This window comes from Citrus sinensis, chromosome 7 (assembly GCF_022201045.2).
Source record: "Citrus sinensis cultivar Valencia sweet orange chromosome 7, DVS_A1.0, whole genome shotgun sequence".
Classification (NCBI taxonomy): domain Eukaryota; kingdom Viridiplantae; phylum Streptophyta; class Magnoliopsida; order Sapindales; family Rutaceae; genus Citrus; species Citrus sinensis.
This window is the reverse complement of record NC_068562.1, coordinates 21,506,356-21,570,399: the sequence shown is the minus strand read 5'-3', so window position 1 is coordinate 21,570,399 and position 64,044 is coordinate 21,506,356. Positions and strand designations below refer to the sequence as shown.

At 31.3% G+C, this 64,044-nt stretch overlaps 1 protein-coding gene and 1 long non-coding RNA gene across 7 annotated transcripts; both read right to left on the bottom strand.

Moving 5' to 3' along the window:
- Positions 1–30,724: 30,724 nt before the first annotated feature.
- Positions 30,725–46,182, bottom strand: LOC107176345 (uncharacterized). 6 transcript variants are annotated; one of them, XR_008050690.1, is made up of 4 exons: positions 45,829–46,182; positions 44,480–44,623; positions 31,237–34,574; positions 30,725–31,118 (listed from the first exon to the last, which is right to left on the bottom strand). It is a non-coding gene; the product is annotated as an uncharacterized LOC107176345 (long non-coding RNA). The 6 variants fall into 6 exon arrangements; XR_008050694.1 differs by having other exon boundaries at positions 30,725–31,434; positions 31,688–34,574; XR_008050693.1 differs by having other exon boundaries at positions 30,725–31,783; positions 34,486–34,574.
- A 607-nt stretch (positions 46,183–46,789) lies between these two features.
- Positions 46,790–50,634, bottom strand: LOC102624352 (root phototropism protein 2). The gene is made up of 6 exons (XM_006464897.2): positions 50,322–50,634; positions 50,170–50,239; positions 49,639–50,016; positions 48,453–49,196; positions 47,567–48,073; positions 46,790–47,291 (listed from the first exon to the last, which is right to left on the bottom strand). The coding sequence occupies exons 1-5, from the start codon at positions 50,375–50,377 to the stop codon at positions 47,567–47,569; spliced, it is 1,755 nt and encodes a 584-aa protein (XP_006464960.1). The 5' UTR covers positions 50,378–50,634; the 3' UTR covers positions 46,790–47,291.
- Between the last annotated feature and the right edge of the window lie 13,410 nt (positions 50,635–64,044).

Sequence of the window (64,044 nt, the reverse complement as noted above, 5' to 3'; positions counted from 1 at the left end):
TAAAATGGCCCCAAACTCTAGATGTTTGTCTCAATGAGCTTCTAGGTTGTCCTTCCGAGTCTCGTTTTGTACCTCCATTAATTGAATGAGTTTGTGGATTTTCAGCATTAACATTACTTGAGGCTTGAGGGTTTAATTGAACAACAGGATCAAAATCAAAATCAGACATAATTAACATGAAAAATAGACATTACAGAGCAGTCATTAACAAGCTACTTCTTTTTTATTTCTTTTGTTTCTTTTTTTAGTAGACTGTGCTAAGAAAATAATTTGACAATTAAAAGTAAACTTTCAGAACTAGCTAGCTCGTTTGTTTGGAAGTAGTAGTAGTGCTTAATATGAACCATATAGAGATCAATTAGATGATAATCTGTTTGCATAAATTTACAGAACTATCCAGTACAAATAAATGAGAAATATAGCAGACATATTGTTAGAAAAAGATTGATGATGTTGTAAAACACTTGAAAGCTTTTTTGAATGGGAAATAATGCAGTACCGACAAAGAAAATTAAGAAGCCAAATCACTATTACAATCAAATAATTCATAATATGTCAGTATTGACACTACTGTTTGTAGAAATGTTAATTTTTTTATGTTGGCTTTATTCTCCGATCTTATTATAATTCAGAAACTACTTAGAACTAGTCTCAATATTATTATATATTAAGAGCATCCAAGCCCAGTACTCTACCTTACGGTTTGATATAGGGAAAGATGAGAGATGAAACGGGAGATTGGAAAGTGAAACAGAGATCCCAGAAGAAAGATGAAAGATAAAGAGTACACTTTTTGTCACCTGTGGGCAATGGCGAAGTCCCAAATGGGTGTTGTTTCTTTATCTGACTGCAAGCTATTTGCATATGCTCTGCACTCAAAAGAGATTCCCCAAAAATCCTATTATTTTTTTCTCCCTTTCTCCCCGTTCTCTATCGTAAGCATTTTTCTCTGGTTTCATGTTTTAAAAGAAAATTTCCGCGTTTGTGCAAGCAAATTCTGAGAGATGCAACTAATGTTATTAGCCAGAATAGGTATGGGTATGCATCTTCAATTAATGAATCCATCAACGATCCATTTCCGGTAACTACGTTACAGATTTATAACTTGAATGCTACTTGTCTACTCCCACAAACAAAAAGAGAACATGAAAGGCAAGCGAAGAATAAATTTGGTAATAAGATCAATGAAAGCCAAATATATATTAAATGGCTTATGAGCTTCAGCAATCAAAACTTACCTTGTGCGGGAGACAACGAATGGATGGACGGACGACGGCGGCGACAATGACGGCAGAGACGACAGCAGCTGGAATGAGGCAGAAAAGCGCTCAAGAACGGCTAGAAGCTGCAGTTACGGCTAATCAACCATTGGTACAGCGCCAGCGCACCTAAACAGAACCCCCGGACAGCGGCGTCAGAGTCGGGGAAGAGCGCCGGCAAGCGACGAGCGGTTGGTGATAATCTTAGGGTGCTAAATCGATATCTAGACATTTGTTTTTATTTTTTTCATTTTAGTTTTACGATTTTAATTTTTTTAAATTTCAAATAGGATATTAATTGGATTTTGGATATCCATCAAATATCCATACCCATCTATTTTTAATTGGATATTTTTTTAAAATATCCATATCCATATCCAAAAAGGCTTTGGATGGATATTATCCAATCCAATTGGATTGGATGTATGGATATCCAATTTGGATAGACCAATTTGCCATCCTTAGTAATAAGTTGCGGATCCCTAATAATGCTATTATTATTATTATTATTATTAAACTAGAAAAGAAAACAAATATTTAAACTAGAAACAAATCGTTTTAGTTCCAAGAGTTTCTCTACGTTCATAATGAAAAGTTGGAATGAGAATATTACTCCTAAGGGATTTGGGATACGTTATAACACAAACAACATTTTTTTTCCCATTTAGCGTAACAACAATAGAATCTCTAAGTTACAACATAATTGTTGATATTTAGATAATTTACTTAAAAATAGTGATAAATACATTTTCCTAGGGATGACTATGGGGAGTGGAAGAGAGGGGCTCGTCCCCATCATAATTAATAAAAGGAGACAATGGGATAAATAATAATTTTATCTTTTTAAACTTAAATTATATTGTAGTAAAAAGTATAAAATCATATTAAAAAAACAAAAATAACAAAATAAATTGAAGTTATTTAAAAACATTCGAAACTTTTTTTCTAATTACATTCATACAATATTACAATTTTAAATGTTTCGACAAATTTTTTTTTAAATATGTGATAAAAATTAAAATAATGGAAGTGAGACAGGGATAAGGGACGGCAAAATTACCTGCAAACCTTGTCCACTGTGAGTAGTTTTGCAAGTTGCGAGCGGGCTATGAGTGGGTTTGGTATTTCAAACTTAACCCGCTGCAGGTTGCAAATGACTTTGGCATTTGAAAAAAATTTGCCAGGTACTAGCTCGGGTACCTACATTCTTTATTTTAATTATTTTTTTTATTTTGATCATAAAAATTACACTAAAAAACTTAATCATAAATATATGTAAGTTAAAGTTCGTAATTCCTAAACCTAACTGATAAAGATGATACAATAAGTTTTTAATAAGTAGAAATTTTATAACTTTCAAGTTTAATATTATTAATATTTTACTTTAATTTGATTAATTTTCTTTTTTTTTGTTTTAATTACTTGAACCTAATCATAGCTTAATAAAGTTGGATTTTTATTTGTTTAATTAATTGTTAATAGTAGTTTTATAAAATTAACTTGTTAATTTTAATTTTTGATAATACTTGTATATTGATTAAAAGATGGTGTAAAGAATTGATATTAGTGATGATAATTTGCCTACAATAGAAAATATTTTGTGTTACATTAGTATAGATTGTGTATTTGTTTTAATGTTGAAATTTAGATTTCTTATTTATATTGATAGAATCCAGAATTGCATATTGTATGTAAATTTTTTAAGCTATTGTTATAAATTAATAATTTGAATTATATAATTTAAGTTTTTATTTATAATAAAACTATTTTTTAATATTTAAATAAGAAACCCACAAAAAATTCACTACGGGTTGTAGGTGTGTTTGGTAATTATTAAAACCCGCAGCGGCCAACATTTTTAAAAAGATAAAAACCCATAGTGGATTGTAGGTAGATTTGGTAATTTAAAATTTTTGCGGGTGCAAATTTGTTAATGGCAAGCCCTCAGTAGGTGGTTCCCATTGCCATGGCTAGCAGGGATAATAATTTCTCCTAATCCATTTCCCTTCAAAAATAAGAAATTGGATTTTAAATTGTGGTTCTCGTAGTCCATAATGTTAATTATTTTTCTTTAATTTTTCATTCCCCATCAAACGTTGAATTGGGAAGGCCCCAAGCCTTATAGGGATTTTTGTCATCATTACTATTGATGCATATTTCAAGTCAAGTAAACAAATAAAAGTAAGGCGATATAATAAACAGGACACAAAGAATTTCTGTGATTCAGCACTTAGCTTATGTCTATATATAAAGAAAAAATAATTTCACTATTGTATAATGATTATAATAGAGTTTTTGTTTAGCTAGTTGCTTGTGTCCCTCCTATGTATCAAGAACTCTCTATTTATATTACAATTTAGATAACCTAAATCCCTTAAATTCTCAATAACTCCTTTTGATGACCTCTATCGCTTAATTAGAGTTTTATTTGGAGTCAACATTTATCTTCGACACTTATCTCATTTTAAAACTCAAATTGAGCTTTTGGAACTTCTAGATTCTTCTTATTTTAATAACTGTGAGGCTTCCAATAATTGGATACTAACTACTGGATTCAGCAACTGGGTTTTTTTTGACAAAAATTCTATTTTTACCTTTTGACTTTTCACATTTCTTGTTACAACAACTACCTTTTAACTCTTTAAAGTTGATATACAGAATTTGAAAGGAGGTAAAATTATTTATTTAAACCTTCTATGAGAAGTTTGGTGGCTTCAACAAAGATGGCTCCAACCCGATCTTCTGCAGTCTAGGACAAAAGCCCCACACTATATATTGCCATCATTTAGACAACTTGTCTTCCTTTTTCTTTAGTGAGTGTTTATTACATATTTTTCCTTGGAATATTTAACTTATTTGCAAGCAATGTCTTCAGACTCTAAGGACTATTCTCGTTCAACCTTTTGTGAATACTTTGTTGAAGATAATGGTTACCAGTCTATCATAAGTAATCACCTACCTATTGTTGTAGATTTTACTCTCACTACTTTTCATCTCACACACTTTTATTTCAACTCTAACTAGTGCATCCATAAAATGGATATTCACATGGGGCGAGATGTCGCTTGAATCTCTCCAAGTCTCTACGGTGTACCTAACATAATTTCTCTTAAAAAAAGAAAAAGACAATGAACATCCTAACCATCCTCCTCCAATAGTTGTTACTATTTACCTAGATTTCTTTATACATGGTGTCCGACTTCGTTTTCATCCTTTTCTTAGATACATACTTAGTCATTTTTTATGTGTTCTCACCTAGCTGCAATCGTGCTTATTTGACTTATTCAAATTTCTAATTGCCAAGATATCTGGCAATTGGATTTATTTGACAAAAATCCTATTTTTATTTTCTGACTTTCTACATTTCTTGTTATAACAATTGCCTCTAGCTCTTTAAAGTTGATTTATCAAAGCTGAAAAGTGATAAATTTATTATTTATTTTTCGATACATATTGGCCATCATTTGGATTTTAGACTTCTCTTATGTACAAAACTCATTTTTTTTAACTTTTTGAAGTTAGATAACTTGTCTTAATTTCTTTGTCATGAGTATTTATTACATCTTTTTCCATGAAACTTTTAGTTGATTTGCAAGTAATGTCTTGAGACTCTAATGACTATTCTGGCACAACTAATTGTCAATATCCTGTTGAAGATGACGATTGCCAGCTTATCATAAGTAATCAGCCACCTCCTGTTGTAAATTTTACTCATGCTAGCTTCTATCCCACACATTTTTATTCTAACTATGATTGGAGCATCAATGGATAATCATGTGGGTCAGATGTTGCTTGAATTTCTTCAACTCTCCTATGGTGCACCCAACTCAATTTCTCTTGAAAAGGCAAAAAAATGATGGACGACTAAGCCATCCTCCTCTGGGAGCTATCACTGTGCACCTAGATTTCCTTACACATGGTGTTAGACTTCCCTTTCATCATTTTCTTATATACATGGTTAGTCATTTTCCATCTGTTCTCGTCTAACTCAGCCTTCCTCTTTAGTATGCTACGATTGGTATGTACCTATTTGAGAACAAAGAAACCTTTCTGGTCCTATATTTTAACAATTTCAATGGTTTTATTGACATATGAGCATTCCTAACCTTAACAAGAGCCCTCCTATTATGGTTTGATACTATATATTCACCTGGTCTAAACTTTTCCCATTTTAGTTTTTAAGGTGCTTATTTTCCTATATATGTATCAAAATGTTTTACTACAAGTTTAATTTTAGGAAATTTTCTTTTAACTTATCCTACTGCTGTCCTTTTTAGGATTATCAAGAATTTATCTTTAACTTTTATGCTCTTCTTTTTATAAGACCAAGATTTCTGCTTTTAGCTTTTCATACATTTTTAGGAGAGCAAAAATTTATATTTTATTTTTATGCTCTCTTTTTTATGAGACCAATAATTTTGGTTTTAACTTTCCCTACTCTCCTTTTAAGAAGACTAGGAATTTTACTATTAACTTTTCCTACTCTCCTTTTTAGGAAACTAGAAATTTCCCCTTTTATTTTTCTTGTTCTCATTTTTCTAGTTCTCGTTTTTAGGAGATCAGAAATTTTACTTTTAAATTTTCTTATTTTCCTTTTTATGAGATCAAAATTTAACTTTTAACTTTTCTTTTTCTTCTTTTTAGAAGATTAAGAACTTATCTTGAACTTTCACGCTCTTCTTTATATGAGACCAAGAATTATACTTTAATCTTTTCTCAAACTATGAATTTATCTGTGAGGTACAATTTTCTCACTTAAATATAGTAGAATTTATTTTAAGCCAACAAGCTCCCTTAAGTATAATAACAAGAATAATAATATAAAAATATTGAATTAATGATAACATAAGAAATGATGACATAAGTGTGATGTAAAAGAAGTTTGTAGAGATCATTAAGAATTGTAGAATTTAGTAAGATATTTATGAAGGATAATCTCATCTTTACTTAGATATTTAATTCTAAGTGAAGATGACATAAGCAATGATATAAGAAATGATGACATAAGCAATGACATAAGTGATGATCTAAGAGAAAGTTGTAGAGAAAAGATAAGAATTCTAGAATTTAGTAAGGTATTTATGAAGGTTAATCTCAACCATTGATCAAGAGTTATGGTGGCAAAATCCTAGCCATCTATTATCCTTAAGAAATCCTATAAATACCCCCATACCACCTTTCATTTTTAATACTACCTAGAAATTTCATTCTCTTATATTCTAAGTTATAATAACAAGAGTAGAGAAATTTTTAATTTAGAAAGGTCTAGAGAAGTAAAGGTCAAGAGGTGAGTAACATTTCAACTGCAATGTAAGGACAAAATTATTTTCATAGTTAACTTCAGTTTTAACCATTTTTTTATGTTGTGATGGTTATTATGATGTGATTATTTATAATCCAAATTCTTATATGGTCGGCTATGCCGCCTAATAAATGATACTTAGTTATGTTATGGTCGGCTTTGCCGCCTAAGCTATGATACATAATTATGTTATGGTCGGCTCTGCCGCCTAATATAAAATACTTCGTTATGTTATGGTCGGCTCTGCTGCCTAATCTATGATACTTATACTATACTTAGTTATACTATGGTCGGCTATGTCGCCTATATTAAAGAATCTTGTTCTTAAATAGTGTTGTGTGTGTTGGGGAAAAATTAGTTTTTTAAATGAGAAACTTTTTAGGATTGATCTCATACAATATATAAGAATTCGTAATCTAGAAATCGTAACTTGAAAATCTTAGAAGATGAACAATCTTTACTTTTTCTGCTGAAGTGATTTAGGCTCCTGTTAGATCACGAACCGTCACCACCACTCATGTTAGATCACGATCTGTCACCACCACGCCTATTAGATCACGATCTGTCACCACTGATCTTCTAGATTATAACTCAGGTTTGATCTGTACTTGACGTGTGGGCGCCTTTATCACCACTAAAAGCAACTAGCAGGAGAAAAATTTCTCTCAAAATTAGAGAGAAAAATCTTTTTCTCAGAATTGTATAATGTGGCCTCTCACTTTTTTTTGGGAGAAAATAAGTCATTTTTATATCTCTATTCAGTAGAAACCCTAGGCTCCATATTTATTTATTTATTAATTCTATTAAATCCCATTTGATTTAAATTAAAAAATAATTAAAAAAAAGTCACGTTACTTGTTCTTGTGTTATAGGGGCCCACCTTGTAAAATAACACAAGACCCCTTACACTCAAGCATAATAGTGGAGCCTCCCACTAAATAATATATTAGGCTTTTAACCTAAATAGTTAATTATCTTGCTTATTAATCCAGTAGCGGCGCAGTCAATTAAATGAGCTAACTCAGGGATCATATGGGTACATACAATAGTGGCTACAATAATTAGGCCGATAATTAAACTTGTCTAATTATTTAATTCTAAATCTACTCCACTAAAAGATTGAAATTGACCTCCATAATTGTATGCTATCTAGGATAGTGTACTCAAATAATAATTCGACCCATACCACACTGATTTCTTTACTGCATAATCCTTTGTACCACATCGTTAATTAAATCGATATCTCAACTGTCTAATCAATTTAATTGCATCTTGTTCCTTGATTCTTACTGGTTTTCTCTAATGATCATTTTCAACATACTAAATATGTTGACACACTCTGGCCAGAGATTTCTTTGATCAAGTGCCGAAAACCCATCAAGAGATGTGTTGTACAAATTCTATATTATTAATATATAACTCCAATACTCATAATTGCTCCCACCAAGATACCGGGTAATCTTGATTACAAGTATGTGTCGTGCCCATTGGTAACTTAAATGGAATAACAATTACAATTATGAAATCATAATTAACTCAAGATTAAGATTACGGTAAAATCAATGCCTATGAGATTTAATAAGTCTGATAATTATTATAAAGTTAATTAAATCTTATATGTGATCTTGTTCAATGTAGTCGTACTACATCAATAAATTCATATATGATTAAGACAAATCATTCAATGAATTCATTACAGTTTATACCTAAATAAAGTACCAAACTTTATTTATCAACTGCGAACTAAATTTATTTAATCATAAGATAACTTGTATTTATGTTTTTTGTGAATCCACATGGTGATCACATAAATACATATAATATGATTAAATGAAATTTAATCAAAATATTAATGCAATTAAGATATTTGAATAAAATACCTCATTTATTTTATTAATCAGAAAAATTATTTATTACAATTAAATAAACATATATGCTTTTAAAGAGCATATTTTCCCAACAGTGTGTTGATTCTGTTATGCATCTAGGAGCTTCAAATGTTATGACATAAGTTGCATTGGATACATGCATATCATAGATTACATTATGAAGAAGATGTTTCAAAAAATGAATTTATGAAAAATAGGTGGTTGTACTACCAGGTGGCAAAGCTTCTAAGGAGGGCAAACCCTTAAAGCTAAGTAAAAAGAAATCTTTTGGGGACGACGATATGTAATGCCCAAAAGATCAACTAATGAGGCCCAAGGGCATATTGTTTAAAAGAGCAAAAGTGCCAACCTTGTAGTGCAACATACCTAGGGCCCTAATGAAGTTGTTTTGTATTTTCTAAGTTTCTTTCAAAAGCATAATATGATCATCCATATGCATAATAAGTTATACATGCATCCAAGTGTTATCTTACTGGGCATTAGCTCATAAAGTCCTTACTTTGCAGGTAACGATGAGTAGGGCAAGCTAGCTTCAAGTCCTAATCAAGACGAAGTGCATATGGGCATAACAGACTTTGGGATTTCATGATGGGCTTAAATTTGTTTCAATTAAAAGTAAATAAATTAGCTTTATGTAATAATAAAAGTTTTGAAATAAACTACGAAATCTCTGTATAACTCTTAGTTTTTGTAAGAAAATTTTGTTAACTTTAGAATTCATATTTATATTAAAAGTACAATGTTTTAAACATCTTTAAAATGAATATTAAGTGGAGTGTTACTTTATCTTTAACTTTCATGCTCTCTCTTTTATGAGATCAAGAATTTTACTTTTAATTTTTCTGTTCTCCTTTTTTAAAGACCATGAATTTTGCTTTTAACTTTTCCAATCTTCTTTTTTTTGGGAGACCACGAATTTCGGTAAATATGTGGGAAAAGAAATATACAAACAACTAAAACGAGGGAAATTTAAACCAAGTGCATACATAGAACCAACCCATAATGAGAGGACCTTTGTTGAAGTTAGGAATGCTTATAAGTTAGTAAAACCATTGTAATTGCTGGAATGTGGGATTGGAAAGGTTTATTTGTTTTTAAAGAATGTACATGCTAATTATAACACACCAAATAAGTGGGTTAAGTTGGGCACGAACACATTGAAAATGACTAAGCATGTATCTAAGAAAAGGATAAAACATAAGTCTAATACCATTTGTAAAGAAATATGGGTGGACAATGATAGCTCTTAGAGGAGGGCTATTAGGTAATTCATTATCCACTTCTTCAATGCTCCAATCAAAGTTGGAATAAAAGTGGTGGGATGAAAGGTAGCGGCAGTAAAATTTACAACAAGTGGTAGTTAATTACTTATAATAGATTGGTAATCATCATCTTCAACAATGTATTCAGTTAGACGAGTATAATCCTCAAAGTCTGAAGACATTGCTTGTGAATCAATTAAATATTTCAAGAAAAAAGAGTAATAAACACTCACCATAGAGAAATGAAGACAAGTTGTCTAAATTAGGTAAAAGAATGAGTTATGTACATAAGAGAAGTACAAATGATGGGCGGTATATATACAAAAAAAATAATTTTAACTCTTTTCAGCTTCTATAAATCAAATTAAAGCAACAGAGGCAGTTGTTCTAACAAGAAATGTGGAAGATCAAAAAGTGAAAATAGGATTTTAAATAGATATGTCCGGTTGTTGGAGAGTTCAATTGCTGGAAGCTTGAATAAATTAAATAAGCACGACTGAAAGAGAACACAGGTGCAGCCGAGCACGACAACAAGAAAACACATCTTTAAGAGATAAGTTTAATTAAAAAAGCCCAGCTATTGAATCTGGGGTCCAGTTATTGGAAGCCTTATTTAGGCTCAATAAAGTTTTACTCATGGTTATTAAAAAAAGAAGAATCTAGAAGCTTCGGAAGGTCATTTGACTCTAAGAAGGAGATAAGTGTTAGAGATAAATGTTGACTCTAAATAAATCTCTAATTAAATAATAAAGATTGTCAGAAGGATAAGTTATTGGGGATTTATGTCATTTAAATTGTATTATGAATAGAGAATTCACTACTACAAAAATGACATTTACTGACACTTAATTTTCTGACACTTTGTAAAAAGTGTCAATAATTGTGTAAAATTTTATTGTTTTTTACTTTTAACAAATAAGTATCATAAATTATTGATACTAGTGTGTCAGTAAATTAAACATCAGAAATCATTGATACTGAAGTATCAGAGGTTAAAAAAAATTTATTAAAATTTGTAAATCCACCAACTCATGCCTAAGACTTCTAACTCAAAATTTTTATGTTTGAAACGCAAGCCACTAAACCATATAAACTTATGATACAAATTTTGTCATTAAAAATTTAAACAAAAATACAATAGCAAAAACAATATGCCTAAATCTCAATCGAACATCTTTCACTCATCTCATCAATCTTAACCTAAAAATATCTTTCCTCAGTTCTCTATACTGATCGACACACCCTTATTCCTGCCAGTTCACTACACTAGCCTAAATCTCAATCGAACCTCTTTCTCTCATCTCATCAATTGAAACCTAAAAACTTCTTTCCCCAGTTCACTATACTAGCCAAATTCACTAATGTTGTAAGGGTGTAAAACAAACCCTAAACATAATTATAGTCTATTTAAACTCTTATTTCAGAAATCGAGCCTCTGATTCACCCTTCAACAATATTTTTTGAAGCAAAGCAGAGCTTTATCACAATCATCGTTGTCGTTGGAAATTACGGTACTACTTCGTTTCTGACCATTTCGCTCATTTTCTTTATTAGAATTTTGGGTTTAGTTGAATTGAATATTACAGCTTGGACTAGCCACTATCTGTTAAATGAAATGAAACTTGAGTACTCTCTGTTAGCCTAAAGGGCTACAATAATGTAATTTTGATGATAACAAACATGTGTCTTTAGTAAAAATAATAAATATTGTATTTCACATTTTCACTAGTTTTTGAAGGATAATATTTATGCAAGTGAATCAAGTGAAATCAAGATTGAAGACACTCAACGGATAACGGTGACATCAAGAATAGAGTTTAGAGCTCAACGAACAAATTAGTGCGATAAATTCTTGTAAAGCCTGTATGATTTAATTGATGCATGATTTAGCATTTGAGAAGTTCAAGAGATTAATTTAATTAAATACTTTTCATAAACTAAAAAGTTTTATTTTTATAAAGTAAAGTATTTTGTGAATTTGAGTAATTTGGACTTAAATGCTAAGTTTTGAAATCTTTGATTTTAATAAGTATTATTTTTAAATTTCAGAGTTGGACGTTTTTACAAATATTTGAAATGCTTTGGGCCATACTATAATTTATGAATATTTTGGACTAAAGTGAAAGATTTTGAGAACTTTGAAAAATATGGGTATTATGTTGAAAAGGACATTTGTGCGAAATAATAAAATCTTTGAGGTCATATCATAATGTCAGAAAGTTTGGGAAAGACAACTATTCTTAAGAAATTCTAAAATTGGACATATCTGTAAACTGTTATGACGTTTTGGGCCGTAGTATAATTATAGAAAGTTTTGAGGCCAAAGTGTAATTTTAGTAAATAATATTACTGTAGCAAAATTCAAAAATAACGGTAATATCACTGTTCCTGAGTGGCTAGCCGGATAAATCAAGCGGCTAACCGCTTGGGCGCGGGAATTGGCCTATAACGGCTAGTTTTCGGGCTTTAACTATAAAAACTCAACTCAAACTTCATTCTAAGAACCAATGCAAGCAAATATCAGATCATACAACATATATTAAGCTTCCAAAATGCAAATCATCATAGATTGAATCATTATTGAGCTATTATTTACATATCCACTCTTAAAGAGAGTTTTTGTTGTAATTTTCATTTCTTATCAAATTATGAGTGTATAAGTGTGAGAAACACTTGGGGTAAAGAGATTGGGGAGATAATCTCTTGATTGTAAAGGTTCATTGACACCTTGTAAGTCATTTGTAAGAACTTGAAGCCTTGGGAGGCTTGGATAGTGAAATCCTCGAGCTTGGTTAGCTTGGAGGCGTGGACGTAGGCGGGGATTGCTGAACCACGTAAAAATCTATGTGTTTGTTTTTCTCTTCCCTTACTCTTTTATTTTTACGCTTGTTTGAATTTATTATTTTCTATTTCATTAAGGCGTTAGATTGATTTGTTGTGCAAATTGTATTGCATAATTTTTAAAAACCCAATTCACCCCCATCTTGGGTTGCGTTACTTGCATTTCATTTGGTATCAGAGCTTGGTTGTCTTGTTAGGACTTAACCGTCTAGAGTAAAAGATCCATGGCAACCCAAAATGATTCAACCTTTAGGGAAGGACAATCCGCAACTACGCCATCGTTCTTTAACGGAAATGACTACCCGTATTGGAAAACTAGGATGAGAATTTATTTACAAGCACTAGATTATGAAATTTGGGAAGTTGTATGTGATGGTCCATTTATGCCTTTGGCTAAAAATGAAGTCGGGGAAGACATTCCAAAACCTTCACGGGAATGGAATGAATTGGAAAAGAGAAAAGCTTCTCTAAATTCCAAAGCCATGAATGCCTTGTCTTGTGCACTCGATAAGAAAGAAAGCTATGGTTGCTACTTGGGATGATAGCGATGAAGATTCAAGTGATGAAGAAGAGTCGCAAGAAGTATCAAACCTAGCACTTATGGCAATAGGAGATGATGATGATCTCAATGAGGTAAGTGATCCAACCTATGATGAATTGTATGATGCTTTTAAAGAAATGCATGATGAGTTGCTGAAAATTGGTAAAAAGAATGCATGCCTTAAAAAGAAATTGCTAGAATTTACAAATGAAAAGGATGCCATTCAAAAATGTAATGAGTCATTGAATGAGAAGATTAAAGGATTAGAATTAGAGAATAAAACCTTGCATAATAGAGTTGCATTATCAAATGAAAAACCTAGCACTTCACATGAGCATTTAGAGCCACATGTAGATGATTTGAAAAATGAAAATGAAATGATTAAGAAAAAGAATATTGAACTTAGTAATATTGTTCTAAAATTTACAAATGGGCAAAAGATGTTGGATAACATGCTTAATTCTCAAAAATATGTTTTTGATAAAGGATGACTTGGGTATAAGCCTAGCTTGAAGCAAAAGTATTATAAGAATTATTTTGTTAAAGCTACCTCCACAAGTGATCATAAGATTATTTGTCATTATTGTAATCAAAATGGTCACATGAAAATAGATGTCCCGTGAAAAGGAATGCATATTATGGTGTCAAATGTATTTGGGTTCCAAAAGGAACCGTTGCTAACGCTCAAGGACCCAAAAAGGTTTGGGTACCTAAGACGTAAGATTTTCTTTGCAGGGTTTAAAGAAAAAGAAAAATAAATGGTACTTGGATAGCAGATGTTCTAGGCATATGACCGGAAACTATGCATGGTTCTCACGTTTCACCAAAATAAAAAATGGTGGAGATGTATCCTTTGGAGGTAACTCAAAAGGAAAAATTCTCGGAATTGGTAATGTTGGTAAAGTTTCTTCAACTCTAATTGAAAATGTGTGTTTGGTTGAAAATTTGAAACACAATTTGATTAGCATTAGTCAACTATGTGACAAAGGTTATAAAGTTGCTTTTGATAAATCAAGATGTATTATTGAGAATGCATGTGATGGAAAAATTTTGTTTATGGGAAATAGATGTGGCAATGTTTACACGATTGATATAGAGTGTGCATCTACTTATGATAAATATTTTTCGGCATTGTATGACGATGGATGGTTATGGCATAGAAGACTAGGACATGCAAGCATGGATTTAATTTTAAAAATTTCGAAAAATGATTTAGTTAAAGGTCTTCCAAAAATTGGTTTTCAAAAGGATATAATTTGTGAAGCTTGTCAATTTGAAAAACAAATCAAAACCTCTTTAAAAAACAAAAATCATATCTCTACTTCAAAACCTCTTCAATTACTTCACATAAATTTGTTTGGACCTTCTAGATATGCTAGTTTAAGTGGCAAATTTTATGCATTTGTAATTGTAGGTGATTATTCTAGATATACATGGGTATTATTCTTAGCTAATAAGGATGATGCCATTGATGCATTTAGAATTTTCTGTATAAAGGTTCAAAATGAAAAGGGTTATTCTATTACTTGTATTAGAAGTGATCATGGTGGAGAGTTTGAAAATCTTCCTTTCTTAAATGGTTTTATTATGGAGGAAGTTTATGCAAAACAACCTCCTAGTTTTGAAAATGAAAAATTTTCAAATCATGTTTATAAGTTATCAAAAGCATTATATGGATTAAAACAAGCACCTGGAGCATGATATGATAGACTTAAAAATTTCTTGTTGGATAACAGTTTTTCGATGGGAAAAGCGGATACTACCCTTTTTATTAAGAATAAAAATCAAGATATACTTCTTGTTCAAATTTATGTTGATGATATTATTTTTAGTTCTACTAATGAATCTTTGTGCAAAGAGTTTTCCTCTTGTATGAGTAAGGAATTTGAGATGAGCATGATGGGAGAATTGAAGTATTTCATTGGACTTCAAATCAAACAAAACAATGAGGGGATCTTCATAAACCAAGCTAAGTATGTCAAAGACTTGCTCAAGAGATTTGGCATTGATGAATCAAATACCAAGAATACTCTAATGAGCACAACAATCAAGCTTGATAAAGATGAAAAAGGTAAAGAGGTTGATATTAAAAAGTATCGAGGTATGATCGGCCCTTTACTTTACTTAACCGCAAGTAGACCCGATATCATGTTTAATGTATGTTTGTGTGCAAGATTTCAATCATGTCCCAAGGAATCTCATTTTCTTGCTGTTAAAAGAATCTTTTGTTATTTGAGTGGAACTATAGATATTGGCCTTTGGTATCCTAGAGGAACTCATATAGATTTAACTTGTTATTCGGATGCCGATTTTGCCGGTTACGAGGTCGATAGGAAAAGTATTAGTGGAACTTGCCATTTTCTTGGTCATTCACTTGTTTCATGGTTTAGTAAGAAACAAAATTCAGTGGCACTCTCAACTACTGAGGCGGAATATATTGCCGCAGGTAGTTGTTGTGCACAAGCACTTTGGATGAAACAAACACTTAGAGACTACGGTATTAATCTTGAACAAATTCCTATCAAGTGTGATAATACTAGCGCCATAAATCTTTCAAAGAATCCCATTCAGCACTCTAGAACCAAGCATATAAAGATTAGACATCATTTCTTGAGAGATCATGTACAAAAGGGTGATATTGCATTAGAATTTATCTCTACCGAAAAATAACTTGCCAATATTTTTACAAAACCCCTTTGCGAAGAACAATTTTCAAAAATTCGGCACGAACTTGGGATGATGAAATTTTCGCATTAACATCTCTATTTATATTATTGAATCTACTAAAATTGTTTGCTTGATGATTGTTAATGTTTATGAAGTATTTGTGCATGTTAGATATATGAGGTGTTTGATATATTAATTTTTGAATGCTTATGTGCTTCATGAATATATGTTTGTTGGATGGATTATTAGTTTGAATTAATCATCTTTTGGATGTTTAAAATCATGAATCATGCATTAAATTGGCTCTTGAGATGTTTCGGGATCACAAAATGGTCGTAGAATTGATCAAAACTAGTCGGAAAGCAATTATTGTGCAGATGGACAGTCTCCAGGCAGCTCGCCGCTTGGAGACTGTCCCAAACCCGAGAGTAAGCAGCTAGCCGCTTGGTTACGGGTTGGGGTTATTGTTTTTGCTTCTTCTTCTTCCTTCGTTATTTTTCTGCATTTGTTCTCTCTTTCATCCAAAACCGTGAACCACCCATCCATTTTCACTTCCAATTTCTTCCTTTTTCATCCATTATTATGCCCAAATCAACCATTCAAACTAATACCCATGCATTTCATCTTCATTAAACACTTCTCCATCATCATTTCTTCACTTATTCTTCATCATTTCATTACCATCTCATTCACGCATGAATAGTGCCCCTCCATTTTCTTTCTCAAATCTCTTCATCTCTCACTCATTTTCTTGTTAAAATCAATCACTCAAATCATTATTCATCCATTACTCCTTCAATTTTCACTCTCAAAACAACATTTCATCAATTCTCCACATAAAACCCAAAATAAAAAATCTCACTTTACCCGTTTCTCTCTCTTCATTTTCAAGCTTCCTTTAGCCCATTTTTAATTCAATCTACATCATAAATTAGCTTCATTCATCTCTAGGATTGATTTTCTTGTCTCAAACAAATCCATTTCACTCAAATTTTGTTAAACCCGAAATTGCATTTTTAAGCTTTTTTTTTTCTTCCAACAATGGTGGGTGGTGACAAATCCAAGGGAAAACACGTAGCCCAGAAGCGTAAGGATGATTATGGTGATACTTCAGAGTTTATGTTGATTCATTTTCCCCGACTCCTACTTCGAAAATGTTTTCTCGACAATTTCAAGGCAAGGTAGGTCATTACTCCTTATTTTGTCAATCTCAGTAATATGGAGAATTTAGAAATTTGTGATAAATCTCTTAAAGATTTTCTTATTGCTATAGGATGAAAGAATGTGTTGGTTGTTAATGAACATTACTATGAAAATTTAGTCAAGGTTTTTTATTCGAATATGGATACGGAAGTTTCGAATAGAATTGTTACTAATGTTGGGGGAGTTCATATAGAATTTGATGTTGCTTTGCTAAATTCTATCCTTGAAACTCCAAATGAGGGATTGTAACTATATAGTGCTAGAGCCAAAATCAAAGATCCTTGGTTTTCACTTGAAAATGTCGTTCGAAAAAATTGTCGAGGCGTGATTTGTCCTCTGCGTTCTGTCAATCACCTTTGAAATCTCAAGCCTTACCTCTTCAAACTCGAATCTTTCATTATGTTCTTCATCATGTTATTACTCCTAGGGTTGGTCATGCGGATGAAGTTAGCCGTTTAGATGTAGCCATTCTGGACTGCATTCTAAAGGAGAGGGTGCTAAATATTGAATATATTATCCTTCATCATATGCTTAGTACTCCTAGCTTAGCCAAAAGATCCCTTCCATATGCGAGTATTATTACCCGAATTCTAGAGTATTTCTGTGTCCCTATAACCGAGCCAATCTCCTTGAATTCGAGGGAATTAGGCGATGAATCAATCGCTAATTTGGGTTTTTATTGGAGGGATGATCGATGGCGTAAAGATCAAGAAACAAAAAGGTTACGGACCTTGCTCCTACAGATTATCGTTTCTTTAACAATGTTCGTCCCCCACATTTGCTTCATGATCTTAGTGCTCCACATCTCTCACGTCCTCCACCTTCCGAGGGCCCTTCCCACTATACTTCAGCTGACTATGAGGATCCATTGCAGCAGCTGTTAACTAAAGTGGATTCACTTTCTGAGCGGCAAGACAAACTTCAGTCTATGCTTGAAGCTTTTCAACTTCAGTCCATTTCTGAGCGAGAGCGTCTCTTTGCTCAACAGTAGCAGCTTCTTGATGGCCAGCAGTAACTTTTTGCAGCTCTTAGATTTCCACCACCATCCTTTTCATCACATCCACCATCTCCTTAGCACTCTATTTTTATTTTTTCATTTGTCACTCTGCACTACATCTCTCCATGCATTGTTGTTTTTCATTTACGGATGACATCTTATTGTTTGATATTTGGATATGTTGTTTTTAATTTGTGGATTAAGGATGCTTGTTATTTGATCTTCGGATATGTTATATTTGGATGATGTTTTTAGATTCTTGGAATATTATAACTCTTTGGTTAATTATATGCTTAATTCTTATGTATTGCTTGATGACTTGGTGGAGTTGTTGGTTTGTTATACTTGTTTAAGCTTATATGGAAGTGTTTTTAATCACGTTGTATATTTGAGGATTTGTTCATTTTTAAGGGGAGACTCTGCCGAAATTTTTGCTCGCATAAAATGGGTAATATCTTCATTAAATTATTTTTGATGATCTTGTTTCAAATTGCATATATCTATCTTTTATTTTTTAAAGGGGGAGATAAATATGATAAGTTTTTGGATAATATTATTTTGGTTAAAATTTTTAATTGGCCATATATTCATATTTCTCGATTATCCATTAACATATTATTGGTCTTAGCATGAATTTCTAGTAATTTTGATGATGAAGGGGGAGAGATCATGTATTTTGAATACGAAGACACATAATATGTATTTTGATCTTAAAGTATTTGTGCACGGTTATAAAATATTAAGGGGGAGTTTAATGTCAAAATACATGAGGTGTTTGTCATCATCAAAAAGGGGGAGATTGTTAGCCTAAAGGGCTACACATAATGTAATTTTGATGATAACAAACATATGTCTTTAGTAAAAATAATAAATATTGTATTTCACATTTTCACTAGTTTTTTAAAGATAATATTTATGCAAGTGAATCAAGATTGAAGACACTCAATGGACAACGACGACATCAAGAATATAGTTTAGAGCTCAACGAAAAAATTACTGTGATAAATTCTTGTAAAGCCGGTATGATTTAATTGATGCATGATTTAGCATTTGAGAAGCTCAAGAGATTAATTTAATTAAATACTTTTCATAAACTAAAAGGTTTTATTTTTATAAAGTAAAGTATTTTGTGAATTTGAGTAATTTGGACTTAAATGCTAAGTTTTGAAATCTTTGATTTTAATGAGTATTATTATTAAATTTCAGAGTTGGACATTTTTATAAATATTTAAAATGTTTTGGGCCATACTATAATTTATGAATATTTTGGACTAAAGTGAAAGATTTTGAGAACTTTGAAAAATATGGGTATTATGTTGAAAAGGACCTTTGTGCGAAATAATAAAATCTTTGAGGTCATATTATAATTTCAAAAAGTTTGGGAAAGACAACTATTCTTAAGAAATTATGAAATTGGACCTATCTGTAAAGTTTTATGACGTTTTGGGTCGCAGTATAATTATAGACAGTTTGGGGCCAAAGTGTAATTTTAGTGAACAGTATTTCTATAGCAAATTTCAAAAATAACGGTAATATCACTGTTCCTAAGCGGCTAGCAGGATAAATCAAGCGGCTAACAGCTTGGGCGCGGGAATTTGCCTATAACGGCTAGTTTTCGGGTTTTAACTATAAAAACTCAACTCAAACTTCATTTTAAGAACCAATGCAAGCAAATATAAGATCATACAACATATATTGAGCTTCCAAAACGTAAATCATCATAGATTGAATCATTGTTGAGCTATTATTTGCATGTCCACTCTTAAAGAGAGTTTTTGTTGTAATTTTCATTTCTTATCAAATTGTGAGTGTATAAGTGTGAGAAACACTTGGGGTAAAGAGATTGGGGAGATAATCTCTTGAATGTAAAGGTTCATTGACACCTTGTAAGTCATTTGTAAGAACTTGAAGCCTTGGGAGGTTTGGATAGTGAAATCCTTGAGCTTGGTTGGCTTTGAGGCGTGGACGTAGGCGGGGATTGCCGAACCACGTAAAAATCTGTGTGTTTGTTTTTCTCTTCCCTTACTCTTTTATTTTTACGCTTGTTTGAATTTATTGTTTTCTATTTCATTAAGGCGTTAGATTGATTTGTTGTGCGAATTGTATTGCATAATTTTTAAAAACCCAATTCACCCCCCTCTTGTGTTGGGTTACTTGCATTTCACTCTCAATATGTATACAATCTGCTTTGTTGGAGTTCAATAATTTACTACACAAACCTGTTAATCAAACTTTGACATGTAGTTCGTTGAAGGTTAGCTTTTGTTTGGTTGCACTAGTTTCAGTAATAGTGTAGAATTAGGTAGAATTAAAGGTCAGCTTTATTAGTAAAGTTTGTGTTTGCAGTCTCTAACTCCACTCAGGCAATATAGTTCTGCTTAAACATAGTAATGTGGGATGGTCACATATTGCGAGTAGGGTATCTTTCAAAGGTCATACCTTGGGCTATAGGTGTCCATTTGGGGCATATAATATACCGTTTCGAAACTTAAAACGAGACAAATCAAATCTAGAATTTGGCGATTCTAGTCCAAGCTCGAGCCTGAAATTCTATTTCTTTTTTGGTTGTTTTTTGGTTTTAAGATATTTTCTTATTTTTTTTTGTTTCTTTTAGGATTTTTATCTTTTCTTGTAGCTATCCGATTTGGACACCGTTTATTTTGGATTTCTTATTTGATTAGGAGAGTTTTATTATCAAATAATATCTCAAATTTACCTATTTTGGTAAATTCACAATACTAAGGGTTATTATATAAAAGGGCCTAAAATTCTAGTTTTATTAATTCATCATTATTTTATAAACTTCATTATCTTGAAATTTAGCTCGGCTTATTAAAAATCCATTAAGACCAATCTTACCAATTCATCTCCTTAAATTTATAGGTGGAGTATCAAGTAAAGGACGTTCTAGTGATTTAAACTTAACCAGGATTACCATTAAGTGGAATGTTTTCAAATTAATAAATAAGCCATGTAATTTTCACAAACACAAATATTTTATTATTAATTTTTTCAAATTAATATAATTGTACTAGAAAAATTATTATACTTTATGGTAATGCATTGATTTATAGTATAGGAGATGTAAGTGATTTTCCCTAATTACGAATTTATTATTGAAGCTATAATCATAATAACTTTAAATATTTGAAATTAATCATGCAATTTTATTAAACTTAAACTGACACTATCTAATATATGAACAAGTAAAAGTATTTGAAATGGACAGAACTTGGATAACTTGTAATAGGTTGTCCCTAGAGTATAGTACCAGAGTTACCGATTTATTAAATTTTGCCATTTTGAATGTTGAAAACCAAATGTCAATTAGATGTCCTTGTACCTTTTGTTGTAATATGGAGTTTTATACTCCTTAATAGGTGTAGGATCATTTATTTGAAAAAGGTTTATTTGAAAAAGGTTTTCTGGCAAAATATAGAGTTTGGACTTGGCATGGTGAGACTAACCCTGTTTCTACATCTACAAATTGTCAAGACCATCAACATAATCAAATATTCATATGTCATGATTACAATGGCATAATTGACATGGTCGAAGATGGTTATGAGCATTGTGATAAAGATCCTAGTTCTTTTAAGGATATGCTTTAAGATGCTGAAAAGCCTTTGTATCAAGGAGCAAAACATTCAAAGCTATTTGGATTAATGAGATTTGATAATGTGAAAGGAAGCAATGGGTGGTCCGACAAAGGATTTTTTGCTTTGTTAGAAGTCCTTGCTGATATTTTAACAAATAATAATAATTTACCTAAGTCAATGTATGAGGCTAAGAAAACAATGAAAGTGCTAGGCTTAGAGTTTGAAAAAATACATGCATGTCTAAATGATTGCATTCTGGATAGGAATGAATTTGCTAATCTTACTGAATGCTCAAATTGTAAAGCATCTAGGTGGTAAAGAAAAAGAAGATGGCTAAAAAAAATTTCGAAAAAGGGTTCCCGAAAAGGTGTTATGGTATTTTCCTCCTATTACTAGGTTTAAAAGATGGTTTCAATCACCACAAACAGCTTAAAACTTAACATGGCATACTAATAAGAGAATTAGAGATGGCAAGCTTCGCCACCCAGCAGACTCCCTAGCCTGGCAACTAATTAACAGTAAGTGGCCAAAATTTGCTCCAGAACCCAGAAATCTCTGTTTAGCTCTCTCAAACCGATGAGGTTAACCTACATAGTACACTTAGCACTACTTATAGTTGTTGGCCCGTTACATTGATAACATATAATCTTCCTCCTTGGTTGTGTATGAAAAGAAATTTATGAAGTTGTCTCTTTTGATATCTGGTCTTAAACAACTTGGAAACTATTTAGAAGTATACTTAGCACCTTTAATTGAAGACTTAAAAACTCTATGGGATATAGGTGTTGATGTTTATGATGTATATAGAAAAGAAACCTTCAATTTACGGGCTATGTTGATGTGGATAATCAGTGACTTCCCAGCATATAGAAACCTCTCCGGGTGTACTGTTAAGGGCTATTATGCTTGCCCAATTTGTGGGATAGACACTTGTGCATGTTGGTTGCCACATAGTTGAAAAATGTCATTTATGGGCTATCGTCGATTTCTACCATTTGGTCTCCCTTTTCTGAAACTTAAATATGTTTTCAATGTAAAGCAAGAGTGGGATTAGCCTCTTAAAACTTTGTCTGGTGAGGAAATCTTTAACATGGTGAAAGATATTGACAATAAGTTTGGGAAAAAGAAGAGCAAAAAGCGAAAACATGATGGAGGTGGTGATGGTGACGGTGATGAAAATATAACTAGAAAATGGTACAAAAAGAGATCAATCTTTTTTAACTTAGAATATTGGAAGCATTTATTAGTTCGCCATCAACTAGATGTGATGCACATTGAAAAAATGTGTGTAAAAATATTTATGGCACACTACTTCATCAACCGGGCAAGACAAAAGAAGAGATTAATGCTAGAAAAGATCTTGAGCATCTTGAGATAAGAGGAAAACTAGTTCCTGAAGAAACAAACAAAAATAACAAAGTCCTACCTCCAGCTCCATACACTTTGAGTAAAAAAGAAAAAAAAACAGTTTTGCGAAACCTTGCAAAGTGTGAAAGTTCCCGATAGCTATTCTTCCAATGTCCAAAAACTTGTTTCAATGGATGATTGTTCGCAGTGAAACTTGTAACAGAAAAAGGAGAATGGAGTTTCTAAGCGAGAAATTGGCCGCGGTGAAGCTTGGTTAATGGCGCGAGTAGACCGAGATGGGAAATATGCTTATGAAGTGATGCCAATGGTTGAGAAAATAGTAAGTCACATGTGTACTTAATTCTTATGTATTTCATTCTTTTATTGTATTATTAAGTTTGCTTATGTCATGAATTTTAAGGTTTTGATCAGCTGTTATTAATGATTCTTTAATTCCTTAATTCAACTTGCAGATATATATATATATATATATATTGTAGAATGAGATGAAAAGTCAAGTTGAATAAGGAAAATTCCAATCACATTGGTCAAATGACACTCTAGGCGAAGCCCTTCAAAAGCAGCCAAATGGAAGTAGGGTGCAAGGAGGAGGACATTCATCACCCCATCCATGTACTTTTATGTTCCTAATGCTACAGAGTTGGCAAGAGAAAGATGGATGTATCAAGAGAGTTTTCAATTTATGTCTGCTCAATTGGAACACATGAATGGATGGTTGAATGCCTACAACGATACTGAATTTGGTAGTTCTAACTATCCTAAGCCTAAACCTTCCACTGGTGTTCAATTTGAGATTGATCAACAATCCCCTGAAACTCTTGGAAAAAGAAAAGTTAGTAGAGGGAATGTTATATGTCATTATTTTATTTTTATTTATTTCTATTTGTCTACACATGTATTACTATTAATGGTGTGCATTTATATTTTAATTATTTCATAGGCCGATTTCCCATCGGGTACGTTAACTCAAAAATCTGTGAAGAGCCTATTGAATTCAAAAAACACTCATATCAAAATTTCCCAACCAACCCCTCAACAAACTCCAAAGAAACTGGACTTTAAAGTTACTTTAAAGTCTACGCTAAGAAAATCTCCCAGATTAACTCATAAAGTAGATGTGTAATTCCTCTATGATGAGAGTGTACCAAAAAAAGAGCCACTGGTCATCAAACCAACAGCAAAAAACCTCAAACAAGGTGCAAAGAGTACACGGGCAGCTGCACAGTTAAGAAAGAATGACACGAGTGAATATATGAATATGTTTACTATGTTTATTGAGAATTCATTGCCTTGATCGATGATGATTGGGTATGATATAACAACTTTTGGTGAAATTTGGAAAGTACACCTTGATAAAATGATTTGTGATGAAATAATCGAGTTCAAAGAGGTCTTAAACTGCACTATTAACTTATGGATCAAGTAAGATAAGTGTGGTTTATGTTTTATTAAACTTGAAGCTATTATTTTGTTTTTCTTTATTCAAATTTACTTTATATATATTTATTTTCCCTTAGATACTTGTTTGAGGAGATGAAGAATAATGGAAGTGCCAAGCCAGTTTAGTTTGGGCTTTTTGAGAAGTTACATCCAACAACAGTCAGCTTCAAAGAGAGGACTCAATACATTTCGAAACTTTTGGGCTTGACAGAGTTGGGATAGGTCATTCTATTCCCATATAACCCTGGGTATAATCTTTTTCATTTGCTAACCATATTATTTATTTAGTAAATTAATTGTGTAAAAAAATTTACTTGTAATCTATGTCTTCAAACAATTTTTGTTTTGTTTAGCGGCCATTGGGTGTTATTCGCAATTGATATGGTGAGATTTACAGTCTATTATCTTGATCCCTTGGAAAGTAATCCTAATGAAGAGATGATGTAGATTGTGAATCAGTTAAGTTTCCTATTTGTATCTTTGATCATATTCTTTTATTTTTCTTTTTTACTTTAATTATTTGCTAACATTCGTTATGTCTTCCTTGTAGTGGGATTAGAATCCATCAATCTTTAAAGTCTAGTACAAAGGCTAATGTTCAATGGGTCTCCGTCAAGGTAAAAACGAGAGAAACCTAAATAATCATTGCTTATTTCAGAAAAAATAAATTATGTAATTTTTATTTTGTAGTGTCCGAGGCAACCTAGCTGCTTTGAATGTGGTTACTACGTGATGAAATACATTTAAGATATCGTTACAAATGTGAACATTCTTAAAAATAATGTACGTATCGAAAACAATTTTTAGAATACTGTATCATATTGTTTTAATGCACTATAAAATATATCACCTCAAAAAGAACCTTGAACCTTAGACCTAATGTGTACTTCTTGATTGTTATGTTTTTACCATATATTGTATGTATTTTATATGTTGTAAGTAAAGGTACTTATAATAATGGGTATATGACATATTGTTGGAGAGATTAGGTGAATAGATATAGTTTACAATTTAATTTTCCGTGAATAACTTGTTGTTTTGAAATTAAAGTTCAAAGGAATTGATGAGTACACCATGAAAGAGCTCTTGCGACTTCATGATCAATGGGCTACATACGTTGCCAAGTTAATTATAACCTACAATTATGAGGAAATATATGAATAATTTATGAGTGTTTTTTGCTTCCAAATATCCAAGACTTATTTTTTGTAGTGTACTAATTGATTTAATATACTTGTAGGTGGGAAACAATTGAAGTCATGTATGGATATTCAATGACATTCTTGTGCTTATTCTTGTTGGTTAATGTTTGTTGAAACTTAATTTAGTACTTTGTTGTTGTTTAGAACTTGTGGAAAACTTAATTTCGTACTTATGTTTTTTTTTTCTCTCCAAACAATGGTGTAGTTGAATTATGCTAATTTAAATAATGTATTTAAGAATTTTATTATGTGAATTGTGTTGCGAGATTTGATATATTTAATATATTTTGAGTTTTTATTTAATTGTAAAACAAATAGAGAAAATATAATTAAAATAAAAATATACTATTAATCAAAAGCAACATAACATCACCAAATACTGACCCTAAATATATAAAATAATATAAAACACTGACATATAAATAGTATCATTAAATACTAACACTACTGTGTCATTATTTTGGTGATACTATAGTAACACAAATTTCTGACACAAAAATAATATAATCAAATACTAACACTATAGTGTTATTATTTTGGTGATACTATAGTAACACGAATTAATGATAAAAAAATCTCTGACCCTATTGTAATCATTATATAATAGCGAGATTGTTCTTTCTCTATCTATGGATGTAGGCTAAGTGTTGAACCACGTAAAATCTTTTGTTTTATTTATTATATTACCCCACTTAGTTATTTCTCTGTTTGACAAGAAATTTATGTCAAAACACTTGTTATTTTAGTATTTATTTGTAAAGAGAAGCAATCAGGTAAGTGTTGTTTCCTCACCTTGTGGTAAGCGACACGCAACGTGATAGCTTATCATTGTTGAGTTATGAAATGGAACTCACAACTCAATCAATAAGATGCTGACATATGACATGTGCGAATGACGACACTTACTTGATCATACTCTATTTGTGAAATTTACAAAAGTTAAGAGGAAATTTTAAGGATAGATTCATATTGTAGGTTGTTAGGAAGTGCCAACAATGTATCCTCAGCCCAACCTCATGGGTTTACTTAAATCCAAAGAAAAAACATTGTCTACAATCAAGAGAAGGAACGAGACATATTTATATGGTCGCAAGGTGGTTCACATTTGAAAAATAAAAAATAATTGTTTGGTTGCACATTGAACAATAGTGTTTTCATTTTTCTTGAAAGAATAAAGTTTGAAATCTCAACATTTGAGCCTTAACTTGGGTTTTAGTGTTGTATATCACTTATTTATTGGATAATAAATGTGAAGTTACTTATCACTCTATTAAATCTTCTAATAGATAAATATTATATCAATTAGAACTCAACTATTGAGATTCTTAGTAAAAATACTCTTCTTGAAAAATTGAACCATTCCATTTTTCAGTGTTAAGGAATAAAGTGAAGAATTGATTTTCAAATGGGCCCCCACATACCGAAAAAAAGGTACTACAAATACTGTTATTTTACTACCGATTGTTTTCTAACATATTATTTTATCACTAAAGTTTTTTAACAATTATTTTTCCCACTTAATGTTTCAGTTCTTATTATTTTACTATCAAACTGTTAACTCCATTAATAATTTGCTAATGTCATAGGTTTATTAATTTTATGAATTTTAGTATATTCACTATTTTAATAAATTCACAAGGTATAATATTTACAATTTTATCAATTAATAATTTTAAATATATAAAATAATCAATTGATAAAAGTATTATTTCTTTCCATATAATTAATTTTATATTTTCTAATTTAAAGAGTTAAATTATATTTACGTAGTTTATGGGTAAAATAAACTTTTATTATAATTTCTGTTAAAGTTTTATTAACTTTAACGGTTTGGTGGTAAAATAATAAAAACTAAAATATTAAATAGAAGGAAATAATTATTAGAGAATTTTAGTGGTGCCATGGTATGCCATAAAATATTAGGTGATAAAATAATAATATCTCAAGATAAAATCAACATTTTTTATTTATAAAATATTGTGTTGTCAAATCTAATGATCCCACTTTGTATAAATCATTATCTACAACATTTATTTCAATTAATTTTTTTTTTATTTTTTAATTTTAAAATAATTTTATTTTTCAGACAAATTGTCAAATATATTAAATTTTTCGTATCTTCAAATATTACTATTAATATAAAGTACCAAATATGTTTTCACCTTCATAAAAAACTAATCAAATCTATTCTATAAAAAAAATACTAAAACATCATTTCAAAAACAATATTAAACGCACCCTTAAATTTAAGGTTTGCTTGCATTGAAGAACCAAGAATTATCATCATTCATCGTTTTAGCTCATTAAATTTATGTCAACATTTAGCAATACACATCTTACGTTTTTCCATAACAACCTCCAAGTAATAAGAAATAAGGCTATGGTGCCTCTTTGACACCAAACCCCATATTTTGTCCTTTTCTTATCAATTATTATCAACTATTAAATAATTATTATCAACCATTTGATTTAATGTAAAAGTATTTCAACGATTTAGATGAATTTTCTGAGTTATTAACTCTCCAATCCCTCCCGTTTGTTTCCAAATTAAGAAAATGACAAAGTTTCAATATTTTGACACATGATTCTAAATCGTTTTAAATTTTTATAATTAAATCCATTGATCTTGTTTGACTGGTAAAATAGTTTATTTTTAAACTTGCAATAATATATATTAATAATTAACTTTATTATATAATAAATCTATATGTTATTTACTAATCATAATTTATCATCGGATAAATTTGATTGCATACTAAATAAATTAACACTTATTCCTTCACTTTCAATAAATTAAAAAGTCATTATTTCATCCTCAATCATTAGAATTTTTATTAATTTAACCATTGACCACCTCGACAATATAAAAATTTAATTACACCCTTTGTTTATTTGATGAAATGATTGAAATGCCCATTTCAGTTAAAGTGCCTATTTTAACTTGAAATAAATAAAATATCCATAATTATAGCTTTAACTTCCATGTTTTATCTCTCAATTTCTTTCACTTTCCTTCATTTTCTCATTTGCCAAACAACCATGATATCAATAGATTAATTTCATTAACTGGGTTATGATTAACTAATTGATCCGCATTATGATATGCATGCTTGTGATGTGAGTGTGAACTTGTAATTATGATCTTTATATAATCACATCTTAATGAATTAATTAATTTCAAGATCACCTTTTCTCCCTCACATTCTGAATAAATAGCTCCCAAATTTCATTGAATACACAATGAAATTCGTTTGCGTGCTTAGTCGGGCCTTGCTCCTAAGTTCAAAGATGTTAGGGAATTTTAATCCCGCCCAAGATCTTGCAAGAAAAAATATCAAATAAATAATAAATAGAAAAATAGATGAGAATAAAACCAAACACACAACACAAGAATTTACATGGAAAACTCCTATACTGGAGAAAAACCACGGCCGCCAAGGATGAATGGAGAAAAATCTACCATGTGAAAAATTATTATAATCACTCTAGTATTCTTCTCATACCCAAAATCCTAATAACACCCAATCTCTCAATAGATCTATCGTTTCTCTCACACTAGAAACTGTCTACATGCAGAGAACTTATTATTGTGTTATGTAAATAAGTAAACTCAACCTCCTTAGATAATGATTATTTCTTGTAGGATAAGTATACTTTTTCTTATTTAGTAGCATTCTTCCTTGAATAAGTCAAGTCCCAAAGGGTAAATTACATATTCTTTAAATAGGAATCCTACTAAAGAGGAAAATATCCTAGGAAATGTCTTGTTGAAAAATAAGACATATTCCCTAACATTCTCCACCTTGGCGAGTTTTTCAATTAGGTGATAAAACATGATCCATTATGTATCCACACAACCATGTCATGTCCACCTTCTTTGCTCCACCAAAACTACACTCATATAGGGCTTATGAGAATCACTCCATCATGGTTACAATCTTGTTTTCTATTCAGCAGCCATAATTCTCTACACCAAGAATCATTATACTCTACCTTATCCAGAGTACATATATTCAACACATGTCGATCACCTTACTGAAAATACTCACTCTCATGTTTGGCTTCCTTGAGAGTCCTCAGCCATTGACAAAAAAAAAAAAATTCACCACACACCTTGCATAAATGCCAAACATGCCTTGTATGCAAATCTTGTGGACCCACTAGCAGTAAGCATTATCTTCCATGGCACTAGGGGCTTACAATGAGGATATTTTCATCATCTATTATAGGGAACCATCATCTCCCATAATGTTGAAAGACTTTCCGCTAGTGATACTATCAGTATCTTCATATACTGACTTGGAGCCACTTGCTGAGCTTGCTCCATTTACTTTCCAACAATCCCTTTTAAGAAGCCCTGATTGTTTACACACCCAGCAGACTCTTTCTTTTGTGATCTTGATCCCCACAATTATCAAGATCCCTTACAAAAGTAAAAGCCATTACACCTTCTCATGATGATTAAATGATCTTGATCCCCACAATGATCGAAAGGAAGTACTCTTTTTTTGTGCATTTTTTTAAAAAAATAATTGCACAAAATAACATTTTTCATGTTAAATAAATGAAAATTAAAATCTAAAAAGTATCCTTACAAAATTTCAACAGAATATCCCCTATTTCGCTAGATGCATTCAATCTCTATATATCAACAAATGGATCACACACAACCACAAAAATATGTTAGATCAAAATTCGCTAATAAATGAATTAAAGCGGCTAATATGCAAGATGTCATAAATTTCTAGAAAATTTTTGGCATGACCTCCCCTGAAATATAAGTTCCAATTTATCAAAATCTAACAAAATATATTACACACTTTCTGCACTTCAAATAAAATTTTTCAAATCAACTGCTTCAGCTTAATTTAAAAAAATCATATCTGGAGCCTCATGCACCCTTTCATGCTTTCATCCTTTCATTATTCAAATTAAGTTTCAATCAGTTACTATAAAAAAAATCACTTAATTAATTTACCATTAACTTGTAACACAAGCTTTATCCAAAATAGTAAGGGTTAGTTGCAATTGTTGTTGAAACAATAAGGGAAACAAATTTGATTAAAAAAAGAAAGAGAGAATGACATAGCTTCTAGTGAAAAAGACTAAGTATGTTATAAGAAGTAACATATCTATGGTTTTTCTCTCTTGCAATAAAACCAACATGAAAGTATTTTTTCATTATACTTTTTCTTCAACAAAAATAATAATTCTTCAACTTTCTCCACAACACAAACTTTTAAAAGTTTCCTACCATCAAATAGTATTCCTTCGCTTTCTTTTTTTTTTATAAACAAAATACAATTTAAAAGTTCTAAAAGCATATGATAAATAGTTTTTACTTAGTACATACCTCATGAGTCTTATTCCCCCAAAGATCACATAATTTGTCCCAATCCTCTTGTTTGACAACTTTTGGTAGATGTGTAGTGCCTCACTTGGAGGCCTTACTCAATGTCTTGTATCGATAATCAACATATCGTTTGCCCATTATTTTGTTCAAATAGCACAAAACATGCATTTGATAAAGGTCTAAATTAAACAACTCCTGCATCAATGAATAAAAGCAAGCCAAAGATTATTAATATGTGATTGTAACAAACATGTCAATTGTAATATTGTTGTTAAGAAAGTTTATATACATGTAAATATTTGAATAAATCTACCTTTCCATCCCAAGGAATCTTCAACCATGACACTACACGAACTGGAGCACAAGTTTAAACGATTGTACCACAATTGTTAATCAATTCTTTATAATATTTCCTTCTTGTTCATTCGTAATTGGTGAGATGATGATAACTATTCGGCCCTTTAACCTCACCATAGCCATTATATCAAGTAAGGCCTTGAGAACTTTGCACCTTTAGAGTTGAACATATATAAAGAAGAAATCACATAATAAAACAGAACACTAATCATACAAAGATAATAGTTAAGGAAATATTAATAGGAATTTGAGCTGATTTCGAATTGCAAGTAGAAAATTAATCAATTACAATAGATTTCAATATCAATAACCTCAAAGTTGCTCTATCAAACCAAGATAAAAAAAATTCATCAATTAATCAATAGAATAAATTAGACAACATATAGTTCAAGTTTATAATTTGTTACCTACACTACTTCAAATATCTTGCAATTCTTCTATAGTGTGAGGAATTGTGTTATCATGCAAAGTTGGAGTACTCTGTGCAGAAGAAGTTACATAAACTGGAGCCATTTGAAAGATAGAATATATTATTTAAAAATAAATTAGATTGTAATAAATTAAAGAAAATAATAAAATAAAAAAGGCTATAAGAAAATTAGTAATTAACCACATTAGATTAATTCAACAATGAAAATAAGTATGAAATTAAATACCCTATATACTTTAGGTTTGTTTTAGTCCAAATAAGAGTCATCCAAATCTTATACAAGTTCACAATTTGCAATAATTTAATCACCATCATCCAAAATGACTTTAACAAATTCATCATCACATAGAGATTTTTGCACAATTTTGGCATCAATTAAATTTGCAGCAACATCATCCCTACTGAATGATTTTTCACCAAAACTATCCGGTTACAACATTAAAACAATATAACCATTTGCGTTAGTAGATTGGTCCTCATCCTATTGATATACATCATGATCAATATTGTCATCATTCCCTTCATTTTTCTCTTGGATATCCCACACACCTCTTTAATTTATATTTTCCACTGCATTGCACTTTTTACTAATTGTAGGTTTATTAATATACATTACCAATTGTGCTTGAGTTGCTAGTACAAATCTACCTTCGTCATACCATGTTTGAGTAACATTGATTGATGTAAGATGATAATCTTTATGTACTATTTTCTTCTTCAGATGATAATCTTTACAACCCGACGCCATGACAAATATACTAACTCAACGACATCATTAAAACTCCCAAGAAATCAATCACATCATCATTGTGTGAACCAGAAACAAGTACTCCACTATTTTGGGTCGTACGACGATCATCACTTTCATTTATAAGAAAACGTACACCATTTACATTACAACCCAAATAGTTATATATTTTGACATCTCGCGCAAATGCCAATGAACACAATAGGTGTTCATCATCCAAGGATCCTTGAAGACACACTTCTCTCACCCAAGCAAAAAAACACATGTATCAAATCTTGATCACACTAATATTAATTAATATTTTATAGTAAAGAACCAATACTTTATAGTAAATAAATAATATTTTATATTAAGGAAAACACTTACACTTGACACAAACCATTTTAAAATAGTTTTTGTTGAATTTCAAACAAATTTGTTTTCCCTTCCATTTCCATCAGTCTCAAATGTTCATTACAATAACTAATAATTGTTAATATACTTAAACTAAATTCTATTAGTAAGCACAAATGCTAAAGAGAGTACTTCACTTTAAGTATGGTTGTACTTCATCAAAATTGTGTAGTAGAAACGAATGAGTTTTATCATTATCATCTTGTGATAATTCTTTAAATTTAATTGGCTGAAATGGTCAAGCTTTTTGTAATAAAATTGAAAATTCAACCCTCAATCCCCACCATTAAGATTTCACTGAGGTGGGGTAAATTTTGTTTCAATTTCATTGAAATACATTAAACAAAAGTCAATGCCTTATTAACAATATTGCCTTCCGCAATTGATCCATCCGCACGAGTTTGTTCTTGACATATTTCTTATATTTACCCAAATTTCTGTTAATATTCAAAGTTATATTGGTTAGATAAAATTAAATACTATGATGACATGTGTGAAAATGAAAATTATAACAGAATAAATACCTTTCAATTGGATACATCCATCTAAAGACAACTAGACCACTGTATTTTGCTTCTCCAGTTAAATGTACAGTTCAGTGTACTATTATGTCAAAAAATGATGGGGAGAAATACGCTTGAACTTGTAAAGTATCAAGATGATTCCTTTTTTCCCACAAAGGTTTCTTCAATCATTGTTTTCACACATAATTGCCAATACACACTTCCTTTTTTAAATGGGCATATCCCAATTGGAAGTAGTTACTCGAATAAAACATAACGATCATGGATTTTTAAACCAAACAACTTACAATTATTAACATTTACACATATACTAATTTTTTATGCATAGCCATTCGAAAACTTCACTAATTTCAGGAATTGACAAAATTCTTGCTTTTCTTTCAAGTAACAGCATAAATTGGCAAAAACAATAAAAACAACAACAAAAAATTGCAGCTTAAAGTGATAGAAATACAAAAAAATAAAAACATAGGCTAATAGGCTATGATGAAAAGCAGTTGCAAATCCTATTTACCACTAGCAATGCCAATATGTCATGTTTAAGAAAGACACCTAATATTTAGATCGATATTGTAAGGGTTGTCATTATACATATGTCAAAAATAATCATTTCATCCTATTATAGGAAAATTATCCATTCGAACAAACCTAATGTGCAAGCCTATAGCACCAAGTCCCATTCTCACCAAACCTCAATTGCCACAACAAATTCCACTTACATAATTAAATAACTTTCATTATATTGTATCTCTTGAGTTGTTCACAATAACACTTTGGTAAAGAGTGGGATATGGAAATTATGTTTGCATAAAACAAAAACCTTGAAATGATATGTCTCAATGAGTAAATTTTGCACAAAAAATAAAAGAGTGAGCAAAAATCCCACCTTCAGATGATATGATACTCTTTTGTGTGTTTTGTACACTATCTAAAATTTTTTGTTCCAAATCTTTGAAATTCCTGAAGCGTATATGAACTTTAATGGTACATCTAAGTACTTAAACTAAATCTATTAGAACAATAAATCCTTTGGTGAAAACCATCACTTAAATTCTCAGAATATTCATATTGTATCACCAAGAATCAATAGATAAATATACGAAAGCATACCTGAATCCATAATACTTAATTGTTCTCTGGAATCATGTGGTTTGTCTTTTAGATCGCACCTTCTCCTAGAGAATTCTTTAAACTTCTCTCTGCATTTTCATTGATGATGGAATGTCAGTAGAAAACAGAACAATACATGTGATTAGGGACCATAACCACTTATATAGATAACTTTTCCTGTTATCATTAGGTATTCCTATTTCAATTTATCGTAGAAATAGAAATTATCATTAAGTCTTTACACATTAGAAGTCCACACCCTATCAGATACATTAAAACCCAGATTATCAAAAACCTTAATATATCACTTTTAATTGGATTTAACCTTATATGATAATTTGTAACACATAATTATTCATGTTTAAGCCAAACGTTGGATTAAGGATCCAACAGTCTCCCACTTTAGCTATATTTGTAACCTTATAATTATGCTTTACAAAAGATAACTGTATGAGCTCAACCTTACTGTCATTACCAAAATGTATATATAACTAATTTAGTCCATTAAACATACTAACATAAGATCAAAGCGACTTTTGTTACAACTACTGTAACTCAACCTATCAATGGTCACTATGATAATATAATTGAATAATATGAATCATGATGTAGATATGTAGTATAGAAATTTCATTCAATTTGATCTTAACATGTCTATATCCAACTAGTTCATCTTAAACCTTAGTAAGATCAAACTATATCAAAATCAGAGTGTGAATAAAATAAAACTTTATTTTTATAGAAAATAACTCGAAATATTCATAAATTGAAATAACTGAAAAATGTATATATAGTAAAAGTATCTCAAATCATAAACTCCAACAAAAACTGAAGTTTCTTTAATGGCACAACACACATATGAGCAGTGTGCTCATGATATATTTTGGTGGCAATCATGGAGTTTATACTGATGTGCTCTATAGATAACTTAGAGGTATGCATTTCTACAGAAAATACCCAAAAATATCCACTCTAAACTCTTTCTTTAACAATTAGGAACTTGATGTATATATACTTTGACTTCGTTAAGATCCTATTGTTGTTGGAATATAGCATTGCTAATTTATAGTCAAAAATAAATTGAGTGGTCCATCAATACCATCTACTATACACAGCCCCGTGACAAAATTTTGTAGCCATATTCCATGATTAAATGTCTCATAACATACTACGAACTTCTGTGTCTCATAACAACCATATTCCATTATTTCTCTCAAATTGATTCAACTCCTTTTGCATTGGCATAATGCAAGATTCATCATTTTCCACATCCGCAAATGATCTTGGTTCAATTTGAGATATGAATGCATCAAGCTCACATGTATTCAATTTGAGAAGTACCTTCTTGTTGCTCCATATTTATTTGTTCTTGTCTATCCTTTTGATTTTCATGTGGTGCATCCTCTTATTTATCTTTTGATAATTTTTCTTGTAACTTTTCATATGCATCATCATCAACAACAACTTTCTCCGTAGAGGAAGGGCTAGACTCATTAAATGTAACATGCATAGATTCTTCCACAATTAAAATTCTTTTATTATATACTCTATAAGCTTTACTTGTGTTTGAATAATCAAGAAATATACCAACATCAGATTTTGGATCAAATTTACCAAGATTATCTTTCATGTTCAAAATAAAACATTTTCATCAAAAAACTTTGAAATAATCCATATTGAGTTTTCTATCTTTCTAATGCTCATAGAAGTCTTATTGAGATAAGATCTAATCAACACACGCTTTAAAATATAGCAAGCAGTGTTGACGGCTTCGGCCCAAAATTACTTAGACAATGTATTTTCATTCAACATGGTCCTATCTATTTCTTGAATATACATATTCTTTCTTTCAACAACTCCATTTTTTGTGGAGTTCTATGTGATGAAAATTGATGATTAATGTCAAAATCATTACAAAATTTCTCAAATGCATGATTTTTAAATTCTCCACCATGATCACTTCTAATACAAAAAATAACATATCCCTTTTCATTTTGAACTTTTTTGCAGAAAAATCTAAATGCATCAAAGGCATCATCCTTATTAGATAAGAATAATACCCTTGTGTATCTAGAAAAATTATCCACAATCATAAATGCATAATATTTATCACTTAAACTAGCATATTTAAAAGGTCCAAATAAATCCATTTGAAGTAATTGAAGTGATTTTGAAGTTGAGATATGGTTCTTGTTTTTTAAAGAAGTTTTGATTTGTTTTCTAAATTGGAAAGCTTCACAAATTCTATCTTTTTAAAAACCTATTTTTGGAAGGCCTTTAACCAAATCATTTTTCAAAATTTTTGAAATCAAATCCATACTTGCATGACCTAGTCTTCTATGCCATAACCAACCATCATCATGTAATGCGGAGTAACATTTATCATTAGTGGATGCACAATCTATATCAATGGTATAAACATTACCACATCTATTTCCTGCAAATAAAATCTTGCCATCACATGCATTCTCAATAACACATTTTGATTTATCAAAGATAACTCTATAACCGTTAGGTACCCAAATCTTTTTGGGTCCTTGAGTGTTAGTAATGGTTCCTTTTGGAATCCAAACACAGTTGACTCAATGGTATGCATTTCTTTTTAATGAAAATCTATATTTCATATAACCATTTTGATTGCAATAATGACAAACAATTTTATAATCACTAGTAGAGGTAACTTTAACAAAGTAATTCTTATAATACTTTTGCTTCAACTTAGGCTTATACCCAAGTTCTCCTTTATCAAATACACATTTTTGAGAGTTTAGTAATTTTTCTAAGTTATTTTGACCACTTGTGAATTTTAATAAAATTTAATTGAGTTCATTGCTCTTTTTCTTAAGCACTTTATTTTCTTTTATCAATTCATCAAGATGTGATTTTTCATGCTCATATAAAGTACTTTTTTTTACCTTTAAATGATGCAATCTTATCATGCAACATTTCATTATCTAATTCCAATCCCTTGATCTTTTCATTCAATGAATCATTGTATTTTTGCAGGGCATCCTTTTCATTCGAAAGTTCTAGCATTTTCTTTTTAAAGTATGCATTCTTTTTACCAATTTTTAACCAATCATCACGCAATTCCTTAAAAGCATCACATAATTCATCATAGGTAGGATCCATTACTTCCTCAAGTTCGTCAAATGATTTATCTCTAATTGCCATGAGAGCTAGATTTGACATCTCTTGTTCCTCTTCATCATCACTTGTTTCCCCATCGCTGTCATCTTATGTGGCTACCATTGTCTTCTTCTTTAGCTTGTTGAGAAGAGGACGTTCTGATCGTATGTGTCCAACTGCACTCATAACAAGTAATTGGCTCATTCTTCTCCTTTTGGTTCTTATAGTTTCTAAATATTTTCCGCTCACCGATTTTCTTGAAGAATTTTCTAAACCTCCTGGCCATCATAGCCATGCCTTCATCGTCAAACTTGCTTTCTTCATTACTCTCATATTTTAATGCTTTAAGTGCAATACTTTTCTTCTTCTTTTCTTCATTGCCTTTTTCTACTACCAAATCTTCCTCATATGAAATAAGAGAAATAATTAAATCATCAATAGGCAAAGTGTTTAAATCTTTAGCTTTCTCTATGACGATTCTCTTAGATCTCTATTCCATTGGTAAAGACGTAATAATTTTCTTAACTTTTTCGCTATTCGAAAACGTTTTTCCTAGGCCTCCTAATGTGTTCACAATATCCGTAAACATAGTATACATAGAATTCACAGTCTCATTTTGTTCCATTTGGAACAATTCATATTGTCGAGTATATCTACTAATCTTAGATTCTTTAACTTGATTTGTCTCTTCATAGAAAACTTCAAGTTTGTTCCATATTTCTTGAGCACTCTCACAACTACACACTCTATGAAATTCTTTCTTATCAAGAGCTCAAAATAAAGCATTCATTGTCTTGGAGTTTAAAGATATCTTTTTCTTTTCTAACTCACTCCATTGACTTGAAGGTTTTGGAATATCATCTTCTACTTCATTTTTCGTCATATGCATGAATAGATCATCACAAACAACTTCCAAAATTTCATAATCTAAAGTTTGCAAATAAATCTCATCCTAGGTTTACAGTCTAATTGTGGACTGTCCTTCCTTAAAGGTTGAGTCATTTTGGGTTGCCATGGATCTTTTACTCTTGACGGGTAAGTCCTAATAAGAGAACCAAGTTCTGATACCAAATGAAATACTAGTTATGCAACCCAAGAGAAGGCGTGAATTGAGTTTTTAAACATTAAACTAAGCAAACAACACAACAATTTAATCTAATGCCTTAATAAAATAAAAAATAATAAATTTAACAATGCTCAATAATAAAATAGTAAGGGAAGAGAGTGCAAACACAAATATTTTTACGTGGTTCGACAATCCCCACCTACATCCACGCCTCCAAGCAAACCACGCTTGAGAATTTCACTATCCAAGCCTCCCAATGCTTTAAATGCTTAAAATTGAATTTCAAGGTGTCAATGGACCTTTACAACTAGAGATTATCCCCAATCTTTTCACTCAAGTGTTTCTCACACTTACACACTCACAAATTTTACAATGAATTCAAGAATTACAACAAATACTCTCTTTTAAAGTGAATGTACAAATAATAGCTCAATGAAGATTTAATCTATGATGATTTGCGAATTGGAAGCTCAAAATATGTTATTTTCACTTTTTTATGCTTGTAAAAGTCTTTAAAAATGAATTGGATTTGAGTTTTATCTAGTTTAGATACAAAAACTATTCGTTATAGACAAAACACCAAGTAGCTGTTATAAATTTTGGCTTTGAAAATTTGACAATTTGCCTCAAGCAGCTAGCCGCTAACCATTGCCGGCTAGCCTTTAACTTTACCATATTTTTTATATTTACTTTTGGCCCAAAACTTAAAATATGGTCTAAAACCTTTAAAAATTACGCTATGGCCCAGAATGTTTTATATTTTTGTACATATGTCCAAACCCAGAAATTCTAAATGATGCTCGTTATTCCCAAAACTTTTTAAAATTATGCTATAGCTAAAACTTTATAATACTTCTCAAAAAGGTTCTTTTTATAATGCTTATTGATTTTAAAACTTTTTCAATTTAATCCAAAATTTGAAAAAACTCAAATCCACAAAGTACTTGTCTTATAAATATAAAACCTTTTGGTTTATGAAAAATAATTATTTATTAAACAAAATCTTGAACTTCTCAAATGCTAAACCATGTATATATGAAATCATATTGGCTTCACAAAAATTTGTCGCAATAATGACTTTGTTGAGCTATCTTTGTTATTGATCAAGCCATTGTTTGTTGAGTGTCTTGATCTTGATTTCCCTAGATTTACTTGCATAAATATCATCCTTCAAGAACTAGTGAATATGTGAAATACAATAGTTATCATATCATTTAAGACACATGTTTGCTATCATCAAAATTACAATATGTGTAGCCCTTTAGGCTAACAAAAGAGGCTGTAAGAGAATGTTTAGTACTCGTCCAGGTAACATTACCTTAGACAGCAGATAGGGCTAATCCTAAGTGGATTTCATACTATCTTGACATCCAACAAAATCGAAGTCAGTATACCCAACAATCTCAAGCTAATATGACCTCCAATATATAAACATGTAGTCTTTTATTCTCTGTAAGTACTGTAAGACCCCGTTTCGCTGCTTTCTAATGGTCTACTTCTGGATTACTCAAAGATCTACTCAACATTCCAGTAACATATGCAATGCCGGTAGCGTCAAGCATAACATACATTAAACTTCCTACTAGTAACTCATGAGGAACTTTCTGCATTTCCTTATCCTCAAAATCATTCTTAGGGCACTAATTGAGACTAAACTTGTCTTCCTTAGGCATAGTGGTATCACCTTGTTTGCAATATTGCATGCCATATCTCTTAAAAACTTTTTGATATAACTATTTTTTAATAATCTAGAAAAATCTTGGGAGTGATCTTAATGTATTTGTATCTGCAATACAAAAGAGGCGTCACCAAGGTCTTCCAATCTAAAATTCTTAACTGAAAATATCTTGGTTTCATGCAATAAGCCTATATTGTTGTTAGCAAGAAAAATTTCATTGACATATAAAACCAGAAAAATATACTTACTCCCACAGAACTTATAATATTATTACTTAATGAAAAATATACTTACAATTGTCAACCAAATTCATCTCGAAACTGAATGAGATTATTACTTAATGAAACTTGAGATACCATTATCGAGATACTTGCTTAAGCCCATAGATAGATTTCTTGAGTTTGCAAGCTATATTATTTGGGTCTCTTGACACAAAGTTTTCAAGCTGCACTATATAGATAGTCTCATCAATTTCACCATTGAGAAACATTGTCTTCATATCCATTTGATGTAACTTAAGTTTGAAATGTTTATAGTCAATGCCTTCTTTCTATATAAAGCCTTTTGCGATAAGACTGGCCTTGTACCTCCCCACTTCGTCTTTTAACTCCCTCTTGGTCTTAAAGATCCATTTGCAACAAATAAGTTTCGTACTTTCTGGCAATACGATTAGATTTTATACGTCTTTGTCCTTTATGGACTTCATCTCTTTATTTATAGCATCACATCTACTTCTGAGAGTTAGAACTTTCCATGGCTTGAGGAAAATTGATTATATCATCTTTCATTACTCTAATGTCAAGCCCATGTTCTTGGAGAAATACAATATAGTCATCTAGCACTGCACTTCTCTTTTCACTAGTGGATCTCCTTAATGGCATAGTTCTTGAAGTGGAAGAGTTTGTTCTTTGGGAATAATTTCATGTATGGGGGTTTCTCAATACTGTTATGATCTTTTGTGTCTTGAATAAGATTAGGAATAAGATCCTGATCAATGCCAATAAGACCTGTGGAAATATCAATGTATTCCTCTTCGAAGACAAAGTTCTTAACTGTATCTTCTCCCACGAACTCAACATCCTCAAAGAACTAAGCATTTCCTGACTTGAAAATTAACTTAGTCGCGGGATCATAAAACTTGTACTCCCTTAGAGTGTCTAATAAAATAGCAACTCACCACTCTTGAATACAGTTTTTTTTCATTATTCTTATAAGGCCTTGCCTCCCCAAACATGCAAGTGCTTTAGACAAGACTTATTGCCCATCTAAATTTCGTAAGGGGTTTTGACAGTCGCTTTAGTTGGAACCCTGTTAAGGATATACGTTGTAGTCTTAAGTGCTTCTTCCCAGAGTGATTCTGGTAAAGTAAAATGAGAAATTATACTCTTCACCATGTCCTTAAGCGTCTTCTTTTGTCTTTCAACAACACCATTCATAGTGGGCAAACCCGATGTAGTGTACTGTAGGACAATAACGTATATCTAATATTAACCATCACGATCAAATCTGATGCTTTTAATTCTTTTCTTAAGTTAGTTCTCAATTTTAGCCTTAAAATTTTTGAACATATCCTACTTTTCATTGAAGAGATATATATTCATATCAAGAAAAATCATTTATGAACATCATAAAATATTGTTGACTATTCTAAGTAGCTATAGAGAATGACCCACAAATATAAGTTCTAAGACATCCAAAGTTCTTTTGGCATAAAATCTTCTTTTATTGGTTTATTTCCACTTTATACAGTTAATACAAACATTAAAATCTAAAAAATCAAAGGGTCAAGAATTTTGTCTGACACAAGTCTTTTTATTCTCTGTTTGGAGATTTGACCTAACCTCTTGTGCTATAACACAACTGAATTCTCATTGGTTTTCTCTTTGAACCTCGTGTACTATATTACAAGGATTCATTAAATGAAGTAATCATATCAATCAAATAAAGATTATTGTAGCTTGAAAAAGTACCAGAATTAACCAATTTTGAATCATGAAACAAATTGAATTTTTCATTTCTAAATGAACAAGAAAAATCAGATTTGTCCAAAGTAGAAATGGAAATCAAATTTTACCTAAAAGACGAAACATTGAATGTTTCATCAAGATATATATAAAATTCAATCTTTAATAAAAATCTAAATATTCTAATTGCTTCAACTTCAATCATCTTGTCATTGTCCATATAGATGTATCTTTCACTATCACTAGGCTTCTGGCAATTTAGTCAACCCTGCATAGATATACTGATGTGAGTTTTTGCACTAGAATCTATCCACCACGTGTGTCTATGTATTAAAGTTAAATTAACCTAAAAAAAACCAAATTAAGAAGCACACCTTCCTTAGCATGCCATGCATGATAATTGGTACAATACCTTTTCTTATGCCCTTCAGCTCCACAGAAGAAACAATTAGTACCTTCTAGATTATTTAGTTTCTTTTGTTGTTTATTTTGAGGTGTTGTATTTGCAGCTTCTTCATCCTTCTTCTTTTTCCCGCCTTGTCCTTGCTCTTATACCTTATTGAAATTAGATTTGTCAAGAGCGTACCTATTTCTACCTTCGTTCTTGACAAATGATTTCTTAATGTCTGCAAGGGACTCCTTAGCTGTAGTTATCTTTTCAGACATAGAGCCTCTAAATGAATCTAGAATGATCTTCTTCATAATTATCATACACATGCGATTTGATTTCTCTCATCTTTACAAATCCTTCTGATTATCAAAAGTACTCACATCAGTAAGTGGTAAGGGAGAACCAACTCTTAACACAAGGTTAAGATCTATGTATGCGAGAACTATAAAGAGGTTCTCTTACCATGCCTTAAAATGAGAGCCATTTAGTATAGTAATAGAATTGTTGTTGGCTGCAATATTAATAGGAGTTATAATTGAATAGAAAACAACAAACAAACAATACAAGCTCATGCAAGTCTCGAAACAAAAATAAATTCAAATAAAGGCATACCTCATCTCAAGATACCAGAAACTCTTTTAATATTTCATCTTTGGACAAAATATTAACTTGTAAGTGATATCTTGGTGTAGTAATTAAATACTAATAATAAGTACACATCAAATAATAAATCTGCCTTTGGGCTGATTTACAATTCACATGTAAAATCGAATATTATCACATTTTTACTATCACAAGTGCACATGCAATTCTATCAAATGTGGACCTTCCTTTGGGGCTTACGATATTCATAGAAATTATATACACATAACTGTTTATATTTAAAAACAAATCAATTTTCATAAGAGAGTTCACTTTAGCGAAATGTCGCTTCAATTAATATATATATATATATATATATATATATATATAACCAACTGCGCCTTATGCAGATTGTATATTTTAAGATAAATTAATTGAAGCGACATTTCGCCAAACGTACCAATACTTTGAATTTAAAATTCTACCAAAATTACCCTAAAAACATTTCATTCAAAGTCAATGATCAACTATTGACATGGTGCCTAAATCGAGTCGAGTCAAACCTATTCGAATCTTAAACCAACCCCTTTCTTTTTCAAGCCCTATTTTTTTTTTATATTGTTTCCTTATGCGGTGGCCATGGCCGCTGCTTGTACCAATCTGCCATGGTCTGGTGGCTGCGGCTTTCATTCGTTCAGCCGAACCTTGCCCGACCATTCAACCACTTTCCTTCTTTTTTCCTTTTCCTTGTGCAGCGGCCATGGCCACCGTCTTTTCCTCAAGCTATCGCGGCTGAAATTGTGAAGCGCTATAAGGACAACCTAGGCCAATGATGCTGACACTAGTGATGGCAGAGGCTGCCACTGACCTATATTCACAATTTTTAAAAACCAAATTTCCTTATATATATATATATATTTCTAATTCCAAATTTTTAAATTTTTTTTTTCTTAAAAACAACTACAATTGTTCTCACACTCAATAATACTAGAATAATTAAATTAAAAAATACTAAAGATTTAATCATTAATTGGAAATAAATTTGATTCTCAATGATTCAATATGAAGAGGCTATGATACCACTTGTTGGAATAATAAATTCTTTGGTAAAAATCATCACCAAAATTTCAAGAGCATTCATATTGTATCAACAAGAATCAATAAACAGATATGTAGAACCGTACCTGAATCCATAATGCTTAATTGTTCTCTAAAGTTGTGTAGTTTGTCCTTCAGATCAACATTTTCTCCTAGAGAATCCTTTCAACTTCTCCATGTACTCTCATTGATGATGGAATGTCAATAGAGAATAAAAATATATGTGTGACCTGGGGACCATAAGGACTTATGTGGATAACTTTTACTATCATCTTTTGGTACTTTTATTTCAACCCATCATAGAAATAGAAATTATCATTAAGTCTCCTCATATTAAAGGCCCAAACCTTATCAAATACATTAAGGTTCAAATTATCAAAACCTTAATAAATCACTTTTAATTGGGATTAACCTTATATGATAGTACGCAACACATAATTATTCACATATAAGCCTAATGTTGGATTAAGGATCCAAAAATGTTGGATTAATGATCCAACAAAATCGTCTAAGAAAATACTTGGTAAACACTATTGAAGATAATCCAACTATGATCTAACACCTTAATCATATAAAAGTGTTTAATTAAGAACGAAAATACCATCACCACCAAAAAAAAAAAACAATTACTCAAAATATTGTGTAAAGCAAGCTAAGATCAAGAATTTTTAGATAAACAAGTAACAAAAACAAAACTAAAGCTTAATCAATACCCTAGCAGAACTGATGTAGGATGTTAATTTAGGATTTTAAATTTTTTATATTTTAAGATTTTTTATTTTAATTAGAGTCAATTATGGTACGTGTCTTACTCTTTTATTTTTATTATAATTGTGATTTAATTTTCCTTTTTAAGTTAACTTAGGAAAGAAAATTTTCTCTATTATAAATAGAGAAATCTTATTATTGTAACTTCAACATTTGATTAATTAATAAAACCCCTCTTTTATAATTTCTTGTGGAATTATCTATAAAGAATATCTCTTGTAAAGTTGTTTGGATTAGAGCTTAATGCGTTATTAAAAAATCTCATTGAGTCACTCAATTTTGAATAAGATCTAATCACACTTCGATTAGAGCGTACCTAATCGCATTGGCTTGCTCCGTTACTAGAATGACATCTAGCGTTATCTATCGTATCAATTTCACTTCCACTACGTCGCTCCGTCAAGAACTCAACTCAATCCCAAATAACAAAATCCCACCTCCGAAATGCAAATCAAGAACAACCTAGATCGCCCATTTCATCCAAAGAACAATCCACAAGCAAGATCCACAAACACATCCACAAGCAAGATCCACAAACACAACTACGTATATAAAAAGATAAAAGATGGAAACAAGATAACACTTGTTCAGTGAAAAGAATCACACAAGAGTAACCTAATGTGCAAGCCTATTGCATCACATATCAAATTCAGTTGTATAACCTTACCTTACATTGCTGACAATGGCAAATGAAGCCAAAGGCAGCAACAACAACTGGAAAGAGGAAGCAAATCAAGAACGGCTAGAAGCTGCAGTGTCGACACACTCAAACAAAAGCGACAACGATAGTAACAGACGTGGACATGGGCATGGGTGATTGTTAGCGGCGGCAATGGCTATATCATGGGCGTGTTTGCGTATGAGTGAATGTGTATGTCATTCTCTCTCTCTCTTTCACAATTGAGAAGATGAAGTCAAGAAATTAAGAAAGGAGAATTAGGGATTGTGTATGTTTTGGTCTTTTGCCATATATGTTTTACACACACACACAGAAACATATCTTATATTTTCATTGCTAATATTTTTTCCCGTTAAAATTTTTTGGTAAGCAAAATTTTTTTTAGCAATATGTTCTCTTTAGTGACGAATTCTTTGTCGCTAAAAATAATAATTAAATATCATTTTTTCTATTAAGAATCTGGCATCAAAATTTTCTTTTCTTGCTAAAAAACACTTATTGCGATGAAAGTTTTTACATCGCTAAAGACCAATATTGTTGTAGTGACCTTACTACCAGAAATAAAAGCTCTCTTAGACTACCTATAGGAGCAGTTGTTATAGTTAGAAAATAAATAATAGAAGTAGTAATTTATTTCTACAAAGAGAAAAACAAATCAGAAAAACATATTTATTTCTTAGCTGGGCGGATTTTTGAGTGAATACAAACAAAATTTTTTTTATTTTAAATTTCAATAACAGAAAAACAAATTAATTTTCTTTTATGCCTCACGTCATTGGAATTCTGTTTCTCCACAAATGATAATAACTAATAATCGTACCCTCGCGTATATTTAAATTTTAATTATATTTGTTTAATAAATAAAGAAAATCCATTTAATTTATCCGTTCAACTTTCCTCAATAGCAATAAAATGGACGTCCGATCAATTAAGATATTTTTTTTTTTTAATGCAAGACAAACGAAATTTCATTAAGAAGTACAAAGCAGAACACAACCCCAGAATACAATTTCAAAAATTTAAATCAGCTCTAGTCTAAGCCCCTGGAGTTAATAACAAAGTAGCAAGATCAATAGACATAAAATTTGATACAGAAATCAACCGGGAAAACCTAGGTTTATTGAAGTTCAAGAGGAAACCAGTGCAATTGGGATTTCCCGTCACAATTACGTACACAAAACTTTCAAAGCACCATTGGAGATATCACTTCAGCTCGTTCAAACGACCCTCCGCCACTTGTGTTAGTTTTCCCGATCGATAAATACCAAGTGACGAAGTCTGACTTTCTACGTGTAAGAGATTTGTAAGTTCGAAATCAAAAGGCTTCAAAATTGAAAAATTTTCCAGCAAAAATACAAATCACCCACTACACCCACGAAAGCTTTCATAGATCAATAAATGATGTCGAGTAAAACCACCACAACTCTACAGATGGAATAGCACCTTCACAACTGAAAGGGTAAAAAATCATTAAGATCAAATAAATAAGCAAAGAAAAAGGCGAAAGTAAGAGGTAATAAATTTAACAAAAGTTTAGTTTTGATTTATTCTCTCATACATACAGTACAATCATAAATTTAACATTTAATTACCCAAATTCATCGACCCCAAAATAAAACCAAAAAGAAAAAAGAAAAAACAATCATAACACACAAATCAGAAAACAATTAAGTAGATCATGATCCCCGGAAGTATAAAGAGTAACATCTCTTATTATAACACTTACTTAAGAGATGGAGAACCTTCTCCTTCTGGGCTTGGTACCATCCATAGCAGCAACGTCATCATCAATATTAGAAGTATCCTTAGACCCATGCTTAAAGGGATTCAATTTGCCAAATGTCTTCGACATTGATGAGAAGAAAGTGTGCTTTTTATGCCCACTAGTACCACTCTTACTAGAGCTACCTGTCCCTGCTTGATTATTACCTTTCTGCATATCCGAGATATAAAGCTTCATCCTCGTCAGCTCTGACCTCAATGCTTCGTTTTCTTTAATCAGCGATACGTCTGCCTGCAATTGATTCCTTGTTGCTGCGGCATCCGGCGTGCTCCGATCGTTGTCCAGTCCGCTTCTTAGCTTTAGCTGGTCGTAATACAAGGCATGCAATACAATCTGCACTGGCAATCGCTTGTTCTGTGATGCGTGAACTCGAGCTTCGTAAGATAGTTTTAGTGGGTCCATTGAACTGCAGATTTTCTCCCGCTCTATTTCGTCGAGATTTGGATGAGCCTGCATTCCCCCATCAAATGCACAAAATTAATAATTGAAATGAGCAACGCTCAAAATATGTATGTATATATATATATTATTCTTTGGTACATACACTTTTATATTTTTTATACAGACATATTATTAAAAAATTACAAAAATTGTGTTAGATTGGTGACATAATTATAACGCGATAATTTATTGTTTCCTTGACACCGTGAATAAACGGGTGGGATTCAAATTGACTCAAATTTGAGAACATACGAATACAAGTGATCCAAAAATGGCCGCACCTGTACCTATTGGCAAGTTTTTTTAATTAATTAAGGAATGTCAAAATTAAATTAAAAAACTAATCACTATCAGATTAAATTAAACATCTCATCACTATCATAATTACCTTAAGATAGATATCAATGGCTCGGTAGAGATCATCGTCAACTTTACGTGAACCTTTGGGAACAAGATTAGCGATTCCATTGAATTTGGAGATGCTTAGCTCGCCAGAAGTTGCTATCTCACCCAGATAAGTACCGACAGTTTTGGCAACTCTGTGCATGGCAGGGGAACATGAACAAGATTCTCTAAAATCACCAGACCCACTAAAAACAGCCATGCTTTTCTCTTTCTCAACGAACCCACTAATGATCTTTCTCACGCTTTCAAGATCAAATAGCCTCTCCCCATCGTAAGTAAAAGAGAGGACCAAAAGATCATCAACAGAAACGTGCTCCAGAATAGCTGAAACTCTTTTCTCGAGCTCGTTTTTGCAAGAAGTGGAGGCTTTAAGGAAAATAGCAGATCGTAGAAGGCAACAGAGGAAGTTGATTGGGAAAGCTGCTTTTTCGGAGGGCATTAGAGAGACAATGGATTCGAGAAGCTCACGTTGCTGGTATCTCACCTGGGAATTGGTAGATTGAGCATCCGAAGACTTAGTTCCATTGCCTGCAGAATGGTCTCTAACAAGATCTCTAAGTGATCTCTCTGTGTATGTTATCAAAGCACTTGCTATGGTTAGGGCTTTTGCTCCTCGTTTTTTCATGGCAGCAATGATTCTGCTGAAGAATTCAATGTCAATGATCGATAGCTCCTCCGTCCACCAGTTTGGTGGCGTGCGACAAGGGAAGTTCGCTTCGTAACAAGCCTATATATAAATTTATATATATACACAAACATAAGCAAAGCAAAGCTTAATTAATTAAAATTGGAATTTAATTAATTCTTCATTAATTAACACGTACTGACAGGATCCAAAATGTGTTATAATTGAAATAACATCTTTTTTTTAGTCTGAATTTTACTATAAAATTTTAAAGATCTCTCACTGTATATTTTTCTATCAGTGTATAAAATGAAATAAAATTAAATTTATAACTTTTTTATTTATTAATTATCAATTAAAATCCTTCCTTCATCGGCGCTATATTAAGTTTTTAAAAATCTCTTATTATATATCTTTTAATAGTAATATATAAATAAAATTTAATTATTATATTTTTTATTTATTAACCACCATCAAAACACATAAATTGAATTATTTGTTCCGTATTAAAAGAGAATCATGATCATTGTAATTGTGTATGTACCTTAGCAGTAGCAACATCGATGCATCGTTGAACAATTAAGAGGTCCTCTGCGAGGGGAAGAAGAGCTTCGCAAGATTTAAGAACAACAACGGCACCAGAGAGACTTGACAAAGCGACTTGAGAGAGGAAGTCTTCAGTGCGACCAGCTAGGTTGTTCTCGCAATACTTGTCAGTCATTTGGAGAAACTCAGCTGCACAACGCAGAGCTGCAACGTTGTGGACTGTGATTTCAAAGTTCACTCCATAACAGAATTTCGCTGCCTTTTCGAACATCTCAGGGCCTCCGGGAATGTTAGATAGATTGATTCTTGTCAAGTCTGCTTCTTTTGATTCAATTATCAGTTTCCTTATGTAATTGCTCTTTGCTACTAACATGAACTGATCATCATCATAACATCATCATCATCATCATCATCATCATCATCACCATCAATCATGGAAGCATAATTAACGAATACAATTATTTAGTTGTGTAATTGTAACTTAATTTAATTTTTATATATATTTACACACGCACAAACACTCACACACCTTATGAAGAGGGAAATTTGCTTCACCAACTGCAACCACGATATCAGTTGGAATTTCCTGAGAAAAAACCCTGCCAAACAGAAATAAAAATTTAGAATAAAATATTAAGTGAATTAGAAATGGAGTAGTTTTGTACCAAATTACTGAATTACCATTGCCCAGTTCTTTCTTTGGCACTAGAGAACCTTTTGTTTAGAGGGGTAGCCATGGCTGTCTGGTTTGGGGAATCTGATATGATGAGAGAATCAAGAGATCATAGTCCGTATAAGATTACCAATATCTCTCTTGTGCTATATAGAGAGATTTTTCATCTACATGTAAAAAAGATGATGAGGGAATATTAATATATATATATATATATATATATTTTTTTTTTTTATCTAACAATTAAAATATTTTTAGATACTTTTTTTCATTTACGAGGTTGGACCATTCTACCCCATTTTCAGTTCCTGACAAAAGAGCTTCGAATTTAACTATCTTTATCTTGTTAGTTGCATGTCAACGCCACTCAACTAATGTTAGGTTATCTTTTAAAGCTGATTGACTACGAAATTGACTTCACCTCGTTTTATATTTTATATTTACTTGCTTCCAAAGAATCTTATCATTCATTTGCATTTATAATTATGTGTAATTTAGTGAGTTATATATTATTAATTTTTTTTATCGAATACCTATTAATGGATATCAAAAACATAAATCAAAGACAAAATGAATTTAGGATCTAAATTCCATCATATCAGCTCCTATGACTCACATAATTCGTTCCTTTCTTTTTGGAAATTGGAAGCAGCATGCCAGCATGAATTTGCCATGATCTTCTCCAATTATGATTCTTTGGCTATTTAAATTGCTTTAGATGTAACATGTATAATTAGAATATGGAGTCCATCAATTCAACTCCTATTTTTTGATAATTAAATGAACGATTATATATAAATAATTTGGGATTAAACTGAATTATTTTATATTAAATTTTGATAAAACTCATGAATTTTGTCCAACACCGCAATTTTTTAAATTACAATTTTAGGTTTATTGAGACTAAACACATATATTTATCATATATGCTAAAAATCTATGGAGATTAACTTAAAAATTTAGTTCCACTAATAGTATTTAAAGAAAAATTTATATATATTCTGTATTTTTATACTGAAGAAAAGTAATTCCATCAAACCGGTGCCATCAACATTGCTCAACAGGGACACTAGTTAATATCATATAAATTAGTGGTTGTTAAGTGGGAACGCGTGTCTGTGCTTTGAAAAGTATATATTTGTATTATAGACTTTCCTACCAGATAATTAATAATAATCATAATTATTATAATATCCAATAGAGGTGAGAAATGAGTAGCTTTCCCCTGTCGTCGTTTCAAAGAATGCCTCAAGAATAAGGTGGATAATCCAGAAAAAATAATAACAACAATAAGCTTTTCAGTCGTGGATCCAACGGCTGAAAGTAACTGTCCATATCACAATTGGAACATGATTCTACCCTAATAATGGTGAGCTTATTCAAATGAAAGTGATTCAACTGTCCATTCCACAATTACAAAAGTGATTCAAAGAATGAAACGAAATGCAATGAATGTACGTACATGTCTGTGGGAGCAAAGTGATGCCTCTACCACAAACAAATGAGTGGCCAGGATTTTTGTCCAGCTATGCTTTCAAAAAAGTTTGGGCTGCTTTGTCGCCACGTCATCCAAGCCGCCTCTTTTACCACGCCAACATCAATTTTCAGGGAGCTGCATCGCACCGGACAGACAGGAACAGGTAAGAAAATAGCGAAAGCGAATGTCGCCGCCCACTGGAATCACACCGCCATCTGTGCTCCCAATAAAATGTATACACGTGGAAATTCAATATCATATCTTCCACTCCAATTGAAGGTGCGGCGGCAGCAGGTACAGATGAATTGACCACAATTTGATACACCACCAATTAAACAATTAATTACAATTATACCTTCTCTCCTGGGGATGAATAATATAGAAAAAAAAAACGCTGGGGCCAGCCTGATCGTGGAAGGACCAAGCTAGGCCCATTTATAAATCTCAAATTTCATTTTATATTTTTAAATACACTCATTTATAACTGAAATCTCAAGGCCCAATCCAAAATGCCAGTAGAAATACTAAAAATTTTATTTTTTTAGAATTATTAAATTTTTTTTAAAAATAATTTTTTAAATTAAATCCAGGCTTGCCCAGGTGCTCCCCGTATAACCTAAACAAGCGAGGGTCAGGAAGGGGTCGGACTTTTCCTAAGCTTAGACTAAATTTATGGTTTGATCATACATGTATGTAGCTAGAATACGAGTATACCTCAAATTGTAAACATATATGTAGATTATGACCATTGAAAAAAACAAAAATTCAACGATCCAATAATCTAAATGCATTCATTTTCAAGAATATACCTATTCTAGTAGTTAATTCTATTAATGCCAGTAATATCTCTAAAATAATTTTTGGGTTCTCATAGAGATTCAATACTATATTATAAATTTTAGTAGAAGAGAGAATACAGTTGTACAACTCATACATCTATTAAGATTAGTTTAAAAATGTAGTCTGACTAATAATATTGGAGAAAAATATATCTTTATTTTATATTTTTATTGTAAGAGAAAATACATTCATTTGAAGGTTCGAATTAATACTTTCAATATTATTGAGAGTATCGACCTATCATTGAGTTATGAGCCCCAATGACAGATGAGTTGTTTGCAAGCTCTAATATCGGAATTTGCCAACTTGCACAATACCAAAAATGAAATTTGACCTCTGTGGCGTTTTTCCACTTGAAAATAAATTGTGCATCAAATTCACGGGTAGGTGCTTGCTGGCTTTCTTTGCTTAAATAAAATAACATATCAACATCCACATTCAAGAATTGTCGCCTCAACGCCAATTTGGTACGCTCTTGGCCAAGAATTTTCAAATTTGCTACCTATCTATGTTCCGATATCTTTAAAGCGCTTTACCTCTGCATTTAGGCAATCTTTTCGTTAGACAATAAATAATAACTAGTTATAATTTAGTATTAATTGCGGTTAGGTTGCTCTGTCTAGGTATGTTGAGTACGTGCAAACATTTGCACCATAAAATAATTAAACTTACATATAATACTTAAAACGACTAATCACACGTATGAAGACCTTTTTTTTTTTGACAAAAAAAAAAAAATTGGATGGTACAGAAAAACTTTATCCATTAAACTATAATTTTACTTTTCTTACTCGAACTTAGGTGAATCAATATGTACGGAGAAGGGAGAGAATCAACATCCCCACACCCATCCTCTTATTCTCACACTATTATTTTCATAATTACCAGAGGGGGCTATGTGGATTCTCGAATAATAAAAATAGATTTTTGAGGACTAATTCCTGAATAATTGATAATTTTATTCTTTTGAACTTGATATAATCATATTAGAGTAAAATAATAAAATCATATTATCGACATAAATCCCATAAAAAAAATTGAATTATTAAAAATATTATATTTTTTTTCATTTACATCCATACAATATCACAATTTAAATATTCTCACTAATTTTTTTCTTAAAAAAATAATAATTAGGTATTAAATTGTTCATGTCCCCATTTTCGATGACCATACATGTTCTAAAGTGTTCGGAATTTGATGATCTTCTACTCAATAAAGCCACCATGGGTTTCAGGTGCGAACGTTCACATTTTTTTTAATGCGGACACATTTTTAAATCGTGCGGTTTAAAAAAGTTAGTTATTGAATGAACTGGAAAACCATGCAATAAAGTATTAAAAACTAACTCTTTTAAACCTCGCAATTTTAAAGTGTGTTCGCATGAAAAAAAAAATGAGGGCGCCCACATTAGAGAAGGACTATATATATATATATATATATATATATATATATATATATATATATACACACACACACACACAATAAGAATATGAACCAATGTGAGGAAATTATGTTAACGTAGGCTGATTAGGTTCTCGAATCGTAAATGTTGATGGTCCAAGATAAGAGTAAAAGAAAACGCCCAAAAAATCATCAGAAGGAAGTCCTACAAAAGCCAAGGTGCAATCAGTGCGGCAAAACTTACCCTGGGGAATGTCAAGCCAATACTAGAACATATTTCAAATGTGGAAGGGAAGGACACTTCATCAAGGACTGCCTAGAGAATGATGTGCAACAAGAAAAGGCTAATGCCCGAGTATTTACACTTACCAAGATGGATGCGGAAGGAAACCCCTCAGTAATATCAGGTGAACTATCTATCCCCAAAACTCCTGCACATGTGCTAATAGATTCAGGAGTTACAAATTCATTTGCCTTGCAAGCATTTATTAGGAAAATAAAAAATGTCCCTGACATAATAAATAGACCTTTTAGCATCATGGTATCATCGGGTGAAGTATTGAACTCGGGACAATTAGTTAAGGCATGAGAAGTCAGCATAAGTGGTCATAAACTATGTGTTTACCTAATAATCCTAGAGATGCATGACTATGACATAATTCTTGGCATGGATTGGCTATCAAAGCACTATGCGAAGATAGATTGCAAGAAAAAGGAAGTAACTTTTCGACCACCACAAAAGGAATCATTTACATTCAAAGGAGAATACAAAGAGAAAAGAATATCTATCATCTTTGCCTTAAAAGCAGCCAGACTATTAAATAGAGGATGTGAGGGGTATTTAGCAAGTGTGGTCGTCGAAACAAAAAAGCAAAGACCAAAGTTGGAAGGTATTCTAGTGGTGAACGAATTTCCTAAGGTCTTTCTTGAAGAACTTTCAGGATTGCCACCGAATCGAGAAATTGAATTCAAAATCGATTTGTTACCGGGAACTGCCCCAATTTCAAAGGCGCCCTATAGGATGGCTCCATCAGAATTAAAGGAGTTAAAGAGTCAATTACAGAAGTTACTAGACAAAGGCTACATACGCCCAAGTCATTCACCATAAGGAGCACCAATACTATTCGTAAAAGAGAAGGATGAATCAATGTGAATGTGCATCGACTATCGAGAGCTAAATAAGGTGACTATCAAGAATAAATATCCACTTCCGCGCATTGATGACTTGTTTGATCAGCTACAACGAGCATTAATATTTTCAAAGATTGATCTATGATCAAGATATCACCAATTAAGAATTAGAGAGGCAAATATTCCTAAAACAACATTGAGAACACATTATGGACACTATGAGTTTATTATCATGCCATTTGGTCTAAATAATGCCCCAACAGACTTTATGGACCTCATGAACATGGTATTTAAAGACTATCTATACAAATTCATAATAGTGTTCGTTGACGACATTTTGGTCTACTCACGAACAAAGGAATAGCATGTTGAACATCTAAGGATCATTCTTCATACCTTAAAGGAGAAGCAACTTTATGTAAAGTTCAAGAAATGTGAATTTTGGCTTGAACAAATTATATTCCTATGACACGTCGTGTCTAAGGATGGAATTTCAGCAAACCCCTTGAAAGTGGAAGCTATGAGCCAATGGTCCAGGTCAACTAATACAAGAGAAGTCAAAAGCTTCTTGGGTTTTGCTGAATATTATTAAAGATTTGTATAAGGGTTCTCCAAGATCCCATTGCCATTGACCTAATTCACAAAGAAAAATGTCATGTTTGAGTGGACGCCAGAATGGGAGAAAAGCTTCAAAAAATTAAAACAGCAATTGGTTACCACTCTAATCTTAGCCATTCCTAACAACTCTGAAGAATATGTTATCTATAGCGATGCCTCCAAAAGTGGCATAGGATGCGTTCTTATGCAAAATGGAAAAGTCATTGCATACACTTCTAGACAATTGAAGGAGTACAAGAAAAATTATCCAATGCATGATTTGGAGTTCTCAGCGGTGGTGCATACATTAAAAATATGGCATCACTTTTTAATAGGGGCGCATTGTAAGATTTACCTTGATCATAAGAACCTCAAATACTTTTTTATACAAAATGAGTTGAATATACGATAACGGCGTTGGCTAGAGCTTGTCAATGACTATGATTGTGAAATAAACTATCACCCTAGGAAAAGCAATTGTGGTAGCAGATGCACTAAGTAGAAAGTCAAGCCCATCATCTTTAAGGATTCTACCTAACCCATTACAAAATAATATTTGTAAGGCAGAGATCGAGATAGTAATAGGAAAATTAGCCAACATGACGCTTCATTCGACCTTATTAGAAAAGATTAAGGAATGGCAGAAAGGTGATTCCTACTTGAGGAACTTGAAGATAGAGACAACCTCAAAGGAGACGTCGTTTAAGAAGTTAGAGAGGGGAATCATCTTGTTCAAGGACATGATATGTGTACTAGATAATGAAGATATAAAGAAATAAATTCTACTTGAAGCTCACACAACCCTATATTCACTTCATCCTGGTACAACAAAGATGTACAAAGACTTAAAGAAGCATTATTGGTGGCTTGGAATGAAGAATGATATAGTTGCGTTCGTGGCAAAATGTCTCACTTGTCAACGAATCAAAGCGGAGCACTAAAGACCAGCAGAACTTTTGAAATCCAATCAAGTTCCTCAATGGAAGTGGGAAAAAATCACAATGGAGTCATTGGTCTTCCAAGGACTGTAAAAATGCATGATGCTATTTGGGTGATTGTCGATCGACTCACAAAGTCTGCTCACTTCTTGTCGATTCAAATGATGTACACCATGGACCAGCTTATAGAAATATACATAAAAGAGATAGTACAGCTACATGGTGTGCCCATTTCTATTATTTCCAACCGAGATGCAAGGTTTACTTCGACATTCTGGGAAAAGTTACATAGCGCTATGGGAACAAAATTAAAATTTAGTACAACATTTCACCCTCAAACAGACGGCCAGTCAGAAAGATCAATTCAGACGCTCAAAGATATGTTGCAAGGATGTGCTATCGACTTTCAAGGATTATGTAGTAAGTAGTTACCATTGGTTGAATTTGCCTACAACAATAGCTAACAAGCAATAATCAACATGGCACCATATGAAGCTCTATATGGTAGAAAATGTAGATCGCCTATTCATTGAGATGAGATAGGTGAGCAAAGGTATCTTGGACCCGATTTAATTATTGCTTCATCTAAAGCAATCAATAAAATGCGTCAAAGAATGCACGCAACTCAAAGCCGATAAAAAAGTTGTGCAGATAAGAGGCAAAAGCCTTTGGAATTTCAAGTTAGTGACAAAGTATTTCTTAAAGTTTCCCTAATAAAGGAATCCATGAGATTTGAGAAAAAAGAAAAATTAAGTCCAAGGTCTATTGGGCCATTTGAAATACTCGAACGTGTTGGGAATATTTCCTACCGACTTGCACTCCCACCATCGTTAGCAAGAATACACAATGTCTTTCATATCTCCATGTTAAAGAAATATGTTCCAAACTCCTCTCATGTGCTAGATTATAAGCCTCTTCACTTAACCTATAAAGAACGTCCAATTCAAATTCTTGATAAAAGGATAAAGGAGTTAAGAAACAAGAGGATTCCTGTAGTTAAAATAATATGGCGAAATAGCTCAGTGGAGGAAGTAACATGGGAATGTGAGGAAGAAATGAAGAATAAGTATCCTGAGCTATCTAGTAAGTAAATTTCGAGGAAGAAATTTTCTTAAAGGGGGAGGAAATTGTGAGGTACAATTTTCTAACTTAAATATAATAAAATTTACTTTAAGTTAATAAGCTCCCTTAAGTATTAAAATAATACTAATAATATAAAATATTTAATTCTAAGTAATGATGACATAAGTGATGATGTAAGAGAAGTTTGTAGAGGTAGTTAAAAATTCTAGAATTTATTAAGGTATTTATGAAGGATAATCTCAACTATTGATCAAGCGTTATGGTGGAAAAATTCTAACCATCCATTAGCCTTAAGAAATCCTATAAATATCCCTTACCCCCTTTCATTTTCAATGCGACCTATAAATTTCACCATCTTCTATTCTAAGTCATAATATCAAAAGTAAAGAAATCCTTAATTTAGAAAGGTCTAAAAAAGTCCAAATCAAGAGATAAGTAATATTTCAATTGCAATGTAGGGACAAAATTTTTTTCATACTTAACTTCAATTTTAACAATTTCTTTATCTTGTAATGACTACTATGATGTGATTAGTTATATATGCTATGGTTGGCTTGGCCGCCTATATTATAGTCTCATTTTGTTTCATCTCTATATGGATGGCACTGCTGCCATATTATAGTCCCATTTTGTTTAATCTCCATATGGACGGCACTGCCGCCTGCATTAAAGAACATTGTCCTTAAATACCATTGTATGTTAATTCTATTGTTCCTCTACGAACTTCACATGTTATTATATAAGTTACATTGAACACATGCATTTCATGGACTACTTTATAAGAAGATGTTTTAGAAAATGAATTTATGAAAAATAGGTTGTTATACTATAAAGTGGTAAAGTTCCCAAAGAGGGCAAGCCCTCCAAGCTTAGTAAAAGGCAATCTTTTGGGGACGGAGATACGTAATGCCCAAGGGCATACTGTTTAAAGAGTAAAAGTGCTAGCCTGTAGTGCAACATACCTAGGGCCCTAATAAAGTGTCTTTTTTTTTTGTATTTTCTAAGTTATTTTAAAAACTCAATATGATCACCCATGTGCGTAATAATTTATATATGCATCAACGCGTTATCTTACTGGACATTAACTCATAAAATCCTTACATTGCAGGTAACGATGGGTAAGGCAAGCTAGCGCCAAGTCCTAACCAAGATAAAGTGCATATGGGCATAACAAACCTTGGGTTTTATTATGGGCTCAGCTTTGTTTCAATAAAAAAAATAAGTATCTCAGCTTTATATAATAATAAAAGTTTTGAAATATGCTAAGGAATCTCTGTATGACTCATACTTTTTGTAAGAAAGTTTTGTTTGTTGTGTATAACTACTTTTAGAATTCGTATTTATATTAAAAGTATAATATTTTTAAACATTTTTAAATAAATATTTTAGTGGAGTGTTACAAACAGACCATTGGTATTTGCGTTAATTAGTCATGTCTAGCGGATTGATTTCATTCAGTTCAGCTGTGTGTGTATTGTAATCACCAATGTTTGCACTTCTACATGCTTATCATAATAGTTTCCTTCACAAAACATCAGGAAATATCTACTTTAAGTTTGCATAAATGTGCTTGCAATAATATCTTTTCAAATTTTGAGGAAACACCCTCTTTAATGTATTTAATATCCCCTTCAATTGGTCACTCATGCAATACAAGTCCTCTCTATTATTGCAGTTGATCTGTTCATACAGTTTCTCCATAAAGTACACCCAAGATTCTGTGTTTTTATTTTTTACTACACATATTCCAATAGATAAATGCCATAAATAGCACCTATTCTAACTATAAACAATAACACTCCCTTATAAGGACCTTTAGGAAAACGACCATCAACACACATAAACTATCTAGAGCCCCTAAAGAATCCCCTTCTATTGCATCAAAGAACATAAAAAATCTCCTAAAATAAGGATTAACTCTACCCCCAAACAATCCCTATCTAATGATATTGTGAAACTAAGATTAAAAGCAAGTATAGAATATATATAATTGAACAATTTGTTGTAGCTTACTTTATGGTATTGTTCCAAGAGTTTTAAGGCCATATGTCTTGCTTGATACAGCCTCTAATTACAGCAAGTTATTCGATATCTTCTGAATAGTTCTGATGGAATGACATCAATTGGCAGTTGAATATTAGCTTTCAAGAGGTGAAGAAAGGTAATAACTTCTTTGGCAAATGTCTATAGGGAAAGTTGAGTAGTGTCAGTCTCTTATCAGGTCATCAAACTTTGTCTTGATGATGAACATTCCCAAGTGCACTTCTTTAGAATCCAAATCTTAGAAAAAAAAATGGCATAAACAGACATTATAAGTGAAAGCACAACATAAGTATCTTTGTTAATTATTGTCATTTGGTGGTGGTGGTAGTAGTATTAGTAGTACTAGTAACAACAACAACAACAATGATAGTATAAATAAATAAATAACAATAGCAATAATTAATAATAATAATGACATTAATAAACAACAACAATAATTACATCAGTAATAATAATGAAAAATAATAATAACATTAAGAAATTTTAATAATAATAATAAATAATAGTTAAAATAACAATAATCACATTAATAATTCAAATAAAAATAGTAAACACATATATACACTGTTGTGTTTTGCCTGTCGCATGAAAACACCGCAACTTCTTAATAACAGTTCAAACTCAACAAAATTTGGCCGAAAAAATCAAAAAGACAATTTTGATCACTTCTATTTTACATACTATTAGCACAAAAATCACAAATTAATGGCCATATATGCCTCCCTAAACTGTGAATATTATAAAGCACAAAAGAACACAACAGATTGCAATATTCATCGACTAATGTAGACATATGTCCGAACTCATTCTATTTTTAATCAATTTTTCCACCACCAACTTCGTAACAATAGTTCTCGTCAAAAAAAAAAAAACTTCGTAACAATAGTTCAAACTCAAAAAATTTTGGCCTGAAAAATAAAAAAGATAGTTGTGACTATGTCTATTTTACATACTCATTTGTATAAAAATCACAAATTACTAGGTTTATATACCTTGTTACACTATGAATAGCATGAATCACAAACAAAACACAATCACTAATAATTTTTTTCAACTCATGTAGACAAATGTCTGAACCCATTCTCCTTTTAATTAATTTTTCCACCACCAACTTCATAATAATAGATCAAAGGAAATTAACACCAATTTCTAAAATTTCTACCTCCAAAAACAAGAAAATAAAAACTAATTAATAAATTTTAGACTTTGATAAAGTAATTGATGTCTTTCGAGCTTTAATACCAGTAGTATAACCAGGCTGCCGTCGATATTCGCGGATCGGAAGTCTTCTCTAACCGCCCAAGCTTGTCTTGTTCATGGGTTATATGCTCTTTGTGATGATTTGCTTTGGTTCCAGTGACTGCGAGTAGCAGAGTGGAATGAAAATGGTTTGAATTCTTGTTGTAAGAGTGAGGTATTTTGATTGAGTTTTGTTGTATTAAATTAATGCAATTTCAATATTTTACACAATGGATAATTAATTAGATGTAATTATTGCATTCTTTTTAGTTTGTAACATCAACGACTTTCTACATTTTTAGGTAATTTTTAAAAACCTCTCTAAGGTTTGAGGCAATTGCAAATAGATGGCGAAAATCGGTTTATTTGTAAACAACCTCTTATGCTTTTACTCCGTTTAATCATCATTTAAATAGTTGTGGGCACTTATGACAGTTCATGAGAATTTATGACAGTTCATGAGAATACCAAAATTTTGCAATATTTGTTTCCTCGAGTATAGTGACTTGCCTTTTCAATCACTATGCTATGAAATCCAAACTTGTAAGGTTTTCAAAGGCTTTGAAATTCCTCTGCTATTTTATTTTTTTAATTTTTATATTTTATTATTAATCAAATCTATTAAAATTTTAAAATACAAAATTATTAATTAGATAAATAATTGAAAAAGACAAAGTTAATTTTATTAAGTTTTATAACTCCTACTACAATAAAATCTCAACTACAAATTTGCAAGTGTGATGAGAAGCCAATAAAATCTCAACTACAAATTGCAACTACAATAAAATCTCAGCTTTCATAACTCCAAGTAGATAAATAACTCCAATTACAAAAGTACCTCAGAAAAACTATGATGAGGAGTCAAATTGGCTTGGTGCCAATGTTGTTAAAATTGATGTAACATTCTTCAGCTCCTTAGACAAGTCTTCGATCTTGAATTACTGCGATTGTAACTGATCTTTTGTATTCTACAACTCCCGCCCAGTTGTCTGCAACCGATCCTGAGTTGTTTACAGTTGAGCTAGAGTTGTCTGTAACTCAGAATGGGTGGATTCTAACTCAGTGCGCAACGCCTCCTCATTGGATGATGGAACTTGAAAATTTTGACGAGCCCACTTTCGTTTTGCAAGTCCCGTGTAATAGTTTGACTTTTCTAATACTTGTTGTGACATATGTTAATCACTAATTGGTTGAGATCCTTCAGCTTCAGATAATTGATGTAACTCAACCATTTTTTCCTATAATAAAAAATAATCATTTTAAAATAAATTTAATTATGTAAACAATCTATTTAATTATGTAAACAATCTTGAATTTAATAAGAATAAAAATCTTACATGTGCAGATTGTGCCTTCGAATTGATCCATCCATTTTTTTCATTGTAATGAGTGGAACGAAAAAAATCTGGAAAACTTTGCACTTTACCTGACTAAGAAGACTGTGAATAAGAAAATTTATAACATTAGAAATGTTAACACTTAAAAATTATGACTTAACATAAATTAAAAGGCATTATACCTGCTCACAATGAATCTTAAATGGTTTTGATCCCCCACGATGGTTGAAAGGAAGTTTACTCCTATTTTCTGCATTTTTTTTTAATTTCATAGAATTATGAGATCTAAACAAAGAGATGATGAAAGGAGAAATAATAAATGAGAAAATAAAATAATAAAAATGAAATTGACATCAAATTTAGAAAATTCCCTAACAACGAAGCTAAAAACTTAACACGACTAAAAAGTGTTGATTACTCCTAAACATAAGAGTTTTGATTATTCATAAACATAAGAGTGTTTAGTTATAATATAGCCTGGTGAGTTGGTGTCCAACCACAAAAAATCTAAAAAACTAATAATCAATTATTAAATAAAATTAATTTTCATAAAAAGAAATTATTTATTTAAAAAGAGTTAAGGTTACAGGTTTCACTCATGGTATTCAAATTATGGTCATAATATTCTCTCTTAATTATATTTTTACTAATTTAATTATTGTTAGACTTAATTATTAATTAACTAGTTATGGATAAATATGGGGATAAAATACATAATGTGCCATAGCCATTCAGATGTGTCAACATTATGTTTAAATACTATATGGATCCAAAGTGAATCTAGTTTTATAAATCAAAATAAAATAAAAACAACTGGTGAAAAATATAACTTGTAAATATAAAATCAAATTAATAAACTATAAACTTAATTAAGAAAATAATTAATTCCATAATTTGAATTTTTGAGCTCACCTTTCATTTTAGCTTCGAAAATTAAGTACTCATTTTGACAAACAAAGCACTCATTTTATTTAAAAAATTTATTAAATATATTATAAGAAAACTAAATACAAAAGAAAAGAGAAGAGGTTATTTTCTAAAATTTTATCTTTCGTTCATCCTTTCCAATTTTTTTCCTCTCTCTCCCCCTATTCTTCACCTCCTCGTCCCCTTTTACAAGCAGCCAGTGGCCTCTTCTCTTCTTATTTTATTATTATTTTTATTATTATCAAGATAGAAAGAAAAAATAAGTGATAGTTAAAAATGGCAACTACCACCTGACCGTTGCTCTATTATTTCCCAATAATACCTTCCACTTTTAACACCGTCTCTTTTTTTCTTTTTTTAATTCAGCTCATCTTATTTGTCTCCCACTTTTGACTCTGATTTCTTCTTTATTCCTTAAGCATATCTAAAATATAAAATTAAGATAAAATTAACATACTACAATTTAATTTAATATAAAATTATATTAGGGAAGCATTAGGATAATTTATGAGTAATGAATGCATTAATCAAAATTATAAGTGAAAAAATATAATTTTAATTTTTATTAAATGTAACTTTCTATTGTTAATCAATAATAACATTTTTAAATCATATCACTATGTAGATCGAAGAATCAATGGTTAGACTATTGTTGATGAATAAAAAATCTATTCTAAAATATGATGGTTATAATTAAAGTTATTTTACTAAGTTC

Coding starts and splice junctions, on each gene's coding strand:
- LOC102624352 (XM_006464897.2), bottom strand. CDS start 50,377: ATGGCTACCCCTCTAAACAAAAGGTTCTCTAGTGCCAAAGAAAGAACT. Junction 49,197..49,638: donor TCGATGTTGCTACTGCTAAG/GTACATACACAA, acceptor ATTTATATATAG/GCTTGTTACGAAGCGAACTT. Junction 48,074..48,452: donor CCATTGATATCTATCTTAAG/GTAATTATGATA, acceptor GGGGGAATGCAG/GCTCATCCAAATCTCGACGA.